Source organism: Equus asinus, chromosome 11 (genome assembly GCF_041296235.1).
Source record: "Equus asinus isolate D_3611 breed Donkey chromosome 11, EquAss-T2T_v2, whole genome shotgun sequence".
NCBI classification, from domain to species: domain Eukaryota; kingdom Metazoa; phylum Chordata; class Mammalia; order Perissodactyla; family Equidae; genus Equus; species Equus asinus.
In genome coordinates, this window is record NC_091800.1 from 68,591,424 (window position 1) to 68,663,512 (window position 72,089).

General features: G+C 37.8%; 1 protein-coding gene across 6 annotated transcripts; it reads left to right on the plus strand.

The window, feature by feature from the left end:
- The first annotated feature begins 2,272 nt into the window (after positions 1 to 2,272).
- GPR180 (G protein-coupled receptor 180) lies at positions 2,273 to 30,666 on the plus strand. Of its 6 annotated transcripts, none has more exons than XM_044779810.2 (10): positions 2,286 to 2,559; positions 5,240 to 5,398; positions 11,911 to 12,111; positions 19,060 to 19,240; positions 19,383 to 19,432; positions 22,170 to 22,327; positions 25,437 to 25,628; positions 27,453 to 27,530; positions 27,890 to 28,024; positions 28,515 to 30,666. In XM_044779810.2, the coding sequence occupies exons 1-10, from the start codon at positions 2,415 to 2,417 to the stop codon at positions 28,671 to 28,673; spliced, it is 1,458 nt and encodes a 485-aa protein (XP_044635745.1). In that variant the 5' UTR covers positions 2,286 to 2,414; the 3' UTR covers positions 28,674 to 30,666. The 6 variants fall into 6 exon arrangements, with proteins under 6 accessions (XP_014720341.1, XP_044635745.1, XP_044635747.1 ...); XM_044779812.2 differs by having other exon boundaries at positions 27,902 to 28,024; XM_044779816.2 differs by having other exon boundaries at positions 27,890 to 28,062; positions 28,515 to 28,885.
- The last annotated feature ends 41,423 nt before the right edge of the window (positions 30,667 to 72,089 follow it).

Below are 72,089 nucleotides of genomic sequence, written 5' to 3' on the forward strand. Positions count from 1 at the left end.
CAACATTTATGTTGAATTGTTCATTGTCACTGCTCCATGGGCAAGAATGTACAAACATGGAATGAGGACCAAAATATATTGTAGTGGATACCTACAGTTTTATCTGACTAGACCCTCCCACCCTTTGTGACCTCCCCAAATAGACCCACCCTACGGCAAGCCACAGTATGGACATCTGACTCACCCTAAGCAAATTGAAGCCTCTTCCTGGGATTTGCAATTGGACTAAGATTCTAGCATAGTCTAGTTGCTCCCTTTGACCTCTAAGGACCTACAAACTTGAGACTTCTTGGTGGCCATATTGGGGATGGGCAGGGAAGAGAGGAAATGAGGACTTCCATTTTTCATACACTTTTTTTTTAAGGAATATTAGCTTTAAGCTAACATCCGCTGCCAATCCTCCCCTTTTTGCTGAGGAAGATTGGCCCTGAGCTAACATCTGTATCCATCTTCCTCTATTTTATATATGGGATGCCTGCCACAGCATGGCTTGACAAGCAGTGTGTGGGTCCTTGCCGGGGATCTGAACTGGTGAACCTCAGGATGCCTAAATGGAATGTGCAAATGTAACTGCTGTGCCACAGGGACAGCCCCTTTACTTCATACACTTTTGACTGGATTTTTTTCAGCCATATGAATTACTTTTATAATTAAAACATAATGCAAAATTTTAAAAATCTCATCACTAAGCCAGAGAACCACAAACACTATATGATTTCACTCATATGTGGAAGATAAACAAATACATGGACAAAGAGAACAGATTAATGGTTATCAGAGGGGAAGGGGGTTGGGAGGTGGGCATAAGGGGTAAAGGGGCACATTTATATGGTGACTGACAAATAATAACAGCCAACTGACATTTCACAATGTTATAAATTATTATGACATCATTAAGAAAATATCATATTAATACCTCCAGCTTATTCTTGGTTTACCAGAGATACTGAAAATGCTGGCTATATAACAGGAAGTGTTCCCCCGAGGTTTCTTTTTCTAAATTGTAAGGTCTGTTGTGAGAATTTGCTTTTATGTAATAAAAGCTGGTTGTCGAATAAAAAGATTTCATATACATTTATTGATGAAATAATTTTGAGCTTCTACTTTCATGAAGACAGACATAGTCTCTGACCAGTTGGAGATTACAATATAGTGGAAGATTCAAATAAACCAATAGACATTTACAATACAGTGTGGTAAAGTGCCTAGGTAGGGAAGTAAGGGATTTTGGTTACAGGGGCATCTAACATAGACTTGGGGGTTTGAGAAAGGCTTCTTAAAGTGCCTTGGGAAAGAAGAGGAAAGTAGAAGGAAGGTGCTGGGCGAGTGGAGCTGTAGACCAAGCAAAGCATTCCAGCCAGAGGGATCTACAAGTGCTCTAGGCCCAGAGGGGAGAACTTTGAGCGTTCAGCCAACTGACAGAGGCTTAGTAAGCATGGAAATTTGAAAGACTTGAAAGCCTTATTCTAAAGAGTTTGAGTTGTGTACTAAACCCAACCCAGAGCCTTTGAAGGAAGGTGATGCAGTCAAATTGCATTTCCCAAAGCTTTCTGTGGTTCTAGGGCAGAGATGGGCTGTGTGTTGCCAGTGGGAGACAATTAAGACCGGAAGCAACTCAGTTGCTATAGGCCAAGTAAGAACATGATATCAATACGGCCTGGATACGATAGTGGCGGCTGCTTCCTATCATCACCGCCCAGGAGAGCCCCTAATAAACATCTGTTTCATTGAATTGATTGGATGTACGAGTGTAAAGGGCGGGAGTTGCTACAATTCACAGCCGTCTGGGCTGCTGGATGATGACTTGATTCAAGAAGACAGTGAACCTAGGAGGGAAAAATTGGTTGGAGGTACCAAGAGAGGTCATGCAGTAAACTGTGTACACGTACAATTAAGTGTCTTAGAGACATTAAAGTGGAAACATCCAGCGGATTACATAAGGCGTTTGCAGGGGTTTTCCTGTTGTCACCAGAAACGCTGCCGTTGTTCCACTCTTAGTTCTTTCTGAATCCCAGACGTCCCACCAAAGCTCTACAGGCAGGGGCCGGCTCTCCTGCGCATGCGCAGTAGCACCAGGCGCAGGGACGACAAGGGCAATAATTTTTCCCTAACCTGAAGCAACATCCTCCTGATTCTCCATAAAAAAGGCGGGAACTAGCCAACAGGCAGGCGAATGATGGGACGCGCGCATCTGCACGTCCCGCCCACTTCAGCCTCTGATTGGTGAATATCTTTGGCTCGTGGAGGAGGGGAGCGCTCCATTGGCTGTGAGTGTCCTGGGGGCAGGTCCGCGGCGACGCCGGTCCTGCTGCCCGCTGCCCATTCTCCTCTCTCTCCTCCCCCAGCTGCCGACGTGGGGCAGCCGGCCGCAGGCGGTTAGGTGCCGGCGTGTGGGTGCGGAGCACAAGGCGGGGATGGGAGGGCTGCGGCTGCTGGCGGTGGCCCTCACCTGCTGCTGGTGGCCGCCGGGCAGCGAGGGTAAGACCGTGCGGGGCACTTTCAGCAGCGCCGCGGCCCGAGACGCTCAGGGCCAGAGCATCGGCCACTTCGAGTTCCACGGTAGGTGCTGAGGCGGGGAGAGGGATGGGGACGCGGGGGCCTGTCCCCCGCCTCGAGTTGTGGGGTCTGGAGCCGGCGGCGGCGGGGCCAGGACTTCCAGCTCACTGGGCCTTAAGCGTCCTCGGCAGCCCTCCCCCCACCGCAGCTCCCCGGAATTGTGGGGTACGTGTATTGCCAACTCCACTATTGCTGCTCCCTTCACCCTCGTCAGCACCCTCCCCCCATTAGTGACTGTATGCTGCGCCTAGAAGATCATTTCCCCAACCCTCCTCATGCAAACGAATGTACACGACTCGCCTGCTGCATCTTTCGAGATCCTTCCCTGAAATAAGCATCATCTTTGCTCCCTCCCGTCTCAGCCTGATTGTACACACTAAGGCTCTGTATTTACGCGTCCATTTAAGCTTCCGAACTTAGGTTTCCTGGGTTTTGGTTTTCTTTTTAAGATCGATTTGATAAAACCTACCTGCAGCAGACAGGTTTTGGAAACCAAATTTTATAATAACCTTGCCACTCTTGCTAGAGCAGTGTGGTTACTCTCTTACTAAAGGAGTGGCTTTTCTATGGACCATGAGGCCTAGGATTAACTTGACAGAAACGCATGTCAGTGTGTCTTGGAAGCTTCGTAATTTGTGCCCTCTCTGGCCCTTCTGAAATCAGAATTGCATTTGAGTCTTACCTTCTGGTCTCCCTCAAAAATCAATAATTCTTCAGTGAATGAATTTGCAACTCATTCTAATTTTTAATTTATTTGCATCCTTAAAATTAAGTGTTTTTCTTGGTGCGTACTCTTGATACTCTTGAGTAATACTATATTTCAAATAATTATTTGCCTTCATAAGGTTAGAATCCTTAGTTGATACAGTCTTTAGCATTGAAAGATGCAAGATCAGAATATTGTCCTAGAGAGGATTGTTAGGAGAAGATAATAGAAATGAGAAGCTGTTTTGTTTTGGGAAAGGAATTTGAACTATTAGGAAATTGCAGAATTGGTGGTATAAAGGGAGAGGAACCGAAATTCTTTCTTTTAATCCGAAGTTTTTAAAATAACTGAGAAAAGGAGATGCGACCCAGTTTTCCAAAATCCGATGTGGAACGTACTTTGGTGAATGAAGAAGAAATTCTAGAAACAGAGTTTTATGATTTTTCAGGTAACATTTTCAGTTTCTTAGTCAACTGGCTGTAACTATACTTGAGCATTGACAGTGATAAATAATGTTGCCACAATAAATGGTACAATCTGGACAGTGCTGGAAAACTTGGGATTATGGAAGCTGTGACATGGGTTATTACTCATCATTAGCAGAGACAACCCCGATATTTTCTGATGATTACCTGGTAAACACAGAGGAGAAATATATGTAGTAAATCCAGATTTCTCAAGAAAGATTGAGAAATAGTGTTCCAAGTATATTAGCTCCCTTTCTCTCTCTCTCTCTATGTATATGTAATTATTATTACCAATTTTCAGTGAATTCGAATTCAGTAAAATTAATAATTCTGAAACTATGCTGAAATAATGAACTCTAATTCAGATTGCTATTTAAGTTTAATAGGGCCTTAAAGTCACTTTTAAGACTTTGAAAGTTTTTTTTTTTTTTTTTAAAGATTGGCACCTGAGCTAACAACCGTTGCCAGTCTTCTTTTGCTTTTTCTTCTCCCCAGAGTCCCCCAGCTCATAGTTGTGTATTCTAGTTGTGGGTTCTTCTAGTTGTGGCCTGATGAGCGGTGCCATGTCTGCGCCCAGGATCAGAACCCAGGAAACCGTGGGCCGCTGAAGCAGAGCGCGCGAACTTAACCACTCGGTCACAGGGCCGGCCCCCAAGACTTTTGATAATTTATAGTGTAATCAATTTATGTAGGAGACTTAGACATTCTTTGATGCATACTATACATTTAAATTTATTTAAAATCTTTAATCAAAGTAATAATTATAATAACAAAAGTAAAAGCAACAAGAACAGGAGAATAGAAGGTCTTAAGATGACAAATGAAAAAACAGTCTCCTGGTTCACTTCTCCTCACTCAGAGTCCATTTCCATAGAGGCAACTATTTTTTGCCTTTTCTCTTCTGAGCCTTAAGTGTAGTTGGTGTGTGCAACCAGGCTCATTCTATAGTAGTCTTAAACATACCTTGTTCTGAAAAGTTCCTTGGTAAGTCACAGCTGTCAAATTTTGTGTCACGTGTAAAATGTCCACCCCAAAATTCATTCATTTAAACTTTCTTGCTATTAGCTATGATTATTTTTTATGTTAAAAGTATAATTAAATATTAACAGCCATGTTATATTAAAAAATAAAGGAAACTTTGGCAGGAAATTTCCTATAGATAGTTTATGAAGAGATGTTAAAGACATGGAGTGATTGTAAAATGAGGCAAAAGTCTGTTACACTGAAGGTCCACGCACAGCAGATGCTGCTGTTTACTCAAGTGAAATGTCAGTTATCAGCTGGAGTATAAGGAAACACAGCACATTGATTTGGATAGTTAATGTGCATAACCTCTCGACTTGTGTCTTAATGGGATATTCATTATAACGTGATCTACCCAGTTAAATGAGATTTAAGAAAAATTGTGCTGTTTAAATTCCCATTTTGAGAGGTAGAGCTGTTGAATTTTCTTGCCCTCTCAGTTCCATACAAGACCAAACTAATTGATAATTTTTGTTTTAATGTCCAGGTGACCATGCTCTCCTGTGTGTCAGAATCAACAACATAGCAGTAGCGGTTGAGAAAGAAGCTAAACTCTACCTGTTCCAAGCCCAGGAATGGCTAAAGCTGTGGGAAAGCAGTCATGGTTATAGCTGTAGTGAAAGATTATCCAAAGCTCAGTTGACAAGTGAGTATATCCTCTTTTTTTTAATGATTAGAGACATTTTTTTCTTCAGTGTTGAAATATAGTGTTTTCATACCAAGATGTTGCGTGACACAGCACACATCACACTGTAATGACACTTGTCTTAGTACATTTTAAGCTGAAGTTTAAGGAAACTAACCTCTTCCTTGACCAAAAGATAGAATGTGTTTTCCCCCTTTTATCATTGACAATTTTTGAAAAAATATCCAGATAACTTATAAAGGTGTCCTTTCCTTCATTCGTACTTTTTGCGGGTCATGTCATTCATACCAGAATGGCAGGTATATTTTGACCCAGTGGCAGCGTGAAGTGAATGATAATATTTATTGAATGCTTATTGTCTGCAAGCACTGAGCTAAGCACTAAACATGTATTATCTCACTTAATTGTATAGTTTAGCCAAAGTGATACTATTTTGCAACATGTTATTGGAACACAGGACCTAGTCATATGGTGACACCATATGTCATTTTGGGATGTACCAGCATCACATTATTTGTAATCCTCTAGGTTTGCCTTTAGGGAGGCTCTGATTTTATTTTCCTGGTTGTCTGAATCCTTGAGCTCTTCCATTCTCATCAATACTATCCCATACGTGAGAGTGTTAGTCATCCTGAGGGAGTTCAGATCTTTTGTTTTTTAAGATTGGCACCTGCGCTGACATCTGTTGCCAATCTTTTTTTTCTTCTTCTTCCCAAAGCCCCCCTAGTACATGGTCGTATATTCTAGTTGTGAGTGCCTCTGGTTGTGCTATATGGGACGCCATCTCAACATGACCTGATGAACGGTGCCATGTCCGCGCCCAGGATCTGAACCGGTGAAGCCCTGGGCCGCCAAAGCAGAGCGCACTAAGTGAAACACTCAGCTACAGGCCGGCCCCTCAGATCTTTTTAATACAGAATTGAATAGCATTTGCCATGCTACCCATTTTACCCATTGGAAGTTCAGTGGTTGAAGGAGATATTAGGAAAGTGAAGCCTCCATGAAAAAATATAGGAATCATCCCACCTCTTTTTTTTTTTAAAGATTTTATTTTTTTTTCCTTTTTCTCCCCAAAGCCCCCCCGGTACGTAGTTGTATATTCTTCGTCGTGGGTCCTTCTAGTTGTGGCATGTGGGACGCTGCCTCAGCGTGGTCTGATGAGCAGTGCCATGTCCGCGCCCAGGATTCGAACCAACAAAACACAGGGCCGCCTGCAGCGGAGCGCACGCACTTAACCACTCGGCCACGGCTTTTTTCCCCTATGTTTCCTCAGCCATGTTCTGCATATCAATGAATCTCTGAATCTTCTTTTAGTCTAGTGAAATAAAATGTGTGTCATTTCTACACATCGACTCTTCCTAGTTTTAGCAGCTGCCTTGTTCCCTCATAAGGCAGATAGCCAGAATAGGGATAAGAGCAGAAGTCCCCAATCCTTGTCACCCACTGTGGGCATCTTTTGTCTAGATTTGTGAGATGACACTGACAGTATGCTGAAGAAGTCTGAATGACTAGATTCAGATATCAAACAGTTAGTTATATAAAGTTATTTACCTCAACCCTGAATTTCAGAACTTACCTTGGAAATTGGTGCAAATACTCGTTATCAGTTATCTTTTCCTTTCTATACCAATTTGGTCATCTAAGTGTTCCACATATGTATAAAAAGTTCTGGCCTTCTGTTCTATTATGATGTCCAAAACTGAACTCACCATCTTCCCCATCCAAAGCTGGTCCTCTACCAGTTTTTCCCGTTTCAGGAACTGGCACCACCATCCATCCAGTAAACAAGCTAGAAACCAAGAAGTCTTCCAATGCTCCCTTCTTTGACCTCTCTCTCCCCTTCCATTCTATCAGTAAATGACTTCTAAATATCTTGATTTCATCTTGTCTTCTTCGTCTCTACCTCCAGCATGTTATTCCAGGCTGCCACAGTCTCCTACCTGTACTATTGCAATAGCCTGCTACTTGGCCACTGCGACCATGCTGGTCCCCCTCTGTAACCAGAGTGATCCTTTGGAACAGCAGATTTGACCATGTCACGTTCACTTCCTCACCACACCCTTCCCACGTCAGTGGTTCCCTCCTGCTCCTAGGACAGACACGCCTCCTTAAGCTGGTCAGCAAAGCCATCATAGCCAGGCCACTGCTCACCCTCAGCTGCATCTCCCACGTTGCCCCTCCTGCCTTATTTGCAAGTGCGTGTTGACTGCAGTGCCACGCTGGGCTTTTGCAGGCTTCTCCTGCGTGTTCTTCCTTCCCCTCTTCGGCTCCTCCCTCCACTAAGTTAACACTCAAGTTTCTATAGCCTCTTGTTTTCCTCCACAGCACTTACTGTAGTTACCACTTTACGTTTCTTTGTTTCTTGTAAAATCAGTCAGTGAGAGCAGCAGAGCTCCTTCGGTCTTTTCATTCACTTAGCATTTCCACTGTTTCATGTTCTATGCTGGGAACTAGTGATAAATCAGGGACCAAAGTACTGACACTTTCTCAGTCCTCAAGACCAGAAGGGGTGACAGGAATGAATCAGGAATGAGTGAATAGAGGTGAAATTTTAGTTGTGTTAAGTACTGTGAATGTTAGTACTTCATAACTGACAGGAAGAGAGAATGAGAATTTACGAGACCCTGGTGTTGAGCTAAGTACTTACTGAGGATTTGTGGGGTGATTTGTCCTAGAGTTTAGTGCTTGAGTGCTTATTTGGTGGGTAGGTTGTTTGCTTCATATTTGACACCTCAAAGTCTTTTTCTTTCTCCAGTAAAAACTTATTAGACAGTTTAAAGCTTTGACTGTAGGCATTTATTTGTCTTCTATCACAGTCAGTATCATAACATAGATTATATACACTTGTAAAAACATAATTTTTGAGTCAGTGATACCCCTTCAGTCACAGAACTTCTGTATACAGGGAGACAATGTGGTGCAGTGGGAAGACCACTAACCTGAGAATTACCGCTAGTCGCTTGGAACGAGATCATGTTGTTCTTGTTGGATTAGTTTTCTCTAAGGTTCCTGAAAGTCCTAAAAATGCTGTGATTCTAATTATAATTCTTTAGGATGGAATTATGTTAAGAGAGGGCTGTAACTTATGAGACCTCTTGGTGTTGGTTCTTTTTCTATTTTCTCCTCCTCTTCCCTACTCTGCTGTGTGCAGGGAATTATTGAAACAGAACATCTCAGGAGACAGGAATTTTAGAGGAACCAAGATTGTTGTGTTAAATTTTGGGGCCTGAAATAAATTAAGTACTGGTGATATATATATCACTTTCCATATTTCAAAAATTCTTTTTCCAATAACAAAGTCTGAGTCTTAAGAAAATCAGTATTGTCTAACTCTTATGTATTAGTTGTCATATTTATAGTATTAACATTATTGAGGAGCTTAGGTGTATTGAAACAAAAAACATATTCTTAAATTCATGACAGTGTAGTAGTAACATATATTTTAAAATAATTCCTTGTAGAAAGTGCATTTTCTGGCCATTAATGAGACTTTCTAAAACTAATAGGCTTTCACCTACTTGGTAATGAGTTCATTAAGTGTGCCTGACTCCTGTGTAAAATCTTGCTGCTTCCACAAACTGTGAGAAGACTAGCAGATTTGAAAAAATCTCATAGCGTCAAATGTTGCTTGACTCATTCCTCCAAATTAATGCTTGAGAAATTATTTTCTAGTCTTCTTTTGTTCTCTTTCACTAATGACGTAAAACATCAGATTTTTAAAAAAAAATACAAACTATTTTGTAAGTTTTTAAAGCAAGTAATCAAAATATTTAAAAGCACTGAAAATAATGAGTTCTATGTAAAAAAAAATTTAACAAGGAGATTCAGGGTAATCTGTCAGATTACAAGAGCTAAATAATTTTGTATATAAAGCATTTTAGATATTGTCTTTTTACATCATATGCGTGTATTTTCTTTTGTACATTTGGTATATTTTGTAAATCATTTAAAGGTCTTACCATTTTATTCTGTGTATTTTGGTAAACAGTATTCATTTCCTTTTATAATATGATTGGGCAGTTAGCCATTCAACACCATTCTCTGCAATTCAGGTTTTGTTAATATTTGAGATTCTAATTACATCAGCATAGAATATGCATGCTGTGCTGTAGTTTTTTGTCTCAAAAACAATGAACACACAGTTTTGTCAAGAGGCTTGTTTCCCAGCCTTGCTAAAAATGGCAGCAAGACAAAAATTAAAGGACATTATCACTTTATGAAGCACACTTTCGTTTCTGTTTGATGTAAATCTGCATAATTTAAAATGAAACATCAAAAAATATATTGGTAAAAATACAATGGTTAATTTTTGTATTGTTTTAGCTAAGACAAAAAGTGCAAGGGATAAAACAGCAGCACAGCAGAGCCTTTACATAATGCGGTCCAGATTATGTAATTGCAAGCTACACATTTCAGAGGCCTTATTTCTGAGCCACTTATTGATCATATATTAAATTCTTATTAAAGATCTTCAAATATTTAACAGAAATTAGTCTTTGCTACATTTTTCCAGAAGCTATACAGTAAAAAAAAAAACCAGTATAAATGTCAGCTAACTTCAGATAGCCAAAAAAGCAGTGCTGTGGTATTGTTAATAAAATCATTGTGTCAAATTTAACTACTAGTCAATGAGATTCCCGATTGTAAAGTCCAAGTCCTCAAAATTTGAATCCTCACCAGATGCATCTGTATCTCATCTATAAAGACAACCTATACATAACATTTTCCCAATTTTTTACTAGGAAAGTTTTCAGTCATACAGAAAAGTTGAAAGTATAGTACAACCAACATCTGTACATCCTTGGCTTAGACTCAGTAATTGTTAATATTTTGTTACATTTACTTTGTTTTTGTGTGTGTGTGACTTTTTTTTTAACTGAGCCGTATGAAAATAAGCTGTGGATATCATGAACATATTTCAGCATACTTCTTTTAAGAGTAAGGCCACTCTTCTCCATAACCACAATACCATTATTACAGCTAAGAAAACAAATAATTTCATAATGTCCTTAAAATCTCTTCCCATATGCAAATTTCCACAGACCTCAAGAAATGTCTTTTATTTATTAAAAAGTTTTTTTTCTTCAGTTGAGAAAAAGATCAAGACTAATTGGCATGCTGTGGGGGGCAATCTAGAGTTGGGAATTGTACCCATCGTAATCTTATGTTTTAGGAATACTCTATTAGAATCACACTCTACATAGGATTTTCATATACTGTTTCATTTGCTCCTCACAAGAACTCTGAGCTAGATAGGGCAGGTGTCTTAATTTTACTACTGAAGAAACAAATTTAGAGAGGTTAAGTAATTTATTTGCTGAGTCACAAGGTTAGTAAGTAGTAGGGCCAAGACTTGCTTGTCCGACTCTTCTACTCTTTATTATACACAGCATTTGAGACAGTGCTGTCTTACAACTGTGTGATGGTGTTAGTGAGTGCCTCTTAGGGCAGAATCATACTTTTAGATCTGGAAGGGATCTTAGACATCATTTAGTGTTTCTCAAAGGGGTGCTATTGGCGTTTTGGGTGGAACAGTTCTTTATTGTGTAAGACTTCACCTTGTATTGCATGAGGCTTAGCACAGTCCCCTCCAAGTATCTCCTCAACTATTGTGAGAACAAAACTGACCCTACAAGTTTTCAGATGCCCTGGAGGGGAACAGGATTATGCTGGCTTGAGAACCACTTATGAGTATAACCACTGTGTTTTAAAGAAAGGAAAAGGAGAATTAACCTTTATTCAGTAACTACTATATGACAGATACCATACTAAGTGACTCATATAACGTAGTCCTTGCGTCAGCTCTTTGCTCTAAGTATTATCTTCATTTTACAGATGAATAAAGTGAGTGTCATTGCTTTTGTAACTGGCCTAAGGTCACATAGAAGGTAAGTCCTGGAGCCAGGATTCAAGCACAGATCTGTAAGATACCAACATTCCTGAATCCGCCCCACCCCCCGCCGTGCAGACCTGACCCAGCATGATAACTCTTATAGATTTTGGGGAATCTTTTGAAGGTATTTGTCAGTCAGAGTTTTTAGATATCGTAATTTCTTAAGTTGAATGTTCCATTTTAAGTAATTTTCAAAAATAGCACTGTGATGGTTGCATAGCATTGTGAATGTACTTAATGCTACAGAACTGCACACTGAAAAATTGTTAAAATGGCAAACTTTTGTGTTGTGTATATTTTCCCAAGATAAAAATTTTAATATCACTGGCCTACTTGAAAACGTAGGAAATATTTAAAACTAAAATTCAGAGTTTCTGTGAAACCATTCTACTCATTTGTGGTGGTTCATAGTACTTTTATAGTGATTCCTTTGGTTAAGATAGGTTATTTTTGTCTGCTTTATGATTTACAGACCTTATTCCAGTACTACACCAGGGTGTGCATTTCCACAGCAATAAGAACTAAATAAGAGAACTCTAACTTCAAATTAATTATGACTAAAACCATGAATACATTTGAGAGTTTTGCTTTGAAAGTGCTATTTTCTTTCTCTTTAAAGTGACCATGAATCAGACTGAACATAATCTGACGTTGTCCCAGATTCCGTATCCACAAACCTGGCACGTGTTTTATGCAGACAAGTATACGTGCCAAGATGACAATGAGAATTCTCAGGTGGAAGATATCCTATTTGAAATGATGTTACTAAATCCGGATGCCGAAGGGAATCCATTTGATCATTTTAGTGCTGGAGAATCTGGTAAGAATATATATTTAAATATATGTCCTAAATACCGAAAAGGCTTTTGCACAAATATCTTCATGTTGTATTTTTAGAATATTAAAAATTAAAAACAACTTATGTATTCAACAGTAGGGAAGGCTATGCTATTGAGTTAAAAAAGAAGGATACTAAATTTTTTATTGTGTGATTGCAAGTATCTTAAAAAATGCAGAGAATAAACAGAAAGAAGTACAAAAATATTAACAGATTATTTCTGTATGTTGGGTGGTAGAATTATGGATAGTTTTATTTTCTTCTATACATTCTAAATCTTTTTGTTTTTATGATAACCTAGCATTATTTTTATAAACAGAAAAATGTTGATAAATTAAGCAATGTAAATTGGAAACTTAATGATTAAGATTAGGAACTGCACTACTTTGTATGACTATCCTTTCTCTAGGTGTTTGAGCAGATTTAGGCATTGCCTTCATTGGAGCTTGCAACACCGTTTTAGCAGTGATCAAAGTTTATAATGCTTTCCAAAAGTCAGATTTATTCCCGTAAAATATTTCATCAAAATTTTAGGTTGACTGTGTACTATACTACTGAACTAAGACTCCCAGCCCAAACAGAAATGAATGACTTCTTGTGAATCATGATAGACATGCTTATAAAGTATCCTAACATTTGTAAGTTAACATGTCAGAATCAGAACTAAGATCTGTAGGCTGTCTGTCAAAGAAAAGGGCTTCTTGAGTTCATTACCCATTTGGAAGGGTCAGACTGCTTAGAGGAAAATTCAATCCCATTACATCTCATTGATCATCAAGGTGGGTGGGTGGAAGTAGGGCAGGAATTGAGTGAGGTCACATTAGACTAAACCCATTGTTTAGTTCAATTGCCCATTGTTTAGTAAATTGCCACAACTAGGAAAGCCATTCAAGGAGCATGTGTTAATGGACAATAGATCACAAGTAACTTAATGTATGAAGAGATAAACTTTTTTTGATATTCTTTTGTCTGAAAATATATATACATAGTGACAAAGTGGGGTACTAAACATTTTCAAATAGTTAATTCTAAAATTTCTTGTGTCAATGTAATGACATAAGGGTAAGCTACTCAGGTTGTTTTTGAATACAGATGAATTTAAAGATTAAATTTCACTTAATGGTACTTTGGATCAGTGTAGATCATTCTTGGAAGTTAATTCAGTCCTACCGTTTCCTTTATCTTTATAAAAGATGTTGATATTTATTTTCTGTAGTTTGGAAAGACATTGATGAAACCCGTGTCTACTGATAACGTTGGATAGATGGTTGGACTAAATTGCTTTTAAGGTCCGTTTTAACAATAAGGCTTCATTATTTCATGTGACACATTTTTAGGGCTGGTCAAGGCTCAGCGGGAAGTCATGCTCTGCTGCGATCACTGTACATGCAAAGTTTGCTGCTTCCAGTGGAGTCCAGAACCAATAACCCTTCCCCCTCCTGCCTTCCAGGCAGTTGGCCTTTGGCTCAATAGAATACTTTAATTATTGTGTGGATCCATGAGACTCTACAGGATCCTGATGTGCTTTTTCTTGCCCCCTTATTTAGGCATCCCATTTCTGGTCTCTTTCCTCTTTCCTAATTTGACATCCTAATCTGCCCATATGTATTCGAGTATTTTCTTCAATATCCTAAATTATGGCTAGCTTTTTCTTCAGGGTTCACGCCACCCATTCTAATTCAGTTCTTATTCCTGACTCCTGACCTACCTTCTCCTGTGACAAATTTTGATAATACGCTTATACTTATGATTAAAAATCTGTCTTTTTTGTACCAGAATGGGGAAAGTTACATTGGTCATGTCACCAATAATATTTAAATGAGGGACAGAACCTCACTATAGTATGTATTTTCATTAAGCATGGGATTTTGTGCAAGGCCAATCTATGGAGATTGATTATTAAAAAGTGTCCTGAAGTACTCAGAAGTATTCAAATTTATTATGTGGCCGGCTTAGTTCTTTAGGATCAGATCAGTTTATTGATGCCTAAAAGCCATAAAATATGATTAATTCTACATTGCCATAAAATGTGGTTAATTCTACATTGAAGTCTAGATTGGGGGTCTCAGCCCATCACTGTGAATGCGTCTGGAGAGCTTTAAAAAAATAGATGTCCATACCAGAGACTCATCTGTCTTTGGTTTTGGAGTGGAAGCTGGGCACTTGTAGTTGGTCAAAGCCCTGAAGGTGATTTTTAATGTGTGGAACCGCCGATCTAAAAGTCCGTGTTCCACGTTGTTTTGGTGATGTGTTGGTTTTAAAGGGGAGCCTTAAGAGGGATTCTACCTGCTCTGTAGCTTCAGGTGTGGAATTTGTTTCCAGGAATAATCCCCAATTAGTTCCTTTTAGAAACTTTTGCTCATTTGTCTGATTTTCTGCCCCGAGTAGGAAAAATTGGTTTGCTGTGCTTTCTACTGAAAATTGACTGTTAAACCATATATCTGAAAGGTTTGGATTAGAATAACCTGGTGCAAATAGCTGCAATTAATGTTATGTGTTATTCTGGTTAAATTTTATAATTCGTATTCTTTCAAACCAATTAGGGATTTTATATCTACCAGACTTTGGTTAATCCTATATTTTACAGACTTGATCTAGATTTAAAAAAAACTAAGGCAAGTTTGATGCCATTTGACAAAATACTACATAGGAATATCATGCTTTAAGGTCGAATAAATAAATCTGCTTCTTAAAAAAATTAAAATCCTCATTAACTGTATCTGTGCTCTTGTTAGAGACCAAAACAAGTACCCAGAATTCTGAGAGTTAAAGCATTATCATTAAAGTAGACTGTTTTTCATTGGAATAATATCACAGGCTCTGTCACATCTGCCGTCTCACTGTTTTTAAGATTCCAGATATGTTCTTTCTTTTCTCTTGTTCCTTTTTAGCTCTGTCGTCCCAAAAAATAATGGGTTGGATCTTCCGTTTAGCTCTGGTAACATGTTGGAATGCTTTTGGCTTAAAGTATCAGAAAACTCGAATACAAGTGGTGTAGACAATAAGGAAATGTATTATCTTATATAACAAGAATTTCTGAGGCGTTTTCAGAGTGGTTTATTCAGCATCTCTCTGCTGTTCTCTTCTCTGACTGTCAGCTTTGTCCTTAGGCTAACTCCCTCACGTTCAAAGACAACTGCAGCAGTTCTGGGCGTCACCTCTATGTACAGTTATGCGCTGCGTAATGATGTTTCAATCATCAGTGGGCCACATATATGATGATGGTCCCATAAGATTAGTACCATACAGCCTAGGTGTGTAGTAAGCTGTACCATCTAGGTTTGTGTAAGTACACACTATGATGTTCACACAACAACAAAATTGCCTAACGGTGCATTTCTCAGAACATATCCCCATTGTTAAGCAACTAATGACTGTAATGGCAAAATTCAGTATCTTTTTTTAAGAGTAAGAAAACCTTCCTCAGAGGCTCCCTCATCACATTTCACTGGCCAGAACTGAGTCACATGCCCTTGTTATACAACATCATAAGAGGAATGTAAGTGAAGATGTCAGAAGGAAGATAAGAGTAGACCAACATGTCAAAGTAAAGGATTAAGCTTACTTCTCATTGCCAAGGGTCTTGCAGTTTCTCTGATTGATTTAGACTAATCAGGAAAGATCTTGAGACACTTGAGGGTGAGGTAGACATTGGGGCTCTTGGATAGCAAACATAGTGGGTAGGCAAGAGTGTTTGAGGTGCTGCCCCATGACGCAGTGACTCTCCCCTTTCCTTACCCTCTTTTCTCCCGTCTCCCTCTTCCATCATTTAGCTGGAGCTAAATTTTTTGAAGCTGTTCTGTAAGTTTTCTTCCTGCTGAATTTTGCCAATGCTTCTTCCCATTAAGCCTGCCTTAAAATCTATAGATTTCCTTATGACCTAAGTGTTTGCCACCTTTGCATGCTCATTTTAGAGCATTTTTCTGGGGCTGGCCCAGTGGCAAGCACTTAAGTTTGTGTCCTTGGCTTCAGCCGGGGGTTCGCTGGTTCGGATCCCTGGCACAGACCTAGCACCGCTCATCAAGCCACGCTGTGGCGGACGTCCCACATAGGAAGTAGACTAGGAAGATGGGCACAGCTGTTAGCTAAGGGCCAGTCTTCCTCAGCAAAAAGAGGAGGATTGGCAGCAGATGTTAGCTCAGGGCTGTATCTTCCTCAAAAAAAAAAAGTATTTTTCTTCTTTTGTGTATAGGTAGAATTTAATACCTAGTATCTATCTGTTTTAAAATTAGATTTTAATTTCAAAATGAGCAAACATAAATTGCTTTCTTGTGAAGGGTGGTCGCAGAACAAAAATAAAGTTGATAGCTGAAGAGAAAAAACACTTTTTTCCAGAGGTGATTTATGTGAAAGAACACTGAGTGCAGAATCAGGGTTTTATCTTTAAAGTGTCTTGTTGACAGGGATCAAGGTAAGAATAATTTATGCAAAATTCGGTGAACAAAATGCCGGACAAATGTCATAGTTCAAGTTATTTAATATATTATCTGAATGAAACAATTTGTTGGTTATAATGTTATACTTTTCTGGAAGATATTTAATTTTGAATAATCTGAAAACATTTTTTTTGCTGATGACATATGTCTTATTTTCAAACGTCTCTTCCTCCTATATTATTCTGATTACTCGGTAAATAGTCTGAGGATTTTCTTTCCATGGTAGATTTGTAACCTAATGGAGTCTGAAACTTTATCTTGTAATGGATATTCTGTGAAGTGTTATAAATAAATAGAAGTTTAAATAGAATGCCATGTTGAATTCTTTATACTAAAAAAAAGATGAAAACTAAGATTCAAAACACAGGACAGTGTAAAGAATTTTACTGACCCCCAGTTGTAACGTTTAGCTTATTTTCTGTCTTGTTCCATTACTATAACAATCCCAGGCTGCTTGTCCCTTTATTTCTAAAGCTGGAATATTTTTCTACGTAAGAAGTTTGAAAAAAAAAATATGCCTCTTCTATTATTTGGTCTTCTCTTCATGAAGTCTAAGCGTGCTTTTTCACCTGGACTCGAGAACTGGACCAGCGACATTAACATACGTAGAGCAGGAGAGACACCCAGTGGCTGAAATACTTCTTACCTCGCTCTCTTTTTTTTTTCTCCTAACCGTGCCAAAAACATGTCTGATATTGAACTGTTTATTGACTGTTTTTCCTACTATTTGTATCTTCTGGATTGCTTTTCCAGAAAGATTTTCCATATAATGGCAATATTCCCTTCTCTGCTGTTGATTGGCGTTTACCCCGAGTGGGAAACTGGAGCAGGTTCAGTGTTGACAATCAAAATGTAAGTGATTGCAGCTTAGACTGTTGATCCAAAGACTCAGAGACAGCTCTGTTCATAGCCACTGTCACTATATTCCAGTGTTTAGATAGAATATAAAAGCCCTAATATTAGGGACTAGCTTTAGATGTAACCAGGTAAATCTAAGCCATTAAACTCAAAACTAGCCCTCTGGTTTATTATAAAAGTTTTCTGGGGGCCGGCCCAGTGGCATAGCGGTTAGGTTTGCACATTCCGCTTCGGCAGCCTGGGATTTGCCGGTTTGGATCCTGGGTGCGGACATGGCACCGCTTGTCAAGCCATGCTGTGGCAGGCATCCCATGTATAAAGTAGAGGAGGATGGGCACAGATGTTAGCTCAGGGCCAGTCTTCCTCAGCAAAAAAGAGGAGGATTGGCAGCAGATGTTAGCTTAGGACTAATCTTCCTCGAAAAAAAATTTTCTGAAATTTCTGAAAAATGAAGACACACTCGAGGTACTTAGGTAATGCAGAAAAAGGGTGTTTGTCTTGAGGATGCATGAAGACTGTACTGAAAAGCTGCTAGTAGGAACTAGAGGCTCATTAATGACTAGCACCATTTTTAATATAAAATCTGCACATTTAGTTTGTTCTTGTCTTTCCCAACCAGCTCCCTTCGCTCATTCAAAGTTTCTTCTTACTCACAATTTTAATTTTATCGTGGCCTGACTTGACTTCTTTGGCCTGTCCCGATATCAGCTCCTTTCACCTTCAGTTTCTGTTGCCTAATTCTTTCCACATTTTATGGTTTCATTTCCTGAGAGAATACGATTGGCCTGACTTATCTGAGAGCTAAATTCTGCTGTTGGCCGGGCAGGTGTTTGGATTGGTAGCCATTTGGTCAGGAGTTGCAGTTCCAGTCGACTGGGGGGGGAGTCAGGTGGTCTCCATAGGATTTCCTCTGTGACAAGAGCTGCAGACGGTTTATTTCAGAGGGGGACTCTGGTCATCACAGGGGTTTTGAAGCTTTGTCCAAATGGGGATTTAAGGTAATGGTACATTCCAGAGCTGTGGTTCTCACGCTCTCGCTGCATCAGAATCAGCTGACGGCCTTGTTGAAACACAGATGGCTGGGCCCACTCCCACAGTTTCTGATTCCGCAGATCTGGGATGAGGCCCAAGAATGTGGATTTCTAACAGTTCTGCTGCTGCTGCTGCTGGCGGCTAGGGGATCACCCCGAGAACCATTGTCAGACTGTATTAAACTGTTGTTGACTGGCTAAACCTGTGCCTAAACTTCTTAAAAGGGAAATCTACTTTAGGGGTAAAAAGTAGTAAAAATTGATGTCTAACTGAATGCTGAAATCATTGTTTTAATGCAGTACTTTGAAACAAAACTGTGATCTTATTGTTAGTCTTTGGGCTTATTCCCTGACTGCTGTGCTTTTTTATAGATTGACTTTAACTGGTTTAGTTTAATCTGCCTTCTGATACTTAAAACTTTATCCCAAAGTAGAAAATTGTTTACATTTTAATCATTTCCCTTTTTTTCCTCTTACAAAAGTGAATGTTATGACTCCAATTAAAAAACAAGTTCTAGAAATATATTGACAGGAAGATTTGAAAGCAACCCAACACTATGACTGGCTTTGTTTTACTGAAGCAAACTCCTTTCTTCTTTTCACAGGGTTACATGAGTTCTTTTTCCTCCTAGTCCTAGTGTACTTTGTGATTGCTTGCATTTATGCTCAATCATTGTGGCAGGCTATTAAGAAAGGAGGACCCATGCACATGATTTTAAAAGTTCTGACAACTGCATTGCTGTTACAAGCTGGTTCAGCTTTAGCTAATTACATTCATTTCTCCAGGTAACTCAAAACCACTAAAACTGTGTTCATCATTACGTCTAATTAATCCTCATTAGTCCCCCAAAATTATGCTTGCTTTGATTATGAACAAGTTTTTTCACAGTTATAATTTATACTAATACTCTCCTCTTCAATTCCTCAGTTACTCCAAAGATGGAATAGGGGTACCTTTTATGGGAAGTTTGGCCGAATGTGAGTATCTTTCTGAGCAATTTTTTAACATAAACTTGCTATCTCCTTCTTGTTTGTTTTCCTTTTTTGTAAATTATTTTTTGTCATAATACATTTTTTCTATTCAAGCTTCATTAGAATTCGTCTTGCCTACAAACAGGGTTATAGATTTGGTTCCTAGTATGTTCTGTTTAGTTTCTTCTTAATAATGGGTAACATGCTCTTCATTGTTTTTAGAGCATATTTATATGTGTTTTCTTATTTTATCCTCAATAAAAATTTAGTAGGTATGCTTACCCTTATTTTGCAGGTAAAGAATGTGGACTCAGTGACATGAAGCACATTTCCAAATGTCAGTCAGCTATTGAGTGGTAGAGCCAATACTCAGACCCAAGTTTTCTGACCCCAAAGCTGAAGAGTTTTTTTCCCTGTTTTTATCCCTTTTTGACTCTTTTTCTCTATTTCTGACCCAGAGCCGTAGAGTACACCAATAATTGAGCTGACCTCACAGCTTTGTTCTTTTATTTATAAGAGGAATTCTTATAATAATTTTTCAATTAAGCATGATGGGAAAAAGTATTTAAAAGTTCCCATAATTGTGACTTTTTAAAGAAAATCAGGTCATATGCTATTCTCAATTCTGGAAAATAGTTAAGATTTGCTCTAAAAAAGCAGCTTCTGAATATGAAACAATTCCAGAATTTTCTTTTCCTTACATTTCTGTATTTCTCTTCTAGTCTCATCATTCTTTATTAGGATAGCTTATGGTAATTTCTGTAATCATCTTAGGACCCACTTATCCTGATCTTGCTGCCTATTTTAAGATTCTAAACTTCTAGAACCTTTCATTTTCCTAGTGAAGAGGACATGTACTAGTCACCTCTCAGGCATGAACAAGAGTTGCTTTCTCCTTTTTGAACATTATCTGGAGCCCTGATTTCTCCCAGTCTTTTCTCATAGGTGACTCAGGATATTTAACAGAACCATATAATTCTAAAGCTGGACAGAACCTTAGAAATAATTTAGCATATGCATTTTAGAGGAGGAAATTGAGGTTCAAAGAGGCAAAGCACACAGAAGCCCATCGGTGGCGAGCTCCACTACAGTCAAGGAATTTTGCATTTATGTGGCTGTCTGCTATATACAAAACGGTGTTTTAGGCTGTCTGGCATCTTCACTGGAGCTTTGCAAGCAAAAGTCTTTTTTTAAAAACTACAGTAAATAAATGTTGCTAATTTTGGTAGTTCTGACAACGGGTTTGGTTAAATGATTAAAATTTCAGGATTTTTAATCAAATCCCACAGAATGGGATTTTTGTGTGTTCTGTGTATTTTATCTACAATTAGTTATTTTTCAGCAACAGATAAGCAGTGTTCTACCTATCCTCACAGTTAGTTATGGTAGTCTATCAGTATATGCTTTACTTAGTTTATAAAGAAATAAGCTAGAAAATAAGGGATCTTTTTCCTCCCAGTATTTGTTTTTGCTAATTAGCAACTTATGTGGGAATATTCCCTTGGCTAACTTCTTTAAGTAATTGAATATGTGTTTGTGAAATGTTTAATAAAAATAATTGGTGTCACAGTCATTTAAAATCTATGATGAAAGAAAATTGTGCTTGATCTGAAAGTCCATGACATTTTATATCATTCCAACATAGTGACAGTTTATTATGAGAGTTCGCTATTACAAATATATAAGCATAAATGTAAAGTATCCAGTTTCAATTTTTATGGGAGTCAGAGGAAAAATATGTCAAAATATATCTGAAAAGGTATATTATTAATAGATTTTTGGCTTGTAACTTTTAAATATAAAGATTATACCATAGCTAGTTTTATCTGTTTCTCCAAGAATATCTTTGTATAAAAGAAGTAAAAATTGTAGACATCAAAGTTATGGATGGCAATTTGAAGAAAACTTTACTGTGTTAAATTGCGATCATATATTTATTCCAAAATCTACATGAAAATACACTGATGAGAAAGTGATAATCTTTTTTTTTAAAATCAATAAATACTAGCTTCTAAGATAAATATGCATGGAACTTGAAGTATTTATAGGTGGTTGTATTTTTCTGTTACTGAACTGCATGAAGGTGGTTTTGTTGCATCCTTGTGAAAGTAGCAGGCTTCTCCTGCAGTGTAAGCACTGGCCACCTGGTGGCACATCACACTAATGCATGGAGCCTTTCATTTGTCCTCGGGACCCTGACACTAAAGGCAACATAATTGGATGCTACAGCAGCTATGCGTTTTTATTGTCATGCTATTTCTTATTAATAGTTTTAGAAAATAAATTTACATTGTATAGTTCAGCCATCAAAAAAAAAATCAATGACCCAGAAATAAAGGCACTAGTATTCTCTACATGGCAGAAATTATATTTAAAATTCATTTATTTTAATAAGCAGTGAGTTATAGAGAACAGGATTATGTAGTTAGAAAAGTTAAGAAAAGTGGGAAATGCAAAGAGGTTTAAAGTTGACCTTAATAAATATATGATATGGGAGCATATATATGTATGTTTATATATTTATAGGAGTATCGTCATTTTAACTATTTTCTTAAATGTTTATGAATTTAATGGCAAAATTTTAATTCTTTAGACTTATACATGAATATCTCTTATTAAATTTCATCAGCTTCTCTTTGAAAGTGCTTATCTTTTTGTGGTTAAAAAATTATATTCTTCACCCAAAAAGGACCATATTTGTATTATGAAAATTTGGCTGACTTTCGTTTTCATTTCCCATTAGTTTTTGACATCGCTTCCCAAATTCAAATGTTATACCTGCTTCTGAGTCTATGCATGGGTTGGACAATAGTCAGAATGAAGAAGTCTCAAAGCAGACCACTCCAGTGGGATTCTACTCCTGCATCCACTGGCATTGCTGTGTTCATTGTCATCACACAGGTGAGGGTTGATACTCAATACTTCTGCTGTGCAATATTCAGAAATGCAGACTTGAATATACCTCCTTTCAAAATGGAAACCTGGGATCCATGAGGAGTTTGTGTCATTTTAAAGTATGAGTTTAAAGAGTGGTAGATCAAATAACCTCTTAATCTTCTGAGTGGTGGTATATGTAGATTGCAAAATTTAATTATTTACCTGAATTTGACCTTTTTAAAGCTATGTTTAATATTAGGTTAGATTCTCATTTCCTACTTAATAGCTTTCTTTCATATTTTCTAACACATAGTAAGTACTCAACGTTAAATGAGTGAATCAATGAATTTGAGATTTACCCATTGGCAAGAATCTTTAGGTCCAGTTCTGCGACTATATACATGAAAGAATTCTGGTGAATACCTGAGATTAATGAAAAAGCAAAATATAGAATAAAAAAGAATGGGATCTAGCTTTTGAAAACAAATACAAAAACAAATTTTGCCTTTTTGAAAGGTCTTCTATGCCTTTTCTTTTTGTTTTCCTCGATAGCAATAATACTCATGTTATTCTAGGATCTCCATATGCCTGTTGCAATGGATTTATAAAAACTAAGAAGAAAGGTATAAACATAAAAATTTATACTGAGTTTGTGACCATCATTAGCTATAGATGAAAGTGAAATATTTACCTGAGCTCTGTAAAGGACATTATAATATAAGTCTTAATGCATTAAATAAGTTGGAAAATCCATCAGTGAAGGCCATGGCCTATGCTTTCTTCATCTCTGTAGCCCTCGTGTTTATTTCATGCAGTAGGCGGTGAGTGAAGTGGGTGTACTGAATATAGATGATTGATCTGAGAAAGAGACCATATCACAGGTGGGCTATTTAGAAAGGAGATAATGCCAGGAAGGGAGGGCTAATGAGAACTGAATTACAAGTGATTAAAATAAGGGCAAGATTCTTCCAGCTTAGTATTTTTGATTCAGGACTTATGGAGAGTAGTGTTAATATCAGGTTGGATTCTCATTTTTCAATTAATGGCTTTTTTAAAAATTGAATTTTCATTGTAATTTTAATTCGTTTTCATAGACAAATACAAATTGAGAATTGAGATTATGGCACTACTCTAAAGTTTATGTGAGCATTTATAAAGAATACATTAGTCGTGGCTCTGGTTATCAACAACAGCCCAAACAAGGTGAATGAAACAGGCACCCAGAGACTACTAAATACACATAGATATTCCACAGGTCACATTAGCATAAGTATGTGAAAATATGAGAATTCGAATCTGTAAAAATATGAATCACGAGAAATGGCAGTTCTCTTTTTTTTGGCTTTATTCAGATATAATTGACAAATAGAAATTGTGTATGTTTAAGGTGTACAACTTGATGTTTTGATATATGTGTACATGGTGAAATGATTACCACAATCAAGCTAGTTAACACATCCATCACCTCACATAGATACCAGGATATGGTAGTTCTGTAATAGTACTTGTATGTTGTAGAAGTTAAGTTTAGACATGTAGGTTAGGAAATCAAATGTAATTTGGTGGAGTGGAGGAATAACACTTTCAGTAATAGGGAGCAAATATTCAGCCTAAGGGGGCTGGCCGTGTGGCTGAGTGGTTAAGTTTGCACGCTCTGCTTCAGCGGCCCGGGGTTTGCTGGTTCGGATCTTGGGCACGGACCTACACACTGCTCATCAAGCCATGCTGTGGCAGCATCCTACACAGAAGAACTAGAATGACTTACAACTAGGATATACAACTATGTACTGGGGCTGTGGGGAGAAAAAAACAAAAAAAAAGAGGAAAATTTGCAACAGATGTGAGCTCAGGGCCAATCTTCCTCACCAAAAAGCATACCTTTAAAAAAATGTATATATAGTCAACGTAAGAAGGAAATTCATGTGTACAGGATGACAAGGAGTTCACCTATCAAGAATGATAGTAGGAGTAAAATTAGGGTAGAAGATTTGAGGATGAGAAATGGAAGAGATTTCTGGTAAACCCCATAGAGCCTGAGAATTGGATTTAATAATTGAGTTTTGTTCTAAATTCTTTGGAAACCACTGAAGACTCAATTCTGAGGGCTGAGTTGGCAGATGAAGGAAAAGCAGAGGGCTACTGACATGTGATGGTAAAAACATTGCAGTAATTTAGGTGATTGGTGTTTGGTAAAGATGGAGGGGACGTGGACACTGACTTCTACTGAATAGCAATAAACAGAACAGCTCAATGTGGAACTTGCTGAGCTTTCTACTGTTGCAGTAACAACATGGGAGAAGAGATCAGCAAACAAGCAAAGAGAGATAACCATGCCCTGGGGGCTGATAGTAAATATTAAAAATATCCTCTCCTGGGGCTGGCCCCGTGGCCGAGTGGTTACGTTCGCGCGCTCCGCTGCAGGCGGCCCAGTATTTCGTCGGTTCGAATCCTGGGCGCGGACATGGCACTGCTCGTCAGACCACGCTGAGGCAGCGTCCCACATGCCACAACTAGAGGAACCCACAACGAAGAATACACAACTATGTACCGGGGGGCTTTGGGGAGAAAAAGGAAAAAATAAAATCTTTAAAGAAAAAAAAAAATGCATTCTTTAAAAAAAAAAAAAAAATATCCTCTCCTTCACCCAGGGAGGTTACTATGGAACAAGGGTGGTCTGAAATCAACAATTTTGACTTACTTTCTGGATTACAAAAGATAATGAGATATTTCAAAGTTATCCTGAGACATGGGCTTGCATGCAGAACAGTTTGATTCCTAATAAGGGGTTGAAGTAAGAAAGATGATTTGGAAGAAAGTTTATTTTTATTCTCTTAACCATTTCAACTGATTTTCATCCTTCAAGCTGTCTTACTTGAATCGTGGTAGCAGTGGCATTTTTTGTCTTTGCCTGTGGTCTCATTTGATAAGAACCCCTTTTCTCTAGCTTAGGGTGTCAGCGAGGGGAAGACTGCCTGTGTCCTGTTACTTGACAGCCTTTAGAGTCTGATCAATCCTCGAACCTCTTAGGAATGTCCATATACTGTTTAAGGGGATGTGTAAGAGTTGAAAAAAGTACTTTGTTGTAAGTAGGTATGGGTTTTTTTTTTCTCTAAACGTAATATGTTTTTTGCAGAGTATTTTGCTACTTTGGGAACAGTTTGAAGATGCCAGTCCTCACAGCTACCATTCGCACCACAACTTAGCCGGGGTCCTCCTGATCATTTTAAGAATCTGCCTGGCATTGTCATTAGGCTGCGGACTCTACCAGATCGTCACGGCGGAACGAAGTACTCTGAAAAGGGAGTTCTACATCACGTTTGCCAAAGTACGGATGGGTTAGAAAACGGCTTCTTCTGATCAGCTTAGTTCTGCTTCTTTAGGAGTTAATAAGCCACCATGTACTAACATTTATTAAATTTTATTATGCTCCAGGTACTACTGTAAGCCCTTTATGTGCTTCAGTTAGTTTAATCTTTGCAACCTGTGAGACGTAGATATTATCCCCATTTTACAGAACCCGTGGAATAGTTGTTTCCATATAATCTTTGGCAGGTCAATTTTGCCTGGCTCATAATTTCTTTATCAATAGGGATGTTACGTTTTTTTCTGTAGTATCAGAATTTAAGAATTTTTTTGAATTAGAATATGGTGTGCATTTCTCAAAACAGTTATTAATTGACTTTGGAATTTTCCTCTCAGAATTATGAAATGTTCTTTAACGCACTGTGAGGAGCTATCCTTCAGCATAAGCAGATGGATCGGGAGGCTGAGTACATCTTATGCTCCAGCATTTCCCCACATCCATATGAGATCATGTTCACTTTGTTCCGCCCTCTATGTCCTTCTTATGCTAGTGAGATCTAAAAACAAATTTGAGTTTTTCTGTACCATACCCATTTAATAAAGGGAAAAATCGGGAGCCTCCCTCCCTAGAAGGTTCTGTTTTTCCGTCAGATTGAGAGTTCATACCCCTTCATCTTGACAACTCAACACAGTGTTCTGATAAGCTGTTCAGTCAGCGCCCCCTCATCCCTGGCTGTCCGAGCGGTCCACGGCCACTGTGGAAGCGGGGCCCAATGCCTCCTTTACTCCTGCTGTGCAGCTTGTCGGAGCTGCAGCCCTGGGAACCCCTCAGGCTTCTGAGTCCCAAACAGGCAAGAAAATACCGTTTTGCTCTTGAACTTTTCCCGGGGACAGTAGTGCTTATTGTTTGAAAAGTTAGTATATATTGAAGGTGTTTAGAAACTAAATTTTTTCTTTTATGTTTAAAACAGTACCAAACTTTTTTCTTGAACTTAAAAAAAATTATTTTATGTGTTTTAATTGAACTTTTGAATAGGTTCAAACATCCAAAAACATTTAAAGAATAGCAAAACTTGTTTCTTACCTCTCTCCCGTCTACTCAGTTATCACCTACTCGTAATTGCTGCTACTAATTCCTAATTTCTCCTTCCAGATAATTTTTAATATATATGCCTACATATTTCCCTCCATTTTTATACGAATAGTGCATGCTAAACACATTTTTCTACATCTTTTTTTTTTGCCTGTGTCTTCAATATACTAAGCATCTCAACAGCTACTATTTATTAACTTATTTTATTTCAAATTTAATTTTGGAAAAGAGAATATGTTACCATGGTTCCAGGAAAAATATAAAAGAGATATTTGAAAAGTATAGTGTTAAAAAAGTTTCCCATTCTTACTCTCCGACTTCCACTCTCTTCTGTGCTAACCCTCAAACAGGTAACCACTATTAATCAGTTTTTGTGTATTCTTACAGAATTTCTTTGTGTATCTACGTGTAAACGTGAATGTACATTTTTAATTTTTTCAGAAATATACATTTGTACCTTTTCTCAATTATTTATTTGTTACTTATATTAATGTATTTGTACTGTATCAAAATGTGTGTACATAAAAAGATTTAAGATTTTAAATACTCCAGAATATACCCATTTAATTAGAAACAAAATGTTAATGTCACAGCCACAGCAAATGTATTTCTGCATTTTGTTGCAAGTTCTACTCTAAAAGCCAATTGAGATCAATCAAGACCTCCTAAATATACTAGAAATGTTTTTTATGTGGTATATTGTGAAAGTAAAGATATAGCTGCACTTACTTGACTTATTTTCATTCATTTCAGGGCTGTATCTTGTGGTTTTTATGCCATCCAGTTCTTGTATGCATTTCTGTCATTTTTAGTGAATACCAAAGAGATAAGGTAAGTAATATACATGATTAAAATAGCTTTTTGTAGTCTGTATTGGGTAATTATTAAAGAAGGAAAGACCTGTTTATTCATTCAGAGGTTTCTTGAGTTCTTTAAAATAAAACTTTGAAACAAAATATTGAAGCAGTAATTATATAAATTAGAAGTTTAAAATACAAAAGAAAAATTTTAAATGTAGTTTTTAAGCAAAATGATGGAAAATAGCTTTTGTTATTCTTATTTTAGCCAATTTCATAATACTGTTTTATAAATAGAGAATTTGTAACACATCTTTTTGTTAAGAAAAAATTATTAAAATGTTTTGCTACATAATTGTAAAAATTAAGATAGATTTGTAAAAATTGGTCTAGTTGCTCCAACAGGCTACAGACTGGAGCCACGCTCGAGTCTGCCACATTCTGTGTGCGTTGATACCTACCTTCTTTGGTGAACAGCTCCATCATTTCAAAGGGAAGTTCTGCCAGGATCCCTTTCCAAGCAGTGCAGTATGTGCTTGAACACGCCAATGAATGTTGGGCCTGAGGTATTTATAGAGGGTACATAGATAGGAAGCTAGTCTACAAAAATAGAGAAGCGACGAGAATTTTTGAAGGGGCCTTTAGAATTCTCTTCAAGATTCAGGTAGGGGCATGGTTTATTCCTCTTACTAGATTGGCCAGGAACCTGATTTTTCTTATTACTTTCTGTAGTGCGTGCACCCTGAGGAAAGAGTGGTTTAGCAAATTATTCTTTTATGTCTTATTGTGGCATCTGTAAACTGACGCTTAAAGGAATTTTGCCTTTGAACAATTACAGTTCTGGACATTAGTCCTATTGAAAATTTCTTTGATAAAATGCAGCCATGGTAAATGTGGAGGATAGAGTAGTTATATATACAGATATATGTTTATATAAAGTATGTAAGTTCATGATAAATTGAATATAATTTCTCTGTTTCTGCATGTAATAAAAGCATTCCCTTTCTTTTCTTTTCAGGTTATTACAATAGGTGTCATCCTTTGCCAGTCTATTTCCATGGTTATTCTCTACAGACTCTTTCTATCCCACAGTCTATACTGGGAAGTTTCTTCGCTTTCCTCTGTAACACTACCACTGACCATATCATCTGGACACAAAAGTCGGCCTCACTTCTGATACTTGATTTTCTCTAAAGGAAAAGTGAATCTATTGAACAGAGTGCAATAAGGATCCAAATACAGTGACTTTTTTTTTTCATACTTTTTGTATGAAAAATTGAACAGAGAAAGCAGAGGATGTTATTTATACAACTGCATTTAAGCAGTATCAAAACTGAAAAAGGTTATAAATGAAATGTTTTGAAATAAACTTAATAAACTTTCAAGAAAGAGTGTTGTTATAAGGTGTTTTATGCAATTTCCATATGGAAATAAAGATTAAAAAGAATTATATGATATTTTGGTAAGTGATTCATCGGTTAGAATGCCTCATCTTATATCAATGGTAACTCAGGTTTGATAGTCTTATAAAAAGTAATCAGTTAAATGATTACTGCTTATACATATCTAAACTAAGTCCAGTTATGAAATCAGTGTAGTACACTGATTAAAAACTGCTTCCTTTTATGCTTTAAGGAAATGCATTTTATATTGGAGTGTAAAAGAATTGCAAATGAGATTATTTCAGAAAATGAATATAAAATATACTCGTGGTTAAATGAATAAGCCTTTGTTTATTTGTGGGTGGGGTTATTCTCCACTTTCTTCTATCACCTTTGGCTCTAGTTCAGGTCTTAGCTTGATTAGCAGAGGGTTTTTGACAGATATTCTATGACAAATACAACTTAGACACATTACGTGGGCTGTGAGGACAAAGGGTTTTAAAATCCTGAGCACTTAGGTGAAGGGAAAGCAGGTTTACATGTTTAAAAAGAAAGAAGGAAAAAGTACTATGTGATATGGTACTAAAATTTTAATCCTGATATAATTCATTTCTCTTACACTGAATCCCCAATCATAATTAAGCCGTATACACAGATTAAATTAACAGAAGCATTTCACATAAATATTGGTTTCAGTCATCAACTACCCATGAATTCCTGCCCAAGGATACTTAATCAGGATTAAATTTTCTATGAATAATTGAAAAACAAAATACTCACTGGATTTGTTATAATCCGTGTTGGCACTGGATTCTAAGTAGTTGCCATCTTGAATCCTTTGTAATAAAGCCATATTTTTTGTGTATGTGATGCCCCAGTATTGAGTATGCTAGGTAAAAAATACTCTATGAAGTGCCTATTTAAAGAATTGCTAAATGCTTGTCAGTACCTGCTGTATAAAATGAGTATTCCAATTAATAGTCTCTGATTAGTAATTATTTTGTTCCTGTTTGTCAAGTTGTTTAGACCTTTTCATTTTTACCTCTGGCTTATTTAAAAAATATTTTTTTTATCTGCTTTCAAAGGTATTACATGTTTATGCAAGAAATGGTACACTGATCTGGCAATTAAACTTTTTAATTAAATAGTTAAAATAATGTACCACAACTTAAAAATATCTATGGCTTCCTCTTTGTTTCTTCCCTTACACCTAGTCTCATTGGAAATGAATAGTATTCTGCTTCATTTTAAAGGCAAAATGTATGTGTTTGTGGCTAGCAGAATGACAGAGTGACAGAGTTCAGCCTGCTCATTACATCATCTCTCACAGTTCTTTGTAAATTATTTAAGAAATGAGAGCCACAGGTTGCAACTCGAAAGTCTGAGGGATATTTTAGGTTTACATGATCTGCCGAGTGGTCATGACCTTTCTTTTTACCACATCTCAATAATAACCCCAGTTATTGTCTGTGGTGCAACTGAGGTGAAGTTAAGATGAAAGAAAAAAGTGAAAAAAGCCTTTTCATAAATGTTGTGAACTTGCGACAATGGGAAAGGAATCATCTTTGTGTTACCTTAAACAAAGAACATAGAAAATGTAATTAATATATATGACAAATATTACTGTGCTTGCATTTTTGAGACTTTACCAGGTTTTGTTTTTACTTTTTTTTTTAATTTATGGTTGAATTTGCTGATAATTTATTTTGTTATTCAAGAGCCATTGTTAAATGAAGGAAAACAGTTGTTAATGTGTAAAACAGTTGTTAATAAAGTTTAGTAATCAGAGCTCAAGTTTATACTTCCTAAGTCATGACACAGCATCCCTCTTTTTCTCTTTCTGAATGTTTACCTGGAGATTTGTCACCACAGACTACAGAAAGATAAGTGTATACTGCGAACTCTAATTAAAGATCAAAACTTTTCTACTTTTCTTTCTCTGTTAGATAATGCTTTTTTAAAAATCTGTTGTTACTTTTTTTCTTTAAAAAGATGAATGGTCTGTCCAGAGCTTTTTTCTTTTCCCCCTCCAGAAGCGTTTTACTTCTTCACTTACGAAAGTATAGAAGATGTTTATTTCCATCGCCATGGCTAATGTTAGCTCCTGCCTACCTGAGTGCCTCCTGTGCATCAGGCCCTTCACACCCACCCCCTAGCCCTGTCGCACAGACCAGGCCCCCTTAACTGAGGGCGAGAGAGACTCTGATTCCCCTCAAGTCCCCTGACTTCTCTTTCATTTGTTTCCTCTCCCCTCATGACTTAATGATGAAGCAGGCAAGGAGTTAGCCATGATTAAGTAGCTAAGAACTAAAGCTTTTTCCTTTTTGCGATTACTGATTATAGCCTTTAGCTGCTTAACCTGTCTCTTGTTAACTGTGTTGCCTAGGCAATATGCTCTCTGACTCCCACTAGGCTCCTATAGAGAACATCTCCCTGGAGCCTGCGTCACGACGGTAATGGGTGTTTGAGCTATTTTTCAGGAATTAGAACTCCTTGTCCACTTCAGGCCAGTTGAGACCACCAGTTTATCAACTGGGCCTGTGGAGATGTCTGGTAGGCGACCTTTTGACATCAAGAGGCTAAAACCTCCACCCTCAGATCATGCTAATGCTGCCATTTTGTGAACATGGGTCCTATGAAGAGGCATGAAGTCTGACTACGCTTGCGCAGATCATCAATTACCGCACCGCCTCACCTCCAATCACCTCTCTCCACATTTCAGACCACTTTGCCCCCCCTATCCCATAAATATCCCTGAGTCCCTGTTTCAGGGAAGCAAATTTGAGGCTCATGCTCTCGCTTCCTCACATGGCTGCCTTGTGAGTAAACTCTGCTGCAATCTCGCCGACTCGGTGTTTGGCTTTCTGGGCGGCAGGCAAAAATGAACGTGGTTCGGTAACAATGAGTACCTATTAGGAATGTCTGTTTTTAGTGAGAATGAACGGCTATCCATAGTTAATTCTGGCTGTTGATTTTAACATTAATCCTGGAATTGTGCTTAACCGGAAATGAGTGTGCGTGTCTGTAAGTGTGTACCTCAGCACACTTCAGTATTTGAACCTTGCTTTCAGTCAGACCTTATCGTTAGCAGGGAGAGAGAAGCCAGGCAGAAGAGCTGGCTTTAGGAACAGTTTTCATGATCTCAAGGAAGGTAAGCCAAGTCTGAGTTGGTCTAAAGCCAACGCTAACATAATGAGACTAGAACTTGTCCATCAAGGTGAACGTTGGCCCCTTCAACACGCTTCCCTTAGGAGGCTGTGTATGTTCTCTGGAAATCTGAAATTATTTGTGAAACGGTCTCTTTAAATAGCTTTCGTGGTGTCAAATCTTTGAGGTTTTTTGTTTGTTTTTGAGAAGCGATGTGATAATCAATTTGAGACCAGATCTGAAGAGATAATACTGTTTTTCTTTCCAACATGAATTCGTGAATTGAAACTAAAATAATGAGATTGATTTTCTTTTGAGATCTGAAGACTAGGATGGAAGCCTGCTAGCCTGAACTCTTACACTGGTTCTCTAAGTAATACTGCTGCTTCCCATAGCTGGGCAGCCTTCTCTGCACAAGTCCAGGGGCATTGTGAACATTGTGCTCTAGGGGCGTCGTTTACATAGAATACCAGGATGGAAGTGGCCCTGCCCAAGGCCCTTTCTCCACAAAGCAAAGGGAAATCAACTGGATGATGGAGTTCTTTGTGCTACCTCTATGCCTTATTTTAAGTTTGAAATTATTTTAAAATAGAGGTTAAAAATGTAAAGCAGATCAAACTGCTACTGCCCTGTTAAAAGCTCTTTAGTTGCTTCCCACTGCACTTAGGAAAAAAGTGATCTATGCTCATTTCCACATTCTACAGGGCCCCACACAATCTGATCCCTGCCTCTGTCTTTGATCTCATTTCGTGCCACTTTCCCTCTCACCATACCCCAGCCTCATCATCAAAAAATGCTTCATTTATGTCACTGCCTCAGAGCCTTTGCATTAGCTGTTTCTTCTGTCTGGAATATTCTCTTGCAAATCTTGGCATGTTTGCGTGGCTGAATCCTCCTCATCCTTCACGTTCTCAGCTCAAATGTCTTTCAGAGACCTCTGACCATCTGTGGTGGATTTATACGGTGCCGATTTAGCTAAGCTGGAGATTCTTCCTAGAATTCTCCCTGCACAGTTCCACGATAGTGTGTGTCACAAAAGACGTTTGGTGCGAGACTTATAAGGCAGAAGTAAAGTAGCCAGATCCAGATTCTTTTTATAATTGAAAGGTCCACGCAAGGCATGCACTGTTGCTGCTCACCCACGTTGTTGCTTATCTGCTGACTCATGTTCTCGGTCTGTGGGCCAACGGCCAGGCCCACAGGAACGCCAGCTCCTGCTGGATCACCTCCTTTAGCTTCTCTGACTCCTGGGCCAGGTGTGTCTGTATTATTCCATGATGATGGGTGCCAGGTTCTGCAGGAAAGTCCCATCATTGAGGATGGAGGCTTGAAGGCAGTGAGAGACTGGCATGGGTTCCAGTCCATCCTCACGAGTTCCACTCAGCTCCATGGGTTCTGCTCATCCTGGCAGCCTCCAGTGTGTCCTTGCTTCCCCCACATCACATCCGTCTTCCCTTCCCACGTGCCAGACACAAAAGGAACAGCCTCCTATAATCCCTACAAGAAATCCCTTATTTTATACATTAAAGATGTGTGTGTGTGTTAAATCCTACTGCTTCTCCTTTTCTGATCAGATGCTGACTATTAAGCCACGCTGTCTAATGCTGCTCCCCCATCCTAATCGTTCTATCACATTATCCATTTTCTCTTTATAGTACGTACTGCTTTATCTTTGCCCGTTGCCTCTCTCCCCAGTGAGAATGTAAATTCTAGGGGTGTTTGGCCATTGTGTGTATTGTTCACTGCCGTATTCCCAGCACCTAGAATGTTCCCTGGTGCATATTAGATGCTCAAAAATATTTTTGAATGAATGAGTGAAAGCAATTCTGAGAAAAGAGTTCCAGCCATGTGCTTAGCAATATAACATTAATTAAATAGTAGAACCTCTCGCAGTGACTTCAATAATGCTTTGCCTGTTCTTTGTTCAATTATGGAACTGAGAATGTATAAATATCTTGAGTAGCTGTTATAAAGTCTAACCTCTAAAACTCACCAGTTATGAGGGGATTCCTCGAGTTGTCAGAGAGGCAGTTTCCTTCTGTTTTATATAGTTCAGTATTAGGACCGCGTGTCTGATTTCTTAGCCCACAGCTAAAAGCACCAATTTAAAAGAAGTTTGAGTCAGCTAGGGGAAGGAATGTTGAGGGTAGTCAGAAGCAGCTGGGAGCAGACAGAAGAACTAAAAATGACAACACTCAAATCATAGCAGCTTGGGGTCATTCAGTGTGGGTGAAAACAGCCCTGTGGTCCCAATAGACTCAGAGCTTTTTTTTTTTTTTTTTGAGGAAGATTAGCCCTGAGCTAACTACTGCCAATCCTCCTCTTTTTGCTGAGGAAGACTGGCCCTGAGCTAGCATCCATGCCCATCTTCCTCTACTTTATATGTGGGACACCTACCACAGCATGGCTTTTGCCAAGCAGTGCCATGTCTGCACCCGGGATCCAAACAGGTAAACCCCGGGCCACCAAGAAGCAGAATGTGCACACTTAACTGCTGTGCCACCGGGCCCGCCCCTAGAGCTTTCTTGTTCAGTGTGATTCATGACAACTGCCCTTAGTAATCAAAAGATTAAATTATAAATTATGTTCAGTATCCTCAGAGAAATGTGCAAATACATTGTAATATTTTATTTGTTAAACAGGTAACATGTGCACATTATACAAAAATCAGAAGGTTGAGAAGGGTGAAAAAGTCAGTCCCACTCCCAGCCACTTGTTTCCCTTCCCTTGATCGAACCTCTGTTACCAATTTCTTGTTTAGTTTTCTAGAGGTGGCTCCATGGATATACAAATATACATAGATATGAGATACAGATTATAGCACACTATACAGATTATTTTGTACATTCAGCAGTTTATTCTGTGTTCCTACCTACAGAGTTGTCCCATTCATCAATTGCATAGAACTCCATTATATGGATGTATTTTAATCTTTTTAAAATCAGTCCTCTGTTACTGGACATTGTTGGTTTCCAGGCGTTTACATTACAGGTAGCCCCTAAATCCTGGAAATAAAAAGTTTGCCTGGCCCTTTTCCCCTCCTCTCAACATCCCCCTTCTGTCACCCCCCCCACCCCCCCACCCCCCCACCCCTCCACCCCCCCCACCCCCCCCCACTCCCCCCCCCCCCCCCGCAGGATCTAAATCTTTGGAATTTTCAGTGATAGAAGTATCTTTGTTATTCAAGGTGGAACCTGATAGTTTACACTAACAAGGTGACTCAGGATGAGGACTGGCCACACCAGAAAGACAAACCATGTGAGTAGAGGATTGAGGCTTTAAGTCACAGTGATATCAGCCTGACCTGGGAGGGAAGAGGGGCTGGGGATTATGTTCAACCTTGTGGCCAGTGATTCAATCAATCACGTCTAAAATGAAACTCCAACAAAAACTGCAGATACTGAAGCTCAGGTGTGTTTGTAGATTTTTTTTTAATACAAGTGGAATTATCAGTATTTTTTAATGGCTTTTGTGTTCTACCTGTGTCACAGGTAGAAGAGCCTTACCTCTTTGAGATTATGTTTAAATCCACCATATTTTCTTCTAGTAGTTTTATGTTTTATTTTTTATGTGTAAAGTTTTGATCCACTTGGAATTTATTTCACTGTAAAATATGAACTAGGGATCCAACTTAATTTTTTTCAGGTGGTCATCTACTTATTGCAATATCACATGTTGTGTAACCTACCTCTTATTTACTGATTTGTTGCTAATCTATTTCTGGACTTTTAAGCCTGTTCAAATGAACTGTTGATTCATGATATAGTACCACACTGTTTTAATTATTATAGCTTTAAAATATGCCTTGGTCTGGTAGGGAGATTTTCCTGTTAGTGTTCTTCTTTTTCATAATTTTTCTGATTATTCCTGCCAACTTTTTCATATGAACTTTAGAATCAATTTTTCTGACTTCAAAAGAAAAACAAATCCTGTTTACTATTTTTAGTGGGATGAATTAAATTTCCTATCAATGTAGGAGATGTTGGATGTTAATCCCACAGATGGTAGCTCATCCTTTTGGTTCCTTAGCCAAGCATATTATCAACTGTTTGAACCTTTGGTTGCTTCCATAGTGATACAAGAAATGATATTAAGTACCTTTCTCTTTCCTAAATGCAAGCACATATTCATCAATCACTTTTTAAGGACTTCTTTGTATAGATCTTGTACATTTCTTGATACCCCTGGATAGTTTAATGTTTTCTTTCATTATATCTTAGCATATGGCTGTTGTTTTACATATGAGGACTGTTGATTTCTGTATTTTAATTTTTCTCCCCATCACCTAACTGAATTCTAACAGTTGGAATAATTTTCTAGTTGGTTTTCTTGTATTTTATAGGTAAGCAATCATGTCATCTGTATATAATGATCATTTTTATTCTCTCCTGTCCCTTTTTTACCTCTCATTTTTACCCCCTCATTGCTGGTATCTCCAGAACAGTCTTAATTAGTTTTGGTAACATAGCAGTAAGATTGCTACATTCCACATGAAGTGGTTCCAGGTAGACTTTGACAAGTTAAATATGTATATTGTAATGCCTAGAGAAATAGTTTAAAAAAAACTATACAAATATTTTACCAAAAATACAATAGGAAAACTAAAATGGAATACTAAAAAAATGTTCAAATACCCCCAAAGAAGAGAGGAAAGGGGAAACAGAAGAATTGAAAACAGAAAGAAACAGAAAAAGTAGTAGAAAATATACAATAAAATTATAGACCTAAATCCAAACACATCAATAATTACATTAAATGTAAAAGTTCTAAATATGCCAATTAAAAGACAAAGATGGTCAGAATAGATTTTTTTTTAATGTCCAAACTATATGCTTTCTACAAGAAAGTCACTTCAAATATAATGATATAGGTAAGTTAAAATGAAGTTATGGGAAAAGATATACAAACAATAATCAAATGAAAGTTGAATGACTTTATTAATATCAAAGTAGACTTCAAAGTAACAAAAACTACCAGGGATAAAAAAACGATGAAAAAATAAAAGGATCAATTCACCAACAAGAACTTACAATCCTAAATGTATACACCCAACAGCAGATCTTCAAAATATATACAGCAAAAACTGACAGAACTGAAAGAAGAAATAGACAAACCCATAATTATAGTTGGAGACTTCAATATTCTTCTCTCAGTCATCAATAGAATGAGTAGAAAATCAGCTAGAATGAAGAACTGAACAATCACATTGATCAACTGGATCTGGTTGACATTTATAGATCATTCAACCCAACAGTAGCAGTGTATAAATTCTTTTTAGGTGTATATGGACCATTCATCAAGATCAACCATATCCTGGGTCATAAACCATAACAAATATAAAAGAATTGAAATTGTACAAAATATGCTCTCTGACCATAATCAGTCACAGAAAGATAACTGAAAAGTCTAGAAACACTTGAAAACCAAACACTTTTAAATTAACCAGGGCTTACCAAATGTATTTTGAAATGACTGAAAATGAAAATACAGCATATCAAAATATAAAGTAGCTAAAATATTTCTTAGGAGGAAATTTATAGCATTAAATTCTTATATAGAAAAGTTTTAAATAAATAATCTAAGCTTCCAACTTAAGAAAATAAAAAAGAAGTGAAAAATAACCCAAAAGCAGCAGAAGGAAGGAAATAATAAAGATGAAAGCAGATATCAATGAACTTGATCACAGAAAAACCATGGAAAAAAATCAATGAAACCAAATCTGGTTCTTTGAAAATATCAATAAAATCAATAAACCTCCAGCAAAATTGACAAAGAAAAAATGAATGACAAAAACTACCAATATCAGGAATGAAAGAGGAGATATCAGATTCTGCAGACACTAACAGGACAGTAAAGAAATACTGCAAAACAAACAAACTTCTACTAACATAAATATGACAATTTAGATTAAATAATCAATTCCATGGAAAGTGTATGTCAAAGACTATGACTACTTACAAGCTACTAGTTAACCTGTTAACTACTGTTAACCTGTTAGCTACTGTTACCGCTTCATGGAGGCTGCAGAGCACATGAGACTCCTAGGTCGGAGATGAAGGACGTTATTACTCATAGAACAGCAAACATCATGAGCTTCATGTTGTTTGCATTGATTACACATATCTTCTAAGTCTATGGAGCCAATGCAAGTGGGACTAGATGGATATTATACATGCAATGGATTCACATATTCCCCAAGGAATATGGAACTTGGTGAATTTATCTCTTTTATAACTGGCTCTGTGGTGAGTGGGAGACATTACCTCATCCTACTCTCTGCAAACACGGCCTTGAGCAAGGCCCCAGATAAAAAGTGATTACAGCCTTGCATTCTTGGCAGACCCAGGAGGAGTATGTAGGGATGCATAGAACCCGCGGTGGATCGCTTCTTCCAATACCACACACTACCAAAACCCACTCAAGATGAACTAAATATCCAAAATAGTCCTGTAACTAAAGAATTCCTGTTTAAAAGCCTTCTAAAATAGAAATCTCCAAGCCCAGATGGTTTCACTAGTGAGTTCTACCAAACATTTAAAGAAGAAATAACACCAATTCTATACGATCTCTTCCAGAAAAATATAAGAGGAGGCAGAGGAAAGTGCAAAGGCAATTCAGCGGAGAAAGGAATGTCTTTTTGACAAACAGGATTGAAACTATTGGACATCCATATGCAAAATAAATGAATTGCAACCTAAACCTCATACCTTATACAGAAATTAACTCAAAATGAATCATAGATTTAAGTGTAAAACATAAAACTTTTAGAATACAGAGGATGAAATCTTCGTGACTTAAGGTCAGGCAAAGAGTTCTTAGCGCCAAAAGCACAAACCACAAAGGAAAATCTTGATAAATTTAACTTCATTAGAATTAAAAACTATTCTCTGCAAGACACTGTTAAGAGAATGAATGGACAGGGCCAGCCAGGTGGTGCAGCGGTTAAGTGCACACGTCCCGCTTTGGCAGCCTGGGGTTCACCAGTTTGGATCCCAGGTGCAGACATGGTGCCACTTGTCAAGCCATGCTGTGGCAGGCATCTCACATATAGAGTAGAGGAAGATGGGCATGGATGTTAGCTCAGGGCCAATCTTCCTCAGCAAAAAGAGGAGGATTGGCAGCAGATGTTAGCTCAGGGCTAATCTTCCTCAAATAAAAAAAAAGAGAGAGAATGAATGGACAAACTACAGTCTGGAAGTAGATATTTGTAAATCACTTATTCAATAAAGGACTTTATATAAAGAATGTATAAAGAACTCTTAAAGCCCTATAGTGAGAAGACAACCCAACAGAAAAAATGGACCAAAGTCTTGAACAGGTACTTCACCAAAGAGAATATACAGAAGACAAATTAGCACATGAAGAGGTGTTCATTTTTTTTTTTTTAAAGATTGGCACCTGAGCTAGCAACTGTTACCAATCTTCTTTTTCTTCTTTTTCTCCCCCAGTCGCCCCAGTACATAGTTGAATATTTTAGTTGTGGCATGTGGGACGCTGCCTCAGCATGGCCTGACAAGAGGCGCCATGTCCATGGACAGGATCTGAACCAGCAAAGCCCTGGGCCCCCGAAGTGGAGCATGGGAACTTAACCACTTGGCCACAGGGCTGGCCCCAAGAGGTGTTCAATAATTAGCCGTTAGGAAAATCTAAGTTAAAATCATGCTGAGGTACCACTACATACCTATTAGAACGGCTAAAATAAAAATACTGAAAATACCAAGTCCTGCCAAAGATGTAGAGCGACTGGAACTCTCCCACATTGCTGGTGGGGATGCCAAATGGTACGGCCATTCCGGAAAACAGTTTGTAGTTGCTTATAAAGTTAAATAAATTATCATATGACCCAGCAATCCCACTTCTGAGTATTAACCCTAGAGAAGAGAAAACTTATGTTCAAACAAAAATCTGTAAACAAATATTTATAACAGCTCTATTGACAATCGAGAAAAACTGGGAAGAACCAGATGTCCTAGATTGACAAAGTGTGATATATTTATACAAAGGAATAGTATCAGTAATAAAAAGAAATGAATTATTGATTCACACAACTTGGATGAGTCAAAGACATTATGCTAAATACAAAAAGGCAGTCTTAAAAGGTCATATACTGTATGATTCCACTTAGATGGTATTTTCAAATAGACAAAACTGTAGTGATAGAAAACAGATCAATGGTTGCCAGGAGTTACAGATGGGAGGAAGGTATGACAATGAAGGGGTAACACCAAGGAGTTTTTTGAGGGTGATGGAACTTCGTATCCTGATTGTGGTTGTGGTTACACCAATTTATACATGTGTTAAAATTCAAAGAACTGCACATGAAAAAAGTCAATTTTACCATCATAATTTAAAGCATAAAATAATTTTTTTAAATGGATGTTGGATATTGTCCAATGCCTTTCAACATCCAAGAATATGATGATATGATTTTTCCCTTTTGTTTTGTTAATATGATGAGTACTATTAATAAATTTCCTGATGTAGAACCATCATTCAATATATCCTTGAAAGTTTTACCATCCAAAATGGATGAGATTTTTTTAAAGTATGGGATATTTAATAGGGTATAAACTTTAGACTGTTGGAAGCATGAAAATATTTCAGATTCTCTCATTCCTTGAGGTTGTCTTTAAGGACAAGACTCATATGTGTTTGTTCTAAAAAGTGCATTTAAAATCAGTTGTATTATTTTGAATTTTTGCTTTGTGCTTCACTTATATTTCATATTTATTGCCACTAGATGCTTTAGAGTATAGCTGACTGGGTTTAAAAGGTGCTGAAATCTTTCATATTAGAAGGCATTATGATCTACTGGAAAGAGCATGGACTTTTGGAAAGACAGTTGGATTTCAAATCCTGGCTCTACCATTTTTCAATGATTTTCTCTTACGTAATTGGTTTTGGGAGTAAACAGTGACTCTTTTGCGCAGAGAAGGAGTCTTACTGAATAGAGTGAGGAGTGAGATGTGAGAAATGGCATCTCTTATTACGAACTCATGGGATTGTTGTAAAGATTGTGTGTGGTACTTGTGCCCACTCAGTACAGTGCTCTTTATTTATAGACCTGAAGGTTGTGTGCAAAACTTTCAGTGAACCTGAGGTTCTTCCTAATCTACTTATCCATGGAGATAATATTTAAATGTCCATGAGATGAAAGTGTTTGTTTTAAATAATCATACATATGTGGTTAGAACCGAAAGTAGGTCTGATTGGAATATGTTCAAGATTCTGTCTAATTCACACACGACTACATTCCAATTTACACCCACACAAAGTAAACTTTTAAATCTCTTGCCTAGCTTGTGAGCCTTATAGCTCTTTTGGAAGATTAGTTTTTAAGACTGACTTAGAACTTAGAGTTGTAAAAGGGTTTTTTTCGGGGGCAGGGGGTGGACTTTTTTAAGTGGAAAGTGGTTTCTTCCCAGATATACCAATTGCTATGACTGGAGTTCCTCATCAAATTAGCAAACTGTAATCTTCTTTATTTCCTTTTGTAAGACATGAGGTTTTATAGGAATAATGATATTCAATAGTTGTTCAAGTTTAATATTTCCAAACAGTCCTTTTAAACCCCTGTAAATTCTGTTTTTGATTGTTCCTCACAGCATGTTGAGTGCTTCGTAAAGCTAACCTGAGAATTCAAGATGGAAAGCATTCCTGGCATAGTAAGGTCAGGCTTTAAACACGATAGCAAAAATTCCAAATAATACAGCTTCTATCTAGGTTTCAAGATCACAGATCTCTCACCTTGTTGAATATAAATTCCCTTACAGACATCAAGGTTACACTCCCTGCTCTTCAGCTTCCAGGAACCCATCTCTCACATCTGGCCACTCCTCGCTCCCATCCAGTATGATCCCTTCACTCTGTGGAAAGAATCACTGTTTGTTTTGAACCAGATGTTCTCCCGCAGGGCTCTGCTTGAAGTCGGTAAGGCAATATTTCCTGCCCTTTGTCTTCTTGTTTTTCATACTTCTACTCTTTATCATAATGTTGTTTTGGTGTTTCTGGTTCTTGATGATACACCACTGTCAGCTCAAGCTTATGCTGAGTTTCAACAGCTGTGACATGTCTAAACTGCATTATCTTGAAAGTGTTGGCACTAGTGAAAAATAGAAAGGAGCCAAATTAATAAAACAAAACATTTCACAGGGTTCCTATGGATACGTCCTGACACCAGGAAGCACACATTGGGTTGAGTTGACTCATTCAGCCTGTAATAGCCTCTCCTATCTGACTGCATCATTTGTGTACACACCGTATAAATATGTGCTTGAGGAGAATTGGAGCATCTGATGATTGCGATCCCGTCACTAAAGGTGTGACTTTTTGCCTGTAAAATCCATTCTTAAATGGGTTATTGTGTTTGAAGTGATTTATTGCAATCTTTAGAGATAAAATATGAATACTGTACGAGGGGTGTGGAAACCAAGGTGCAAAATGGTATGTTTTATGTAGAGGAGTAATCAGAAAATAATGAGCATGCATTCTAAGAAGGGTAAAGTCACTCCAGTGGATTGAAAAGACTTCCTTTTATTGCAAGTTGAACCAGTGCAGAGCTGGACTCAGGCAGTAATAAAGTGGCGCTACATTCCTTTGCATCTGATTTTATGAGAGCTTTATGTGTCAGTGTGACTTTCCTCTTTATGTATTCATATTTTAGTTTTAATATATTTGCTTAGAGTTTGATTTTTTTTTAATGAGATAAAGCTTCAGGGTGAAAATGTAAATGCTACTGTATAGCGCCTGAGTTATGAGTGGCAGGGGAGGAGTCAGGAAAGGAAGAATGTATTCGGAAGTGAAGAGCAGCTTGTGTTTCATTTAAAAAGGAAATGCTTTTTATTTCCATATATAGTGGCTTTTTTTCTGGGTGATTTACCTATACCTAACCTTTTCTATTTAGTTCTTCGTCTTTCCCTTTATACTTTCTAAGAGCTTGCCTATAATGTATGTTGGAAATATTTTTCCTCATTTGTGATTCCTATTTCAGTTTTGTTTGTGATTTTTTTTTTTTGACATCCAGAAATTTAAAGTTTTCGTGTAGTAAAATATATGAATATTTTCCTTTGGTGTTTCTGCCTTTAGTCTTCTTTAGTACCCTAAGATTACATATACAGTTATATTTTTATTCACTAATATCATGGTTTCTTTTTTTTATTAAGGTAATATTGGTTTATAACACTACATAAATTTCAGGTGTACATCATTATATTTCAACTTCTGTGTAGACTACATTGTGTTCACAAACCAAAAGTCTAGTTGCCATCCATCACCATAAATGTGCCGCGTTATTCATTTCGCCCTTCCCTCATCTCCTTCCCCTCTGGTAACCGCCAATCTGTTCTCTGTATCCATGTGTTTGTTTGTTGTTGTGACATGAGTGAAATAAAACAATATTTGGCTTTCTCCGTATGACTTATTTCACTCAACATAATACCCTCAAGGTCCATCCATGTTGTCTCAAATGTCAAGATTTCATCTTTTTTATGGGGAGTAGTATTCCATTGTGTATATATACCACATCTTCTTTATCCATTCATCTGATGATGGGCACTTCAATTGTTTCCAAGTGTTGGCTATTGTGAATAATGCTACAGTGAAGAGACGGGTGCATATATCTTTCCCAAATTAGTGTTTTGTGTTCTTTGGATAAATACCCAGAAGTGGAATAGCTGGATAATATGTTATTTCTATTTTTAATTTTTCAAGGAATCTCTGTACTCTTTTACGTAGAGGCTGCACAGTTTACATTCCCACCAGCAATATACCAGGGTTCCCTTTTCTCCACATCCTCTCCAACACTTATTTCTTGTCTTTTTAATAGTAGCCATTCTGATGGGTGTAAGGTGATATCACATTGTGGTTTTGACTTGCATTTCCCTGATAATTAGTGATGTTGAATGTCCTTTCACGTGCCTGTTGGCCACCTGTATATCTTCTTTGGAGAAATGTCTGCTCAGATGCTCTGCCCATTTTTCAGTTGGGTTGCTTGTTTTTTTGTTGTTGAGTTGTATGAGGTCTTTTTATATTTTAGAGATTAACCTCTTCTCAGTATATGATTTGCAAATCTCTCTCTTTTTCCAATCAATTTTTAAATCTATTTGGGATTCACTTTGATGTAAAACAATAGTTCTCATCCAGAGCTATTCATTAGAATTACATGAGGAAAAAAATTCATGCTTGGATCCCATCCCAGTGTAATTGATTTCGAATCTCTGAGTGTGGAGTCTGGCCACGGGATCTTTTAGAATTTCTGTGGTGATCTGTGACGGGCAACCAGAGTGAAGAACCACTGTGGAAAGAGTCCGGTATGAATCCAATTTTTGTTTTTTCAAATTGTTCCAATCTACTTCACAAAGATTTTCTTGAAGACTATTTATTGATATGCAAATGGTCATGTTAAAATGAGCATAGGTGAAAAAATAGTGATATATGCTTTATATATGTGTGCGTGTGTACCAATACTCTGATTCCAATTTTACACTAATGTATATAGTACTATATAAAAGACTGAAAAAATACACCAAATCTTAATGATGATGATCTCAGGATGGTGGGACTTAAATTTCCTTATTTCTTCATTTTTGCATTTTCCAAATTCTCTACAAGGAGCAAGTATTACCCTTTATAATGAGAAAAAATTAGTTGCAAAAGAGCTTTAATTTTTTTTATTGAAGTAACATTGGTTTATAATGTTGTATAGGTGTCAGGTGTACAAAATTATAATTTTACATCTGTATATACTACAACGTGCTCACCACCAAAAGTGCAGTCTTCATCTGCCAGCTTATAATTGACTCCCTTTACCTATTTCAACTTCCCCCCACCTTGAATTTTAATATTTAGAAAAAGATTAATTTCTTGGGCCAGCCCAGCGACATAGTGGTTAAGTTTATGAGCTCCGCTTCAGTGGCCCAACGTGTGGACCAACACATCACTCATCAAGACGTGCTGTGGCAGCATCCCACATGTAAAATAGAGGAAGATTGGCACAGATGTTAGCTCAGGGCCAATCTTCCTCACCAAAAAAAGAAAAAAAGATTAATTTTTTAAGTGATACATAGAAGATGCTGGAAATGTTTCAATTGTGTGTGACAATATTACTAGATTAAGTCTATAGCTTGAAAAGGTGGCTTGTTAGACAAGGACAAATGCACTTGCATACATAAGTTTAACTATTTTTGCTGCAAATATTTTTACAAATAAATATTTGTTTTATATACATACATTGATTGAAATTATAACCCATTTTAAGTTTTTAAAATTTTTATTTTTAATATTCACTTATCTTTGAGAATGTAAACAGTTTGGGAAAGATTGATAGAAAGAATCTATATATTTCAGTATTTGGTTTCTTTGGCCAATGAGGAAATCATAGCAGCCAGTATGGTTTTATCTTAGCTTGTGTTAGCACATTTCCTCATTTTGCATAGGGAAATCAATTTAATAATAAGATCTTGTGTTTATATAAGATTTCTAAAGACATTAGAGACTAAAAACCTTAGACAACATTCAGTCCATTCTCCTATTTACAATTGACAAGAGTTTTTGAAGACCGTTTTTTCACTGGAGCCTTACAAAAGTCCTGTATTAGGTTGGCAGCATTTTACGATATTTAACTGAATCTAAGATTCCATTGCTTTTAAGACTCACCATTAATTTTACTAAGAAAGAAAAAGTGTTGCTAATCAAATTATGACATAATGCTTTCCACACACTGACTATTAGATGCATCCAATTTCAAGATCTTAAAAGTTGAAAAATATATGCATCTCAGAATCAATAAAATGCAGGCAGTATTCTCTTCAACTGAGAATACAGAAAGATGAGGAGACTTTCTTGTCCAATACACTCAGGATTTGAACTTTAATATTGAGATTGTTCTACACCATACGAACCACTAAGTTGTAGACGTTATAACTGAGATTAGTGAAGAAAGTTTTCACGTGATAATTTGTTAGGAAACTTATTTAGGCCAAATGATGAAGGTGTATGGTGGGAGACCAACCTGAGAAGCGTCGGAGACCACGTCTTTCTATCAGTCCAAGTGGCTCTCCAATTACCTGTTCAGAGACGTTTGTTTCTGCCATATTAAGCATAACATCTTATAACTAGTAAGAGTTCTTCTGCAACAGCTTTCTGAACGACTCAGGCACCTGCTTTGCCATAGCTTTGGCATCTTCCCTAAGTGTTAGAGTGGAGTGAGGAGATGTGAAATGTTTTATCCTAAATATTTGACTGGTTAGATCTGAGCAGAGTGGCAATTGTATTACTTAGTCCAATCTCAAAATCATAGATTTGAGAAAACATCTTAGAGATACTCTTAAAACAATTCCCTCATTTTACAGATAAGGAATCTAGAGCCTCCGGGGGTAAACATTTTGCTGAAGATCACATGGTCACATAGAGGCAGAGCCAAGACTAGAATCCAGGCCCCCAGCTCCCAGTCTAATATGCCTTTTCCACTGTTTCATCATACTCCCAGCATTCAGGGATGTGATGAAGATTATGGTTATTAAGTAATGGTAAGTGCACTGAATTTGTAAGCTATGTGCTTATTTTGACATATTTGTTTTATAAGTATTTGCTTCACCTACTTTGGGAAAAATCTAAAAAAGAAACCAGCAGTAATGACTTACTTATAACTAACAGAGTTAAAGGCATTGGCCAAGTACACCTTATTTAATGTAATCCTCTCAACAACCTTGAGAGGAAAGGAGTTCAAAAAGATTAAGTAATTTACTCAATGTTATACAGTTAAGTGACAGAATTGAGAGTGAGTCAGGCTCTAAAGCTTATTAAGTGCTACACTCTACTCCCTTCTTTTGATTAAAACCAACTGCAAGTGAAGTATTTTGTACTTCATAGAAGATGGACATCCTGGGCCTCTCATGTTTGCAAAAGATACTTTGACAGACTTGCCAGAACATTCATGTCCCCAGTGGGAGAGGGGTTGGAGGGAAAACACTTTTTGGGAGAAATCTTTCATGGATGCTGTCGTGTTGTACTTGTGGGGAAGAGGAAGAAAAGGCATTCAGTTTTCCCAGGTCAATCAGCCATATAGGCGGATTTTTATTGGTAGCATAGCCTCTTTCTCACCATCCAGATTATCACTCCTTACTATACTTTTCTTGAGGTATGTTAAAGAAAATAAGATTCTTTCCTTACATCTTGTTATTGTATTTTTAAATTGTATATTGACTCATCCCATTTTGTAATTTTTAAGCATTTTTTAACTTTTGCAAATATATAACCTTGTATTACATAAAAAGATGTTGACCATGGCCTCAAAAATAAGTGTGTCATTAGGAAGAGCTGTAAAATGCGTCTCTCAGGAATAGTATGTAGCATTAACATGTAGCTCTCTCATCACAGTTTTTTATTAAAAAAAGTTTTTAATAAAATTCTAAAATTTGAATCAAACTTTGTCATGTTCACACATATTCCTGAGTGATTTTATGTACAAATGACAATGTAGGATATAAGGCTGCTAATCTATTTAAATAGACTTGGCAAGACCCTCAGGACAAAGAGGGATTGTGTTGGTTATTGTTTTTAGCTCAAAAGAACTATCTTTAAATTGTTCATTTAATAAAATTGACTTTTTTTGAAAATTATATTTATTAGTGTTAGTGTATAATTTTAAAGATGTAGCCAAAATAATCTTGAAAAAGAAGAACAAAATTGGACCCACATGACTTGATTTTAAGACTTACTATGAAGCTACAGTAATCAAGATGATATGGTTTCGGTGTAAAGATAGAAAAACAGATCAATGGAATACAATATAGAGTCCAGAAATTGGCCCACACTTATGTAGTCAATTGCTTTACAACAAACGTGTCAAGGCAATTAAATGAGGCAAGAAAAGTCTTTGCAACAAATGAAATGGCTGCAACAAATGAAATGGTACTGAAATGGCTGGATAGATGTATGAACAAAAAATGAACTAATGAACCTGCACCCCTACTTCATACTACACCCAAAAAATTCATTTGAGAGGAATAATAGCCCTTGGATATAAAAGCTAAAACTGCAAAACTTCTATAAGAAAATTTTGTGACCTTTGAGTAGGCAAAAAATTTCTTAAGACACAGAAAGCACTGAGCATCAGAGAAAGAGAAAGATGACAGAATTATATCCAATAACTCAAATTTATTATAGTAAGAGCAATTTAGGTTAGACTTTCAGAAAAATCAAAACTTTTTCATTTCAAAAGACATCATGAATAAAATGGACGGCAAGCCACAGACTGGTAGAAAATATTCACAATATGTATATCCAAAAAATGACTTTATCCAGAATAAATAAAGAAGCCTTCCAAATAAATAAGAAAAAACCCAACCTAATTTATAAAAGTGGGCAAAAATCTTGAATTGACAGTTCACAAAAAAAGATATGAATGATCAATAAGCACATAGAAAGATGGTCAACATCATTAGTTATCATGGATAATACAAATCAACACCAAATACCACTTCAGATTCATTGGAATGGCTGAGATTAATAATACTGACAGTTTCCAAGTGGTGAGAATGTGGAGCAGCTCAAACTCACACACCTTGCTATTGGGAGTGTAAACTGATACAACCAGTTTTGAAAATTTATTGGCAGTTTCTTATATGGTTAAACATACATTGAACCTAGGACCCACCAATTCCACTCCTAGGTCTTTATCTTAGAGGAAAAGATGGTGTCCACGAGACATTTGAGTTGAATAACAATGTACCTAGCAGCTTTATTCATAATAGCCAAAACCTGGGAACTACCCAAACATCCATAAATAGGGAAATGAATAAACAAATGGTGGTGTATTCATATAATGGAATATTACTCAGCAATAAACGGAATGAACTACTGGTATATACGACAACATGGATGAATCACAAAAATATTATGTTAAGCAAAAGATGCCATACAAGAAGGAGTATGCTCTCATTCATGTGATGTTTTAGAACACGCAAAACTAATCTGTGGCGATAGAAACGTCAACAGTGAAAATTGGTTAGAAGAGGACACAAGAGAACTTTCTGGGGTGCTAGGAACCTTCTTATCTTGATTGGGATATTGGTTACGTCGATGTATATATTTATCAAAATTCACCTCATTGTACGCTTAAGAACCATGCATTCTACTCCATGTAAATTATGCCTAAAATGTTTTTAAAATATGCCATTGTATTCATAGCTATGAAGGTAGCTAAAAAAAGTTGTTTCACATAAGATGGGGGTGTAACTGAGTAGACACAAGTACAGAAGCAAAATTCGTGTTGGACTGTAACTGAATGTGACTAAGCAAATGAGTAGACTTTGCTCTGCAAGACCTCATTATATTAAATAGAAGCGTTACATGGAAGACCCAGAATGCAGTGTTTTTTTTAATTTGAGTTCATAATAGTTTATACATCATTGTGAAATTTCAGTTGTAAATTACTTCTTGTCTGTCACCACGTAAGTTCTCCCCTTTATCCCCTTGTGCCCACCCCCCAACCCCCCTTCCCCTGGTAACCACTGAACTGTTTTCTTTGTCCATGTGCTTGTTTCTATTCCACATGTGAGTGAAATCACCTGGAGTTTGTCTTTCTCAGTCTGGTGTATTTTGCTTAGGCTAATTCCCTCCAGGTCCTTCCGCACTGTTGCAAATGGGATGATTTTGTCTTTTTTATGGCTGAGTAGTATTCCATTGTATATATATATATATGTATATATAATATATATATACATATATATATACCACATCTTCTTTATCCAATCATCAGTCAGTGGGCACTTGAATTGTTTCTAAGTCTTGGCTATTGTGAACAGTGCTGCAATGAACACAGGGGTACATATGTTAGTTTGGATTATTGATTTCAAGTTGTTTGGGTAGATACCCAGTAGTGGGATAGCTGAGTAATGTGGTATTTCTATTTTTAGTTTTTTGAGGAGTCTCCATGCTGTTTTCCATAGTGGCTGCACCAGTTTGAATTCCCACCAGCAGTGTATGAGGGTTCCCTTTTCTTCACACCCTCTCCAACGTTTGTTATTTTTAGTCTTAGTGACTATAGCTATTTTAACAGGTGTAAGGTGATATCTTAGTGTAGTTTTGATTTGCATTTCCCTGATGATTAGTGACATTGAACATCTTTTCATACGTTTATTGGCCATCTGTATATCTTCTTTGGAAAATTGTCTGTTCATATCCTCTGCCCATTTTTTGATTGGGCTGTTTGTTTATTTGTTGTTCAGTTGTGTGAGTTTCTTATTTATAATGGAGATTAACCCCTTATCAGATATATGATTTAAAAATATTTTCTCCCAATTGGTGAGCTGTCTTTTTTGTTTTGATCCTAGTTTCTTTTGCCTTGCAGAAGCTCTTTAGTCTGATGAAGTCCCACTTGTTCATTTTTTCCTTTGTTTCCCTTGTCTGACAAGACATGGTATTTGAAAGGATCCTTTTAAGTTCAATGTCAAAGAGTGTAGTACCTATATTATCTTCCAAGAGTTTTATGGTTTTAGGACTTATCTTGAAGTCTTTGATCCATTTTGAGTTTAGTTTTGTGTATGGCATGAGATTACAGTCTACTTTCTTTTGCATGTGGCTGTCCAGTTTTCTCTATTTCTTCTTGATTCAGCTTTGGGAGGTTGTAAGAGTCTAAGAATTTATCCATTTCCTCTGGATTGTCCATTTTGTTGGCATATGGTTCCTCATAGTATTCTCTTATAATCCATTGCATTTCTGTGGTATCCGTTGTTGTTTCTCCTCTTTCATTTCTAATTTTACTTACCTGAGCTTTCTCTCATCTTTTCTTTGTAAGTCTGCCTAGGGGTTTCTCAATTTTATTTATCCTCTCAAAGAAACAGCTGTTTGTTTCATTGATCCTTTCTACTGTATTTTTGGTTCCAATAGCATTTATTTCTGCTCTGATTTTTATTATTTCTCTCCTTCTGCTGACTTTGAGCTTTGTTTGTTCTTCTTTTTGTAGTTCAATTAGGTGTAGTTTGAGATTGCTTATTTGGGATTTTTCTTGTTTGTTAAGTTGAGCCTGTATTGCAATGAATTTCCCTCTTAATATGGCTTTTGCTGCATCCCATATGAGTTGGTAAGGTATGTTTTCATTTTCATTTGTCTCCAGATATTTTTTGATTTCTCCTTTGATTTCTTCAATGATCCATTGCTTGTTCAATAGCATGTTGTTTAGTCTCCATATCTTTGTCCCTTTCTCAGCTTTCTTCTTATAATTAATTTCTAGCTTTATATCATTGTGATTGGAAAAGATGCTAGTTATTATTTCAATCTTCTTGAATTTATTGAGGCTTGCCTTGTTTCCCAACATATGGTCTATCCTTGAGAATCTTCTGTGAGCACTTGAGAAGAATGTGTATTCTGCTGTTTTTGGATAAAGTGTTCTATATATATATATCTATTAAGTCCAACTGGTCTAGATTTTCATTTAATTCCACTGTTTCCTTGTTGATTTTCTGTCTGGATGATCTATCCGTTGATGTGAATAGAGTGTTGAGGTCCCCTACTCTTATTGTGTTATTATTAATATCTTCTTTTAGATTGGTTAATAGTTGCTTTATGTGTTTTGGTGCTCCTGTGTTGGGTGCATAGATATTTATGTGTTATTTCTTCTTGATGGACTATCCCTGTGATCAATATATACTGCTCCTCTTTGTTTCTCTTTACCTGTCTTGTCTTGAAGTCTATTTTGTCTGATATAAGTATGGCAACACCTGCTTTCTTTTGTTTGCCATTAGCTTGGAGTATCATCTTCCATCCCTTCAGTCTGAGCCTGTGTTTGTCATTGGAGCAGAGATGTGTTTCCTGGAGGCAGCACATTGTTGGGTCTTATTCTTTAATCCATCTTGCCACTCTGTGTCTTTTTATTGGAGAGTTCAATCCGTTTACATTTAGGGTGATTATCAGTATATGAGGGCTTAATGCTGCCATTGTATCACCTGTTTTCCAGTTCTCCTGCACTTCCTTTGTTTCTCCTCCTCTGTATTTTGGTCTACCAATCAAGTTATGTAGTCTTTTATGTTGTGTTTCTTTGTTTTCTCCTTATTTATTATTCGTGTCTCTCTTCTGCTTTTTTGTTTAGTGGTTGCCATGAGGTTTGTATTCAGAATCTCGTGTGTAAGATAGTCCCTTTTCTGATGGCCTCTTATCTCCTTAGACTAAACCGATTCAGTCCCTTTTCTCTTCCCCTCCTAAGTTGTTTTTCTTACATCTTATTCCATCTTGTGTTATGAGTTGCAGTTAAAATGACAAGATTATCTTTGTTTTTGGTGTTTTCCTTCCCTTTGTCTTTAACGCTATACTTGAGTATTTGTTATCCTGCTCTGATTCTGTCTAGCTATTTATCTTCTTACTCTGTGCTTTGTAACCCCTTTCTCCCTTTTTTTTTTTCTAGATATGAGGGCCTTCTTGAGGATTTCTTGTGGGGGGTGGTGGTCTTGTGGCTATGAACTCTCTTAGTTTATGTTTGTCTGGGAAAGTTTTTATTTCTCCATCACATCTGAAGGATGTTTTCACTGGATAGAGTATTCTTGGCTGAAAGTTTTTGTCCTTCAAAGATTTGAATATGTCATTCCAATATCTCCTAGCCTGTAAGGGTTCTGCAAAGAAATCTACTGGAAGTCTGATAGAGGTTACTTTTAGGTTATTTTCTTCTGGCTTGCTTCCCTTAGTATTCTTTTTCTGTTGTTTACTTTTGCCAGTTTCACTACTATATGCCTTGCAGTAGGTCTTTTTACATTGTTGTATTTAGGAGATCTGATAACTTCTTCCACATGGATTTCCATCTCCTTCCCTAGGTTTGGGAAGTTCTCTGCTATTATTTCTTTGAACAAGCTTTCTGCTCCATTCTCTTTCTCTTCGCCTTCTTGAATACCTATAATGCTTATGTTGCATTTCCTAATTGAGTCGGATATTTCTTGGAAACTTTCTTCATTTCTTCTTAGTCTTAGTTCTCTCTCCTCTTCTGTCTGGAGCATTTCAACATGTCTGTCTTCAATTATGCTGATACGATCTTCTATGATGTCTGCTCAAGCATTCAGGGAATTCATATTTTGTTTTATTTCTTCCATTGTGTCTTTCATCTCTAATATTTCTGATTGATTCTTCTTTATAGTTTCAATCTCTTTTGTGAAGTAGCTCCTGAACCTGTTGAATTGTTTCTCTATATTTTCTTTTGACTCATTGAGTTTTTTGATGATAGCTATTTTGAATTCTTTGTCATTTAGATTGCATATTTCTGTGTCCTCAGGACTCATTTCTGGGAACTTGTCATTTTCTCTCTGGTCTGGAGATCTAATATGATGTTTGATATTGCTATAGGGAGTGGCTCTGTTTTCTCCCATCCTGGTGTTATTTGGTTGCAGTCACCACCTATTGCCACTGGGTGCGGGCGTCAAGAGCCATGTATTCTGAGCCCTCTGTCTTTAGCCAAGATCCCAGGTGCTGGGGCCAGTGCTGGGTGGGTGGGGAGAGGGTCACTTCTTCTGCATGCTTTCAGGGTTTTCTTGCTCTGCCCTCACTATCTGCTCTCCAGGGGTGTTGGCTTGATAATGTCACCCCCTGTGAAAGCTTTCACCTCGGTAGAGGGCTTCCCTCTAGGGTGCAAGGGCCCACAGGGCATCCTTGATGTTCCCACAAATGAACACGCCCCCCCCCATTCCTCCCCTCTCAGAGGCCTCCTGTGGCCCCAGATCACAGTCTTTAGGGGAGGGAGCGAAGTTTTCTCTTACCCCATTCCACCTCCTCCGATGGGGGCTCCAACCTCTCTGCCCTCCATCATATGGCTGTGTGGGTCTCTCCGATGTTTTTTGTGTTGTGTTTGGGTGTCCTCTGTTGGAGTATGAATGTCCTTTTTGTTGTATGTTGGAGGGGAGAGATTACTGGGGAAGCTCACTCTGCCATGATGCTCCAGTGTTTTGTTTTGCTTAGTCTAGGTAGGCTAAACTCCCTACTGAAATGTCAGGTTTGATTAGATTTTAGTATCCTGAGAGTGCTATGGATTTATTGAAGATGGTAGAAGAAACTTAGTTAAAACAACGTGAAGTCGTTTCTGTGAGGAAATGTGAAAGGAGTGACAGTCACAAGGATTCAAGAAAAGCTCCAGGGGGCTTCTTACAAACAAGCAAACTGTATTAATAGAAGGGAAAGTATATGGAGGAAACAGATCTTTTATATTTCACAGATGACAGAGTTATAGTCAATAACTCAAACTTACTATAGTAAGAGCAATTTAGGTTAGACTTTCAGAAAGAATTTAGTGGTTGAACATGCTCAAAACCTGCTAAAGGTCAGTCACAGGAGCCTTAAAAGTTCAATGTTGGTGGTGCTGTTGCAAGCACAGGAGAATTTCCAGCCACTTGAGACCCCTCAGGGACCCAAACTGGTGAATTCAGGACATCAGAGAGTATGGGTTAATGGGATCACGTAAAGGAAACCCCAAAGTCAGTACACATCCTCATGCATTTTGGCTCTCATGAACTATGGAAGAAAAGAAGGTGTTTGCTAATTTTGTTGTTGTTGTTGTTAATAAGAATCCCCTGACTTTTGATCTTTGGGTTCGACTCAACTGTCAGCTCCTCTGGGAAGTCTGGGTTAGGTATCCCTCCTTTATGCTCCTTCCTGTAGTTTCTTGCCTTACTACACAGCATTGCATTGTCCAAGTTTCTTCCTCCTCTCCACACTGGGAACTTCTTGAGGTCAGGAACTATATTTTACCACCATTATATTCTCAAAATTTTGCAGTAGGCCTAACACATAATAGGTACTCAATAAATATTTGTTGAATGATGGCCACTTATCTAAATAAGTTTGTCTACAGAACAGTGATCTCCTACTGGCCACATGCAGCCAGTACGGAGAAAAGCTCTCATGTTGTTTTTTTTAGTTAGAAATTCCTTTTTTAATAAACTCTATTGCAAAACTAAATGCATAGGAAAATTAAAAGAATTTAATGGGAGATCATTAAAAAATGTAATTGAGAAATTATTACAAACAAAACTCTATGTCCACCAACCAGATGCTACTGTACACAAATGTATACATTTGTGTATATTCTTACAGATTTTTCTTGTTAGGGCTAAATATAATATAGATATCACAGACACATTAAATGGGATACTGCTGTAATATTATCTCAACACCTCCAGTATGTATTAATTTTAAGCATTAGTTAAAATATCTGAATATTATTCCATTGTGCAAACACGCCACAACTTATTTAACCAATTCCCAGACATTTGCTTTAGACATTTGGATTTTCTTCAGTTTTCTTTTGTTATAAACAATGCTTAATGATTCCTTCAAGATTTGTAACAGCAAGCAGCTTTTTTCACCAAAGGAGAAGGTAGAAAAATGGGAATACATCCTCACTAAAATCTCCACTGGACTGCATTGGACCTGTTTTTATTGGCACTCTGTCCAGCCCATGGTAGGCACTTGTGAATTTCACATGACAGCAAAGAAGAAAGAAAGGACAAGATTCCATGATAATGGTCCTTCCCCTTTGCAGGTGAAGTGCTACACTTTTTATCCAGTTCTGCCCTTCTATTTCATGTGTGAGTTAATTTTCTTCCTTTCCAGTGCACTCATTTATTCAAAGCACAAATTTAATAATATTCCTGCTTTTTAGTCTTTAGTTTGTTTTAGTTTCCTCAATATTAGCTTGTGATCTTAACTCATTGTGCCTTTTAAACTTTTCATGCTGTGTTGTACAATGCCAAGTTTAGGTGGAAGCTTCATAAATACTATTTGATTATGTTAGCGAGTTCTACTATGTCTGCTTTCATTCATGAAGTCTTAGTCACTGCCTGTTATGTGCCAAGCAGTGTGTTAGAGGTCAAGGCACAAAGGAATGAGAAAGGAGACAGAGGCTGTGTCCTCAAGAAGGTTTTACCAATAAAGGCATGGAATCAAATAATGGCATTACGTCAAGGTAAGTACCAAGGGAGTTCTGTGCAAACTTTGATGGAAAGATTGTAAAAGAAGGTGACTACAAGTTTGGGGATGGTGGTTGGGGGGGGGGGGGAATTTGTTGAGGAAATGAAGGGTGAGGTGAAGATATTAGGCCTTGAAGAATGAGGGAGGAAGTTTGCCACGTGGCCCAAGAAAGGAGGGACATTTCAAGCAAAGTGGTATATTATGCAAAGTGCAGAAGTTTGAATGAGCCTGCATGGAGAAATACAAGTCATTTGGTAAGGCCAGAGAACAGGGTATGAGTTGGAAAATGCCAGAAGATGAGGCTAGCAAGGTGGGTAGCAGCCAGATCAGGAAGCATTTTGAATATCAGACTAAAGAATACAAGTTTTATTCTAATGTATTTTAGCAAGAGGGTAACTTGATCAGTTTTGTGGTAAGACAATGCTGGCCTCAGATTCAAGTATTGGTTGTTGAGGTTTGACTCCACAGTCAGAGAACCTACTGCAACAATCTAGGTGATAAATAGTGCAGACCTGACAGAAAACAATGGGAAGAGGAATAAAAATATATTTTGGAAATAAGATTGTTCGAATAGTCATGATCAAAGCCTGGGTAAGGATGATTCCCAAGATTTTTGCCTTGAGAAACTGGGTAGAGGATGTGTTAGTTTTCTATTGCTGTTTAACAAATCACCACAGACTTAGTGGCTTAACGCAACATACATTTATTGTGTCAGTTTCCATGGGTTGGGAGTCCAGGCATGGGTTAGCTGCCTGGGGTCTCACAAGATTGTAATCAGGATGTCAGTTAGGCTGTGTTCCTTTCTGGAACCCAAGGTCTTCTTCCAGGCCCATGTGGTTGTTGGCAGAATTTGGTCCCTTGCACTTGGAAGACTGAGGTCACATTCTCTTGCTGGTTGTCAGCTAGAGACGGCTGTTAGCTCCGAGAGGCCATCTACAGTTCCTTGTTATGTGGCCCTCTGACAGGTACTCTCCCAACATGGTAGCTTATTTCTTCAGGGCCAGTCCAAGAATCTCTCTGACTTCCTGACCCTCTTTTAAAGGGCTCACCTGATTAAATAGGCCCACTCAGGTTCATCTCCCTTTTGATTAACTCGAAGTCAACCGATTAGGGGCTTTAATTACATCTGCAAAATCCCTTCACCTTTGCTACATAGTGTAAGGTAATCATGTGAGTGATATCCCATCATAGTCACAGGTCCTGCCCACTCTCAAGGGTATGAGTCATTAGAAGGCATCCTAGAATTCTGCCTACCACAGAGAGTGTATTATGAATGGACATAGAAAATACAGAGGGGCAATTTTATTGGGGTTAAATAGTGAATTTAATTTTTGAAGTGTTGAATTTGAAATGCCTGTGTGTCATCCAGATGTGGAATACTGTTTTGGTGACTTTCTATGTGGTACCTAGGGCCTTTGGCACACATTCCACTTCAGCACAAATAGTGCAAAATCATCTTCTGAGTAACTGTACTCATCCAGTTGAATAAAAGTAGTAATGCATGAATAAAAGAATCAAAATTTCTTTGCATCATTATAATGTTAACGTAAATTTTCAATTCCATATATTTAATTTTACTTATAGTTTTGTGTGTGTGTGTATACATACACAGACACCTCAAAATAATATAAAGTTCTTTCCCATGATACATTTGCTTCGAAGTAGTGTTAGATATTCCTATGAAAGATGTTATGTACCAACTACTCGTTTTACATATTTCCTCAACAGTATACATTTATTTCCCCATATTTTCTGTGTTCTCTGGCTTCAGGACAGAAACTGAAACACATTCTTTCCTATGCTTTGAACTCTAAGAAGCAGCATCCGTGTAATGATATGTTATTATGTCCTGCTACAGAGTAGGAGCTCATGCAGTAAAATGCAGTGTATGTGATCCCTGATATTATATAGTTGATGTCCATGAATATTGTTTTATTTTACATTTACAGCATGTGGGTTGTCATTTTATGGGAAGAGTCTGTGTTACAACTACACAATTGTCCCACAAAGGTTAAAACAGTTGCCAACTGAGAGTAGGCACTGCCCGAAGCCTTTCAGAGTACTCTTTAACGACGAGAAAACATCAAACAAGATGGTGGATGGCTTCATTAGCAGGCTATTTGAATAGCATTTTCTCACTTCAAGATAAAAGTGTTCTGAAGAGTTTGTTTAGGTCTACTAATGAATATTTCATCTGTGATGGAGAACGCACACAGGGGAATGCTGCTGGAACAGCCCTTCCATGAACTCACCCACTCTTTGTGTTCAAGTGGTACCTGTGTCTAGACAGGATGGGGCTGCATATTTGAGACCACTGACTTTTCAAACATGGTTTTCTTGTTGTTGTTTGGTTTTGTTTGCCGTGTGAAACAACTGAATTCTCTCTTGCAGTCTGATTATGGTCCTTATGTGAGAAATTAAATTAGATCACTATTTATTTAGTAAACACCTAATTTTAGGATTTTTAAAACTTTCCTGGCAGGCCCAGTGGCACAGCGGTTAAGTGCACACGTTCTGCTTTGGCAGCCCAGGGTTCGCCAGTTCGGATCCCAGGCATAGACATGGCACAGCTTGGCACGCCATGCTGTGGTAGGCGTCCCACGTATAAGGTGGAGGAGGATGGGCACAGATGTTAGCTCAGGGCCAGTCTTCCTCGGAAAAAAGAGGAGGATTGGCAGCAGCTAGCTCAGGGCTAATCTTCCTCAAAAGAATAAATAAATAAAAGAAAATAAATAAATAAAATAAAAAATAAATGCATTCTTAAAAATAAAAATAATAAAAATAAATAAATAAAACTTTCCCTCCTAAAGACTTTTATTAGGCTGAAATTTTATAGGAAACGTAAAATTAAAATGTTTACAAATAAGTAGGTTTTGCTGTGTTGTATGATGATTTTAATTTATGAGTTAAAAAAAAAATCTTTGAAGTGTATCAGCCCTTACATGTTCACAAGATCTGGAAGATCAAGCCCTTCATTTGCATTTTTGTATTTTCTTTAGCTCAAAATAGATTTGATGAAAAAACAAAATTTGGCACAAGATTAATCTATAATAGGATTTTATTGCTTCTGTTATTTAAAAAGACCAAACAAACAAGGTTATGCTTTGAGGTGTGATTAGTACAGCAGCTACTTTTCAGATATGTCTTGTTTGGTTTTATTTTGTGTTCACTTACTGGATTCCACATTTGTGGGATGGTGTGTTACAAGTATACAATTTAGTTCGCTCTCCTTACATCTACCAAGAAGCACAAAATTTAGTACTATTTGCTTTTGCCAGATTACAACAAATGAGTCCTTGTAGTTACTAGGTGTGAGGTCTAATTTATTACAAAAACTAAGAGGTTTGCCTAAAAATGTATCCAGTAGATTTTTGAATTGTAAGAAATTTAAGGTTATGATTGAAATGCTAAAATTAAGTTACTCTTCCTTGCCTTAGAAATGTATAACATAGGGGCTAAATTTTGCTCTGTTAGATGTCTATATAAGTAAGGATGACAGAAGTCAGTCCACTTCCTGTCGCATGTAATCTACCTGGAAATTGTTCTGTTTCTTAACATCTATCTTGCTTACAAGAGTTGAGATCAGAATGACTATTGACTTCATTTTCCATAAATGTCCAGTTTAATTTTTCCCTTGATATGACTTTTGATTTTGAATTGTTCACTTTGTTTCCCATAACATTATGGTCACAACTTAAGATTTCTTGAGTACAGGCTGAGAATTAAACAAGGTTCAAGACTGGAAGGTAAACTTGGTCCTTGGATTTATGATCTAAATTAGGCATACACTTCAAAGACAAGCTGTTAAAACATGTAGTAACTATATAAAATTCATGACATGAAGAAGCTGTGTCAACCGTATATATGTATTGGGTATATCTGTGACTTATATACATGCCTAGCTCTCTACACACTCAGCCTTTATCTTATTTATATATGCATATATGTGTATATATGAGTTTATATATGTATGTATACATGAACAAATAAGATAAAGGTTGAGTATACAGAGAGCTAGACATGTGTATACTCAGTGATCACTCCAGCTCCACCACTTAATCATGTAACTTTGGACAAGTTATTTAAATTCCTATACTTTTCTAAATGTCGCCCTTCAGGCATTTAATCCTAACTCCCCACTAGTCTGCTAGGTAGGGTTGATAAAATCTTTTTCATACCAACGAGGACGTGACAGGTTGGGCATATGTTTTTACATGTTGATGCCATTGTAAGCCATCATCAGGCTCTCTCACAAGACATTCGTTAATCCAAGACTAAATAATCACTGCTCTGATTTCGTATCACGTGTTTTACCTAGACAAAATATGTGGATGTGTGAACAGAGCACTTAGCTGACTAAATTTAAATATCCAAAAGTCATGTTTTTTTACTTCAGACCCCAAACTGGAAAACACAACATTGCCCACATTACATATCACTAACATTAGTAGAAGAGAAATGGAATATCTCAATAATGTTTTGAACTAGTTGAAAGTAAAATATGGCAATTTAAATTTTTCTTTAGGAAAAGAATGACGTCTTTAAGATAACTTTCTTTGAAGGAGCTTAATTAGAACTGTAAGAGCAATTGAAAACATTTTAAAATGATCAACTATTCAAAGCAAGTTTTTAAATCCACATTAAATGCCTTGAGAACCAACATTCTCTCCGAGGGAGAAGACATACAGTGTAACCTAGAAGAAGTTAGGTGAACCCTGGAGCTCCCTCGCTGTTCCCAGACCTGCACATGGCCCGGCCCCGGCTCTTGCCCCAGACACAAGTCAGGAGGGACATGTGACTCAGGTTGTGCCTCAAGTTCACCCAATGAGACTTGATTTCACAATTTTAGTTGGAAATTTTGGGGAAAGAAGCTTTTGTTCTGTTTTTACTCTGAGACTTCTGAGCTAATGATGTGTGTGCTTAGAGGTGCCGAAGGTCGTCACATAGGTCCATGGACTAGACCTGCCTGAGAGTGAATTTAACACGGAAGGAGAACTGAATGGAGGAAGGGATCGATGTCTGGATCCAGCCATGCCAGAAGCCAGCCAAATTCCCTGGTGTCTTCAGTGATATAAGCCAATGGGTAACAATCTCCATCCTCCACCCCAAGTCGTGACTTACATATGATTTATTCAAGAAACATTTATTACCCACCCATGCTGGGCTTAAAGATGCAGCGATAAACATGCTCCATGAATATTTGCTTATTTTGATTTTGATTTGAATGATCTTAGTATTGACAAATTACGGTTTTAGCCTCTAATAATCTTTAATATAGATGCTTATAAATGAACTAACAGTTTCAAACTTCCTCAGAAGCAGTTGGTCAAAATATTTGTTTAGCATGTTAAAAATATTAAACCAATACTCTTATATTCTGGTACAGAATATAAAGAAGACATGGTCCCTATTGTGGAGTTGTTCATTTCATCATCTAACAGAAAAGGTAACACAAATGCAGGGGCAACGCCCTCAAGCTCCTAAAACTGACAGTACACACCAGAGCAATATATAGTTCAGTGAGAGAGAGAGAGAATGAGCAGGCATGTGTGCAAGTCCTAAGAAGATTTCGGATTGAGTAGATGCTCACATCTAGATGAAACAGTAAGGGGCTGGGGCAGGCACTGATTCTGTGGGGCCTGAAGCTTATCCAGTTTGAAGCGCCCTCCTTAAGAGAACTAATGCAAAATTAGGCGTAAGGCCTTAGCAATGGTCCATGTAAGCTATGGGCCCTGAAGCCTAAGCTCCATTACTTTCGTGGTGAATTTGCCTCTGCAGGAGAGGTATGTCTACTTGCAAAAACCTAAGTTGTGGTTCAAGGAAGAGCAAACAGGTTTAACTAACTACGATCTAGTGTGTAGGCAAAGGTGACAACTGCATTACTGAATGGTTGATGGAAAAGGCCAGTCCTTTTGGAGGCCTCGAAGCTAAGGAGATTAAGTTTCACGATAATGTAGCTGGGAACCAGAAAACATTTCTGAGAAGGAAAGTCGCATGGCTAGGTAAATATTTCTTGCCCCTAAGGTTAAGATAAATTAATAAATAAATAAAAGGAGGCACTGGGGCTCTTAGAGCTATTTCTAGCAAAAAATGATGATTTCGTGGATCAGGATGGAGACTACAGAAACTGCAAGGAAGGAAGGAAAGGAAGCCAAGTCCAAAAGTTATTGAAGGAAATAGTTTAAATATCTGGGAGAAAACCAGACTTAAAAGTCTACAAGCTTGCAAGGCTGAAGTCCAAGGAGGTTGGCAGTGGATTCATTTTTAGATGTTACTTTTTCTAATGTCGTAAGCTTCTTGTGGGTCAGCACTTAGGGTTTTAGGATTATTTTGCACTGTTTTTTGTAGATGCACATTTAGTAAACATCTAATATTATTCTTCTCCCATATTACAGTGCTATAGTCTGAATGTTTGTGTCCCCCCCAAATTCATATGTTGACATCCTAACCCCCCACATGATGGTATTAGGAGGTGGGGCCTTTGGGCAGTGATTAGGTCGTGAGGGTGGAAGCTTCATGGATGGGATTAGTGTTCTTATAAGAGACCCCAGAGAGATCCCTCACCCCTTCTGCCATGTGAGGACACAGTGAGAAGTCAGCAGTCTAAAGAGGGTTTTCACTAGAACCCAACCATCCTGGCACCCTGATCTTGGACTTCCAGGCTCCAGAACTATGAGCAATACATTTCTGCTATTTATAAGGCACCCAGTCTGCGGTATTGTGTTATAGCAATGCAAACAGACTGAGATATCCAGTAATATAAGAAATCTTGATACCGTCCCCATCTGAGCTATGAAGGGGTGACACTATATAGCCTTTTCCATGATAACTGGCTGAGCTAGATGCCCTTTTACACTGTCTGGAAAAGGAGTATGACTGGGAACATGGGCAAAGGGAATGAAGCTAGCTTTCAGTTGACAGGCCATCTCCTTGTCTTGATGTTCAAAGTTTGAAATATTTAGGTGGCCTCAACTCAGTTATGGCCAGCCTTTTGTGTAGGCAGGGACCCAGAAGGGAGCAGAGGAGAATGTCAGTTTACCTCACTTGTAAACACTAAAGGAAACAGGATTTCCCACCTTTGTGTGCAGAGCAAAGAAAAGGATGAACACTGAATGGCAATGGTGACCAGGCATTTTCTTAGTGGTTACACTTGAAAAACATATAGGATTTTTAAGTCATTTAAAGGTAATTCTATCCTAAAGGATTGAAATAATCCAGTTTGGGCCCAACCTTCCTGAAAGAAAGGCACAGACCATTTCTTACTGTTAACTCTTTTTTTCTTATATTGAAAAGACTGAACACATCACCCTCCTGGTCTATTCACTGATTTCAGTGACGAGAGTGTGAACACCAGAAATCTAGGTTATTCGTCAATTTTGAGAAAATCCTCGTGATTTAAAGCTGACTTTATGGTTGGATTTAGTCGATCACTATGTGAGAAATTAGGCACTGTCTCCGAGTAGGAAAGGAGGAATTCAGTGAAAGCTCGTCTCAACTCCAGATAGTCCGACTTTGGTTTTTTTGGAGTCTCTTTGCTATGAACCTATAAACAAACCAAGCAGGCAGTTTTGGAAAGGAGAGAGTTCATAAATCACAGTAACAGGAAACAGACCACTAGGGGGGATTGTTAAGCCATTTTGTGCAAAAAGAATGACTCTAAACTTTTGAAGATGACTACAGTTCCATTCTTCTAAATTGTCATTAGTCAACTTTAAGCAGGTGCAGCACACCAGAACTGGAATTCAATCTCTGTCAGCAAACTCGTATCTCCACCGAAAATGATCAAATGCCTGTAAACATCCCTTTCTTGTTTTATTGCGAAAAGATTAATGCAGGCTTTGAAGAAATAGCTGTTCCCACTACCTGCTTCCAGAAGCAGCTGTTCCCACAGCATCTCGGCAGGTGCAGCCCAGAAGCTGGGCCCTGCCCTTATCATGTAGCGGGCCGTATATTTGCAGAGTCCAATGTGTGCTCAGCTCTGAATTAGTCAACTTTGTTATCTAAATTCTCCTAAACCCAAAGCCTAACAAGAAAATAGCAGAGAGTAATTCCCCCACAATGATTACAGAGGACGGGGATCAGAGGGGAATGCGAGAGGCCAGACTAAATGAAGCATTTTTCAGACAAAGAGGCAAAACTCTAGATTTGAGAGAGAGGGAGAGGAAGAGAGGCTAAAACACACATATGGGGATTGTTTAAAGGAAACGCCAGTATTTTTAGAACTGCTTCTCCAGTGGATAAGGTATTTTGCTTGTAGTGTGTTGATAATCATTTTCAAATCAGTAATAAGAGTCGCTCCCAGCCCTCGGTGTCAGGAAGGAGACACTTGGAGGATGAGTTGGAAGACAGTGTGGTTGAAAAAGGCGAGAGAAGGGGCTGGGGGTGCCTCCGAAAATCTCACGATTGTTTCAGTCATTAAACACTGATATTTAATTTAGGTTTAGTAATCCAGGGCACTATTATTTGGGCCCAAGCAAAAAGGGAAAAAAAAAGAAGAAAATTAAATAAGTATAATAAAAGAGCGAGGAGGGGTGAAGCTGCTTTGGGCAAAGACGGGCAATAAAAGAGTCTTTATACTGCTGGATGGTGGAATATGCCACCCCCCCCCCCCCCCCCCCCGCCAAGCAGAATGTCAAATTCTGTCCTCCTTTTTCTTCCCTCTTAAAGCATACTAAAAGGAAAATTCTTCACAGAATCTTAAAGAACTTTTTTGACACAACAGCTGCAAAATCTATTTTCTAAACAAAGATTTATACATATTTATATGAGCTTAATCCAGATTTTTTTAATAAATCATCCTCAGAACTGCAGAGGTAAACTATATGTAAATACCTCAAGTAATAGGCTTGTAGTGCAAATCACATCATTTTATCTTCAATTTTGCATTCGTTTTTCTGGCTTAAAGGTGCATCAGAGATATGCATTTTAGCATATTCAGAACACGGGGCGTGAAATTAAATGTTTGACAGAGTGAGAAAAATATACAGACTTTGGAGATGCCTTAAAAATAGTAATTTATGCAGATCTAGAGGAGTGAAATCATTTGCAATGGAGTGACCCTCTCTCCAGGAATTTTGTGCTCAGTGTTCTTCCCTAATCTCCCGCTGTATCTTCATTTTTCATTGAACTAGCCAGTTTTCTGCGAAGCCGTCTTGTAGATAAGGGGAGTGCTAAAGAGAAGAAAGAGGACGCTCGGTGGGTCCGTTTCCATTGCACTCTTACCCAAGGCAATGGGCAGAATTTAACGGATTCCTTCCAACATATGTTTTTGCCAGATAAGTAAACAGTGTGTGTCGGAAATGAAAAAGCATTTGCAATTTAATGACATTACAGCTCTCAGCTTAGGCTGGCGTGCTGCGAGGCGAAAAGCAGAAAAAGAGAGGAGAGTAGAAAGAGAAAAAGAACAAAGTTCATCTTCCCTTTTGTGCATTTTTATCAAGGAAAATATTACTTCTTTCCCCCTCTTGTTCTCTTTTTCTTTTTCGTCTTTTGGCTTTTTTGTCTCACTCATTTACATTTTTTTTCTTTCCTGCCTTTCTGTCCTCTGTTCCCTTTTACCTTTTTCTTATATTGCCACTGACTCATTTCTTTTTTCTCTCCATTGTGTCTCCCTATTCATCGATTTTGGCCATTCAGTTTTACCTTATAAGAAGCTGTTTATCCCACAATGTATCTTTTTTCCTGTGTTGTACTCCTAGTGCTATAGCTCATAGTCAACAGGATTGTCGGAGGGATTATAACGTTTCATTTCAAAGCACTACAAATCTGCTCTCTTGCCTTCCGTCTCTGCTCCTATTTCCTCTGATACTTGTCATTTTATTTCACATTCATTGCGGTCTTTAGTTTCACCCTCAGACATCACAGCACCCTGATGTCTAACCACTGATCTCACTATCTTTGCATTGCATGTTGGTACTGCAAGGTTCTAGAAACTTAACTTGAAATGGCAGAACCATTCTCTCACACCCTCAGTCAGGTTTAGACAGGTGTGGACAGTGAATATGGGGTCAGAACTGGTCCTTCCAATGCCTGAGGGCCAGGACAAGGGATCCTGTAGTTGAGGCTTATAATGGGCCATCTTCCAATAGAAAACGAGCCCCAAAATACTGCAGCTACATTTGCCGCTACTTTTCCTTTGTGTGAGGGTGATTACTGAAAGATGTGTATATTTGAGATCAGTGATTGTGTAATTGACTGTGCATGTGTGTGTTTGTGTGTGTGTGTTTGTGTGTGTGATAAGTGTACACAGGAGGTCGAGTGGAATTAAGGCAGTGTACTATAAGTCTGAATACAGGCATATAGAAAGACAGGACTATCTTTCAGCTTTGATTCTGCCTTAAATTTCAGAAGAAAAAGTTGAATGGAAATACTTCTCCCTACTGAGCTCCATAGCATTTTTAGTTCTAGGATTATTTTGACTACACCTCTTACAAGTGGAAATAAGATTTTCCACCTGGTCTCCCTTTTCTGACGGACTAGTTAGATGACCAGCTGACCCCATTCAGGAGTAAGGAGTGTCTCTGAGTCATTTTTGCTGCCTTAAGTTGTCAGTCTGTCAATCTAAAGCAGTTCCTGAAGAAACAACTTTTAACATGAAGGTTAGGATTCATCGTTGCCTTTTTATTTTTTCAAGACAGTGCACATATTTTCAATATTGTTATCATGTACATTTGAATATTGTTATTCCAGATGTTTAACATAAATTCCATTCCAAGAATACACTTGAAAGTTACTGGTTAACCTGCAGGTTGAGCATAATTGAAAGGACCCATAATCAAATTGCAAATCCTATCACAGAAATACTGTACAGACTTTAAAAAGATGCTTAAATAAAATGCTCTTGTCTAAAGACATGTGCATGTTTTTACCATAAAATTACATCTTCCATATCTTCCAGATCCGGCACTTGGTAAGTAAAAAGAAAATCTATTTGGACATAAGGATGTAAAGTAGCTGGAGGTGGTAATTTAATCAACCAAGGATATATTTCAATGTTTTTCTGGTCTTCTAGGCATTAGCACTTTAAATTCATTATGTCGGTTTGACAGATATATGCAGCCTTAAGGATCTAAAAATGAAATCCTAGAAGTATACCCTGCTAGAGGATATATATTGAACTTAAGAGATTAAAATGGTATAACCATTGCAACAGAATGGAACATATCGCGTTTCTCATTTTTTTCCCACTAAGCATGAGTATTTTGCAGATGTAAAATACAGTCTTGTCTAATTATAAAACCTGGCTCAAGAGCCAGAGCTTTCTAACTTTTATACTGATGAAGTGGATATTAGAAAGAAAATGTTGGCTTCACATACAGTCTGAAGATGAAGAAGTCTTCCATTTGGGATTTTCTGTATCAGTAATTTATTAAGGAAAATGACACAAGTAGTTACATGCAGCCTACTGTTAAGAGGCAAGCATCAAGCATGCTTTTCCTATTTATGGCAAATAACAAAAGAGCCAAATTATAAAGCAGGTCTTAACGTAACTGGGACATTAAATCTACTATATCATTATGCCAATTTAGTAACGTTAATGATCTGTAATATTAATTCATCATCCTGGAAAATGGGGAAGAGTTGCCATAATTAACTATATTAAGCCACAATTAAAAAGTCATCCAAGATATTGTAAAGATTCTAGTGATGATAAGGGTGTTCGTTATATTACAAATCTTTCTGACCATGTAAATTTTGAATATGAGACTTTGTTACAAACAGCCCCTCACTCTGAAGTGAGATATGTCAAAAGAGCAGCCACCCACGGACGCGGTGGCACCGACTAGACGCCTTATCAGCCGTTTCCATCGCCAACCGCAGTTTAACACTTTCTTACAGGGAGAACCAGCTTTGAAAGAGGTACAACCTTTTAGCATATCTACTTTAATTCCTCACAGGGAAGCAAAAACACGCTGTCTAGTGAAATTCACATATGTCGGACAGACTATCTACTCCCCTGAGATTAGGGTCATCTTTGAAAGTCACATTTCAAACTGCATAAATCGAACATTTTGATGTTTTAAAATGGAGGTCCTGTATCATCTAAGCTTAAATCGAAGTTGCCTATCTCCGGATGTCTATAAGCTCTTAATTCTTCCCACCTATTTGAAGTCCTTATTGTGGGTGGGAGTTTTTAAGGCACGGACAATATCAAGTGTAAAGATAAATGGGACCATGAAAGGGGTGAGATGCCGCCAAGATGACAACTGATTTAACTGTCCAGTCGAAGGGACTCCCTTTATCTTTGACAAGATAGATCAGCCGGTGATAAAGGACTGTTTCCTCTTTCACCCCAACTTCTCTTTACACCCACTGTTATTATCCTCACCATTAGTGTTCATGAGTTTTTCCTCCATAAAGCAACACTTAGTAAGCTGCTCTCTCTATGTAAAAACACCCCCTGCGTGCATTTATAATCAGGGACTGTCATTGCTGTGGTAAGCTGAGTGAGAAAGGAAGCACACACGTGCAACTGAGAGTAATTTATGACAACTAAAAGAGAAAGCATATCACCACCTTGTTCTAAAGAAGGATTTGCATTTGCAGAGAGTCATAAAGGCCTCCTGTGTGTATTGGTGTGGCTCTGTTTTTTGCCTATTGAGCGTAAAGCTCCACTGCAAAACCAAAATCACATTTGACACAATATTGCTCAGCATTGCATCAAGATTTTCGAAGAGAAGGACCTGCAGTGAGCCCCCTCAGCAGATTTTTCCCCCACACCATGTGCCTTTCTATCAACATTAATATGTGCCTTTGTAAAAATACACGTACACTCAACACTGATTTCTGTAGTGTGCCACATACCAGAAAAGTTTTGACAGCAGCATCGATGTACACTCTTACTTACAGGGGATGAATCATTTGACAGTCTCAGTCTTACTGATTTGAGTAGCGACATTCCATTCCAACCTTCCCACTCAACAGGACTCAACCACTTGTACTCAGAGAAAAATCTCTGCTACATCTTCGTACCCAAGAAGCCCGTCTGAACATCCAGCCAAAGAATAATCAGTTCCCTTCATGGAATGCTGGGCGCTTCATGACCGTTGGCCAAAAAGAAGCCCCTTCAAATGTAGTACTGGATGGAGACATAGCAGTTACTGCTTCTGAAATGAGAGGGCTTCACAGGAGCCTTTTTTCTGATAGACACTGCCAGAAGGGAAATAGGTCTCTTATATAACCCCTCTGGAAATGTGGAGAAATTTACCAAACCAAACCTAATTTCACTCCCACCCCTCTGGAACAATTACCACCAAGAAGCCTGATTTATCCTTCCTCAGGAAATTAAGTGTAGGGATATAAAGGTAAAAAGACACAGTTCTCTAGACAAGTTTACAAAAATCCTGGCACTAGCTTGGCCAAGATGTTGGAAAGGAGAGGATCTTGCCAAATCTTCATCCGCAGATGTACATGGGTCTGGTTCTATTCTGTGTATTTTGAAGATGCATTCAAGGATTCAAAAGAAAGCCAGATATGGGGTACTTTTCTGAGGCCTTCAGGACACTTTCCACTCTACATGAACTGGAATCCTTGTGAAAACCTGTTAAAGCAGTAGTTCAGCTAATGACTACCGTTAGTGTATTCACAGTCACAAAAGAACACACATGCATTACTAACTGCTTTGTAGGATCCTTGTTCTGAAAAGACAAAAGTCAATCTCTCAACCCTCCCATTAGGCATTTCTGATCATCCTCGCGAAGGTGGCCAGTGTCCCCAGACCTGACTACTCTATTTAAAATGGCTCTTCCTTTATATAATCATGCGTTGCTAACCATGTGGATAGCTTCTGAGAAATGCATTGTTAGGTGATTTAGTCATTGTATAAACATCATAGAGTGTACTTCACAAATCTAGGTGGTATAGCCTACCACATACTTAGGCTACATGGTACTAATCTTACGGGACCACCATCATATATGTGGTCTGTCATTGACCGAAACGTTGTCATGTGGCACATGACTGTACTTACATGGATTCTTCTTCAAAGGTTCATGCCCCTTTTAGTCCACGTAGGCCTTTGTTTGGTGAAACTTCCCCACAGACCAACAAAGCCTCCAAAGGCAAAGACCTTAGCTCCTATTTCCTTTGTAGCACTGTTCACTCAGTGACTCCCCAGTGTTTGTGAGTGGGTAGAGAGGAAGTTATTAAAAGAAAAGTGAGCCCCTAGATGTGCTGCCTAGTTAAGAGCTGCTCTATGGTTTTCATCTCATGTGATTGGGGCCTTGACCCCATAGTCCCACTGTGTGTGAGAGCGAAAGTAACATTTATTGGCAGGTGTCGGCTAAATCTATGGAGAACATGGCATAAAGACAGCACAGATTAGGGCCTGAGGATCTTACTCTGGAGTGTTAGAAAAGCTGCCTCTTCCTCTGTCTCGAGTATGTGTGAGCGTGTCTCACCAGGTCTTTAAGTGTTCAGTGGTGATGGACGCATGGGTCTGGGAGGAACTTAGGGAGTATTTGTCCAATCCCCTCATGAGTGCCGAGACTAAGAATCTAATTATCTGCCCAAAGCCACCAGCTATCTGGGGAAACCACAACTGGAAGGCAAGATTCTTCCTTTTACTTAGTCCCCGGTGCCTTTTCACTGCCTACATAGGCCCTCTGTCGTTATAAGGAATCTTGACTTGTCAAAATCAGACTCTACTTGTAAAATCAGTCTTTCTGAAGACTTGTTCCTTTCTTTTTGGTCAGTGGGTCATGAAAATGAGTGGTAATAAGCTCCCCATGACTGTCTGCTGTAAGAGCATCTTGTGTTATGTCATCTAGTGTGACACTTGCCTCCTGTGACTTTCTACATAAGGTGCTTTTAGATTCAAACATCAACTCGTCACTAATCATAATTGAGGTTAAGAAAATCAGGCTGGTAAGCTTAGCTTGGTTTCCTTTTTTTTAAAGCCAGAAGTATTTGGATTGTTGTTCAATTCCCCTCTGTTCTGAATTGAACTGTGTTCCCCCAAAAGATGCTGAAATCTTAACCCCCAGTGCCTGAGAATGTGACCTTATTGGGAAATAAGATCTTTGCGGGTGATCAAGTTAAGATGAGGTCGGTAGAGTGGGCACTAACCCAATATGACTGTGTCCATGTAAAAAGGGGAAATTTGGACAGACAGACACACTCAGAGGAAGGAGGATATGCAGACACAGGGGGGACGCCATGTGAAAGCAGAGGAATGGAGTGATGCATCTATCAGCCAAGGAGTGCCAATGATTGCCAGCAAACCACCAGAAGCCAAGGGAGAAGGAGGGAACAGATCCTCCCTCACAGCCCTCAGAAGGAACCAAACCTGCCAACACCTAGATCTTGCACTTCCAGCCTCCAGGACTGTGAGACAATATGTGTCTACTGTTTAAGTCACCCAGTTTGTAGTACTCTGTTGCAGCAGTCTTAGGAAACTAACACACCTCCCAAAAGAAATATGAAATATAGATTTTCTTTTGTGGATTGCTTCATGTGTGAGTTTGTTCTGTTTTGTTTTGTTTTTACTGAAGGCAGTTTTGAAGTCATAGGTCTTAGACGTATTTAGAGAAACACACCCATGATGATCTTAAAAGGAAATAAGATTTATAACCTTTGGTTTGTAACTATTTAAACTCTGTTCTTCAGAGAGTCTTTGAATTTCCAGTACTATTTCATCTTTATTTCTAAATTTGATTTAATGAGCAACTGTAGAATTTGTCATTGTGCTTGGCTTTTAACATTGATAGACCCTCAATGTTATTTAGTAAATTGTTTTATTTCAAAATTGTATTTACTTATATCAAAGTTATTTAGTAAATTTAATAAGGCTTTATTGACCTTTTGTTTGAAAGTGCTAGAAAATATTTTGTGTGGCACATACAAGGCAAGCCAAGAGATTCTGTGGCAGCTAGAGTTAATTTCATTATGTTTTAGTTCTTTGCAGAATAAGATAGGTTGGTTTTTCTCCCATTATTTTCTAGATTATTTCAGGATTGGGGAAAAAGATTTTATGATATTATTTAATTGTATATTAACAAAAAGCTACCAGGTAAATGCTAATGAATTAGGAACATATGGTAAACAAACTCTTTGACGTTTGTATATGCTTTCTGGGGGCTGGGGAAAATACGATGGGGGAAGTTGTATAATGATATGATTTCTAA

Excerpts from the sequence above, each read along its gene's own strand:
- GPR180 (XM_044779810.2), top strand. The coding sequence starts at position 2,415 with ATGGGAGGGCTGCGGCTGCTGGCGGTGGCCCTCACCTGCTGCTGGTGG. Across the intron at positions 12,112-19,059 it reads TTTTAGTGCTGGAGAATCTG|GGTTACATGAGTTCTTTTTC; the intron begins GTAAGAATATAT and ends TTCTTTTCACAG. Across the intron at positions 28,025-28,514 it reads ATCCCTTTCCAAGCAGTGCA|GTTATTACAATAGGTGTCAT; the intron begins GTATGTGCTTGA and ends TTTTCTTTTCAG.